Source organism: Leiobunum rupestre, chromosome 2, assembly GCF_980474605.1.
Source record: "Leiobunum rupestre chromosome 2, qqLeiRupe1.1.hap1, whole genome shotgun sequence".
In the NCBI taxonomy this organism is placed as follows: Eukaryota; Metazoa; Arthropoda; class Arachnida; order Opiliones; family Sclerosomatidae; genus Leiobunum; species Leiobunum rupestre.
This window is the reverse complement of record NC_143385.1, coordinates 30,038,106-30,110,194: the sequence shown is the minus strand read 5'-3', so window position 1 is coordinate 30,110,194 and position 72,089 is coordinate 30,038,106. Positions and strand designations below refer to the sequence as shown.

At 35.2% G+C, this 72,089-nt stretch overlaps 2 protein-coding genes across 2 annotated transcripts; one reads left to right on the top strand and one right to left on the bottom strand.

Annotated features, from left to right (window-relative positions):
- The first annotated feature begins 13,887 nt into the window (after nt 1–13,887).
- Nucleotides 13,888–15,015, top strand: LOC149957302 (FMRFamide receptor-like). The gene has a single exon (XM_090166960.1). The coding sequence runs from the start codon at nt 13,888–13,890 to the stop codon at nt 15,013–15,015; it is 1,128 nt and encodes a 375-aa protein (XP_090023086.1).
- Nucleotides 15,016–34,893: 19,878 nt separating this feature from the next.
- Nucleotides 34,894–60,516, bottom strand: LOC149957301 (glutamate receptor 4-like). The gene is made up of 9 exons (XM_090166957.1): nt 60,432–60,516; nt 54,937–55,079; nt 52,690–52,799; nt 51,503–51,596; nt 48,866–49,021; nt 48,226–48,370; nt 47,035–47,261; nt 41,676–41,977; nt 34,894–35,500 (listed from the first exon to the last, which is right to left on the bottom strand). The coding sequence occupies exons 1-9, from the start codon at nt 60,514–60,516 to the stop codon at nt 34,894–34,896; spliced, it is 1,869 nt and encodes a 622-aa protein (XP_090023083.1).
- Nucleotides 60,517–72,089: the final 11,573 nt, after the last annotated feature.

Here is a 72,089-nt window from a genome sequence, read left to right as displayed (position 1 = left end):
TAACTCCATGCATGATGTCATTTTCTTATATGGTGAAAATATGACAATTTGAAATTATTATATGCTTCATAATTTAAAAAATAGCTTTGCTTAATTTTACGTGGAATTTTAATGATATTTGTCACCATTTTCCACGCTGCATAGATAACTATTAAGCGAAATTTTAATGATATTTGTCACCATTTTCCACGCTGCATAGATAACTATTAAGCGAAATTTTAATGATATTTGTCACCATTTTCCACGCTGCATAGATAACTATTAAGCGAAATTTTAATGATATTTGTCACCATTTTCCACGCTGCATAGATAACTATTAAGCGAAATTTTAATGATATTTGCCACCATTTTCCACGCTGCATAGATAACTATTAAGCGAAATTTTAATATTTGTCACCATTTTCCACGCTGCATAGATAACTATTAAGCGAAATTTTAATGATATTTGCCACCATTTTCCACGCTGCATAGATAACTATTAAGCGAAATTTCAATGATATTTGTCACCATTTTCCACGCTGCATAGATAACTATTAAGCGAAATTTTAATTATATTTGTCAAAATTATTTTTATTTCTAAATGGTAGTTTACATATGTGTTATGTCGCATAATAATAATTTTCTACCTCCACATTTCGCTGTATTTCAATAAAAGTAATCGGAATCTCATGACACTGCTATTTTTTGTTAGTCGAAAAGGTTATGCCTGGCAGCGCTTTTTTCCCACACCTAAAATAGTGGACATTCATGCCTCCTAAAAACTTAACATAAAATTTAAAAACACGTAAAAATTCTTTTTTCGTATTAGTTTTGGTTTCCGACGCCGACGGTGTACTTCAGATTCTGTTTACGAGCCTCCAGTTTGTGCTACGTCACAACGTTATAAAAGCGGAAATATTACATTTCGAGTTATCCGAATTTTTCATTACTTCGCTCGCCATTTTCCAAGATGGTGGAAATTCCACCAAATGAGGCTCCAAATATCGGGTGCTTTAGGTGTGCACCTAGGTGTAAAATCGTCCTGTGCCTATGTGCTTTCTTTATGTTTTCTAAATGGTAGTTTACAGAATTACAAACATCTATACAGCAAAGTAATGTGTATAAATTGATATAATACTTATATTTATATCTATTTGTGGTTCTTTTATCACGAACACGGTTGTCTGAAATTGATTTAAAACTAATGACTTTTTAAATAATTGATGTATATGTATTTATGAAAATGAACAAAAATAGGTTTTCAAATAATGCCATTTCGGAGTAAATTAAATAAGAAGTAGTAATTAAATTTAATTAAGCTTAATTTAAAATTTTAGTTTACATTGCATGCAAATTATTAACCGATTCGTCAAGAAAAAGAGCAAATTTTTAAAATCAATAAAATACAAAACCAATGAAAATACAATTTAAATCAAATTTGAAATTTTTTTTAAACTTTCAAAAAAACCAAGAACCCGGTTCCCGAGACAGCCGCATTGAAGTAAAATCTCATAATCTCCCACAACACTAAGATTTTGAATTTCAAATCGGTATTTTCTATACGAAACTTCCTGGTATCAAATTCGAGGACATCCAACCTCGACTTTACGTGACAATTTCACCCTCCCAGGGGTTTTAAACTGCCCACTTTCAATTCACTACAGCTCTTTTGTACCAGTTTCGGATTTCTCGCGAATCGGTTTGAAAAGGGGTGTTTGGGAGCTTCGTGTATTTCGAAAAACTCGTTAAAACGAAGTGAAAATCGACCTCGAATCTTTTATCAATTCATTTTAATTATTTAAAAATTTCGGAACCAAAAGTTCTAATTTAAATTACCAAGAAAATATTTAGGAGGACAGAGAAAATGGAGCTGCAACTAAAGGGGAGGGGAGGGGGTAAAAGGGGCCTTAGCTCGTCCAGTGTGTCTTCCCCCCTTACCGTCCAAAAAGTGGGGGAAAGGGGACATGGCTCGTCCGGTGTGTCTTCCCCCTTACCATCCGAAAAAGGGGAAAAGGGGGCATGGCTTGTACTGGAGTTTCTTCCCCCCTTACCATCCGAAAGGGGGGGGGGGAGTTGACATGGCCCGTACTGGAGTGTCTGCAACCCTTACTGTCCGGAAAGGGGGGCCCTTAATGGTTCAGAGTGTGCAATAACGGGTGGTTTTACCGGGGAGTCGGGGTCCGGCTCTTGTAACCCATAAGGGCGGTGGCACACTGGGAGATGTTAGCTCTGGTCAAATGGTCCGATCTCCACCTCCGACTTCGGTCAGGTAGGGTCTGGATACAGGGTTTCGGCTCAGGCTAACGGAGAGGGTCCGTGCACACTGGCCGCCTCGGCGGATTGGGTAGCCTGCTGTGGGGCAGCGAGCCTCCGTATGAGGGCACGGCAGTCCTGTTTCCCGGCCTTTTGGAGTTATACCGGGATCTCCGGTGGCAGCTGGGCCGGGTTACTTGGCCTGCTGTGTGCTCGTCGTTCCCCTTTAAGAGCTCTCTCCAAAGGGTTTGACTCTTTACCTCTGTAGGTAGGGTCAGTGTTTCTTTCAGAAAATTTTCTTCGGGGGGTTTTCCAGACATCCGAAGGTGCTGGTATACAGTGGCGAGCGTAGCACTCCCTGCACGCCTGATAGTGGCGTCGGAAAAAGGGGAAGCTCCGGGGGGGGGGCGGTAGACTTTTTCCGGGGGGGGGTGGCTTCGCCCCCCCCCGGAGAGATGCCTGAAAGAAACACTGGGTAGGGTGTCGGCTGGAGTTGCTATAGCACCCATTCAAAATCCCACTGCTGTGTGCGAAGTGAAGATTGGTCCACCCGTTGCTGCACCTTCTGCTGGGTTGAGTGGCTTGCGTCAAAGGCGTGACCATCAGTAGTAGGATACTACTACCCATGCTGGACTTGTCACCTGTCCGGGCTGTGTGGACGCTGGCGTAGGGCACTATGATGATAGACTTCCGGTGGTAAAGTCTTTGTTACTAGGTACACCGGGCTATAAATTCTAACACACTGTCCGGAAAGGGGAGGGAAAGGGGACATGGCTCGAACTGGAGTGCCTTCCCGCCTTACCGTCCGAAAAGGAGGGGCAGTAGCGGCGCTAAGAGTGGGCTGAAGTGGGCTTTGGCCCCCATGCATTTCTGAGAGATTTTTTGCCAAGAAACGTTTTTCTGGAAAAAAAATCTTTCAAGAAGATAGTAGACCATAAACAGATAGATTCGGGAGGGAGATAAAATTGAATTGAAAAGAAAGGGGCTTAAGATAATTTAGGGAAAAACCCCGGGCATGCACGTGTCCCCTCCAGGTCGGATACAAGGTCAGTAGGGGGTCCAGTAAACGCGACGAGAGCCGCAACAATAAAACGACCTTAAAACGACCTTGCTCTTCTCGCTTCCTGGAAAATTTTTAAGGGGTCACTAAATGAAGGGCCACCAAAATCTTAGGGGCCACCAAATAATTAGCCCATTTGTGAAAAAACCTTAGCGCCGCTACTGAGGAGGGGGAAGGGTCCATGGCTCGTAGCGGTGTGTCTTTCCCTTTTTTCATCCGGGCTGGTGATTTCTTTTTAACGAATGCGTGGATGGCATTAATAAGGACGATATCGAGATAGTTACTTTAAATTTGAAATTTAATTTCGAAACAATTTTTATTTCTGTTATTTATTTATTCTATCTAATATTATTTTACTTACACTCATGGTATTTTAAATATACTTAATCAGCTAGGCTAATACCCAAGTCAAATTCAAATTCAAATTTATTTATTATTTAGGAATACACAAGTCACCACCTTAGGCCCAAGTCATCTAGCCAGTGGTGGTGTAAGGGGGGGGGTGAGGGGGCGGTCCGCCCCGGGTACCAGGGTAGCCAGGGGTGCCATCGGAGAAGCTCGAGGGGGGGTGCAAAACAGAACGATTAAACTTGAAGAAGACGGACCCGTGAAAACGTCTGCATGGTTCTGGAGGGTGTCACAAAACACTGCCGCCGCCCCGGGGACCCAGCCTTCTTAAGCCGCCACTGCATCTAGCGACTTTTAATGCCTTAAACAGGCTGCCGGGTTACAATGCGTAGGAGGAAGTGCCAAGCAATCCATGCCACAGCTCCCTACACTAACTATTACCGTAGAAGACGGTTTTTTGCACATAACGTGTTATTTTACTTCCATCGAGGAGCTAATTTAGGAGGGTCCAAATAAGTGGTCTTTATTAGGGTTTGACCTAGAAAATGGCCACCTCGACCTACAAAATGTTTATCTCGAAAATATGCTAAAATCTTAAAATTTTATGAAAAATAAGTACATTACAAATGCAATCTAAACCTTCAAGATGTCAAAATGGCGGTCTTTTAAATTTTGGGTAACATTGAGCTAACAACACATTTTATTCCGTTGACCGATTACTTCACCAATAAACGATTACAGAGATTACGGATCTACTGCAACGATTACCAAATTATTACGAAGTGATTACTCTAATTACGAGGCCATTGCAGTTGCCGTAATCATTGCAGCCTTAAATTTCCTTTTTAAGTAGTTTAAGGTGAAACTTTATGTAAATAGCTTTTCCGTAAATTATATATTTCAGCTTATCGCGGCAGATTTTCGTCTCGATGTGGCTGTCGGTTTTTTTGACGTCAGTATGTGAACTTAACAAACAACAAACTGAGAGAGGAGCGCGCGCAAAGGGGATTTATTCTCTCGTAGGCGGGGCCAAAGCCGTCAGAGTGATCTTACCATACGCGATACGGCAGGATAAGCATTCCAAGTTCATTCATGATTTGAGGTTTAATTTTTTGCAACTTGTGGTTTCTTGGGATTTTTTTAAATAACTCTTAATATCTTGTGGTTTAGAAATCTTACAATTCCAAAAAGCTGAAAAATGTTTTGTAAATTTTTGGACCTAAATTTTGAAAGAATGATTGATTATTGTGTTATATTGCTAAATAGATATTACACTTGGGTCTGTTGCAGTAACACATTTTTAAAGGTTTCCTTAAGATCTTTTTGAACTTCGCTTTGTGTTGAATTTCAGTTTTAATGACCCAATTTTTATCTTCCTGGGACGAAATACATCCTGTACTCCCCCGAAACATTTAATTAGTTTGCTGCAAATTAAGCCAATTAAAAAGTTGTTTAATATTTAGAAAACATTAAATATTAAATGTTATATATATAGAATAAATTTTGCGAATAAGTACTTTCTTCGTGCTTCCATAAAACAATTTTTGTAAAATAATTATGGGCTTCATTTTAAGTTATTCTCCAATCCAAATTTAACAAAATAACAAAACCTCCATCAGTTTATTTTAAGAAGTTCTCTTTCAGAGCAGTGCATGTGTAACGAATTGGGTATTTGCATAATCGATTTCACTTTCAACTCTTAACATGCAACAACTCTTATCATTTGAATTTCTTATTTGGGGCTAGATACGAATTAATAATAAGTCAATGTTTGCGAAGCGTCCTGGTTGTTATTCGCTCAGTGTGGATGAAAATTTAATTACTCTCTATTCAATCTTCACAACGCTGATAGAGATCCTCACCTAGCGGCAGCCGTCAGTACTGAACATCGGTCTTATTTTAAAAATACACTTAAACACTGATATTGCTTCAAGAAAATCCGGTTTTCATTATTTTAATATATCATAGGAGATACAAAACCTCAATTTTTCTGTACATGTATGTCTGAAATATTTGATTATTAATTATTATTATTATTAATTAATTTATAATTTTTTAAAAAATATAACGTGTAAATGACCTGATAAGACTATTTTTTGTATTTATATTGTTGTATTTTTAGTTTAGTCTACAATTTTATTCCGTACTTCGCGTGCCCTTTAGTACCAACATTTATATCAAGAATATATGTATTTATTCTATACATAGTGTGCACCGAAGGGAGGGGCCTATGATCTCCATGGAAACCGGGAGGGGAGTCAAAAAATCAAAACATTTCACCAATAGCTACTAAATAGGTATCCATTTTTGTTGGTTATCTACGAAAAGAGGTTGGCAAAGTTTATCAAATTACGCCTTTGTGTTGATCCCTTTTACAATTACCTTCGGTATCAAATAAAATGACAATATTCGGACTATCTTTCTAATGGAACTAATCGAACAATTTTTAACAAGGCAGGTAACCATTTTTAACGTGAAACTAAATTCTTAATCATTTTAAAATAATTAAAATCCGCAAACAGATTATTGAAACTGTTAACCCTTGCATATTAGTATAAGAAATCTACACCAGCAAAATGGCGTTATTGTACGGTACATTCTTGCTCATATTACAAATTTATTCTTGGTGCATATATCTATACTTGGAACTGCGTCAGGGGCGTAGGAACCGGGGGGGGGAGGGGCAATGCCCCTCCCTAGAACTTGGCTGGGAGGGGCAACTCATGTTATTGCCCCCTCCAACTTGTTGGTCAGTTGAAATCTTCAAAAGGCTCAAATTCTCATTTTAAAAGCATATACAGCTTATGGAACCTCATCTGTGTTTAAATTTTAGTCTTTTCCCGCCAATTTTTATAGTAATAAACAGTACACATGCATTCGGAGAAGCTACACGCTATTAAAAATTCCAAACCATTCTCTTTGCCCCCTTCAACTTCTAGAACGTTCCTACGCCCCTGAACTGCGTTATTGATGACGTAGGGATGCAAACTATGTATAACTATGTGCTCTAAGAGTAAGCCTAAAAATACAAATACATTTATTTTATAAATCATTTGGTTTGGAAAAATATATCAAATATATAAAATCTGGGGTTTTGTCTGATTTTCAGAGCACCGTGCGGATTTCCGTTCATACAGGAAAGTGTTTCGGAAGCACTGCTCTCGTGAAACGATTGGAATGAGACTTACGTTCATTTTCTTTCACTCGTGGAAACTTTACACAAAGCATTTTTTCCTTTATCAGTCGGTACAAAAACTAGACGGTGCATTCAAAGAGAGGAAAATTTACATTTTATTAAGCATGGAGATTTAATTATTAACTGCGTCAGATTTTCACAGCAAGGAACAAAGAAAAAGAAATAGTAGCTATAGCACCGAACGACGGAGTAAGAGTTTTCGAATAGATTGAATTTCAAGTTAGGGATTTTTGACAGCGTGAAAGAATTAGAATTCACAAAAGATGCTAAGTGTTGGAACAATGCTAATGCTTTTACGTATTTGTCGGTATTGAAAATAGTTCTTAGCAGAGGGTTATGCTTAGGGGCCATGACTTAAGAAATATCTCCACTAGAACAGACCTAGAAATACAGACTTGGTAGTATTTGTTGGTCTAGAAAAGTAGTACATCTTGTCGTCTGCTAGTGACTTTTAAAACTGTTCTTCTTGAATTATTTATCGTGCTCGGAAAAAAATATAATAATATTATAAAGCCATAATGACTCTACTTTTATTATTTAGATGGCTGTGGCTTGTAATACACTTAAAGTTTTAGCCCTAAGGCAAGAAAAATGTAATATCTTGGCTTTCCAGAGCGCTGCTGGGAGCTCCCTTACGAACCACAGCTGCGATTGAAATAACTTACCTTCTTCAATTTATGAAACGTTTGTCACGTCTTCTTTCCCTAAATGTGCCGTTCCTAAATTTAATAGATTGCTAAAAGCGTATTTCCCAAGGATTATATTGAAAATGGATAGATTACTAAAAGCTTATTTCCAAAAGTTTTAAATATTGATAGATTGTTAAAAGCGTATTTAAAAAAGATTGAAAAATTGATAGATTACTAAAAGCGTATTTCCAAAAGATTGAAAAATTGATAGATTACTAAAAGCGTATTTCCCAAAGATTATATTGAAAATGGATAGATTACTAAAAGCTTATTTCCAAAAGTTTTAAATATTGATAGATTGTTAAAAGCGTATTTAAAAAAGATTGAAAAATTGATAGATTACTAAAAGCGTATTTCCAAAAGATTGAAAAATTGATAGATTACTAAAAGCGTATTTCCAAAATATTGCAAAATTTATAGATTACTAAAAGCGCATTTCCAAAATATTGCAAAATTTATAGATTACTAAAAGACTATTTCCAAAAGATGGGAAAATTGATGAAATACTAAAAGCGTATTGTCCCAAAAATTTAAGAAAATTTATTGTTAACTAATTTCCCAAAGATTGAAACAATGAAAAAGTTGCTAAACGCCTATTTCCAAGAGTTTGTAAAAAATGGATTGATTGTGAAAAGAGTATTTCCCAAAGATTGCAGAAAATAAACCAATGACTAAAAACGGATTTTCCCAATAATTTGATTAAATGGACAGATTTCTAAAGGTGTATTTGTCAGAGATTGTAAAATATGAAGCTATTGCTAATAGTGTATTTCCCAAAGGTTGTACAAAAATTTATAGATTTCTAAAATTTAAAAAACGCGTATGGTTGGACAATGGACATTCAGGAAAATCTAAATTACATAAAAGAAATCCGAAATACTTCGGTATTTTTTAAAAAATCGTGTATTTTTAACCAATCCCTAATTTTTTCGACGAAATCCACTTAAAAAAACCATATCTCAGAGCAAAATTCACAAATCCACAAAACTATCTCAAAAATCCACCCAACAAAAAACATCAATCTGTGGATTTAAAAAACAATTGAGTTTTTAAAAAATTTGAAATCTACAAAATCGCGGAAAAAAATCCACATCAAAAACACACAAATCCCGTTAGGTTTTAAAAATACATTTAAATTTTAAGAAAAATCTGCATTTCCAATAAAAAACAAAAGATCGCCTTATTTGCAAATACCGTAAATTTTATTTTCAAAACGTCCGATCCCACGAGAAGTTACAAGTCCCTACCGGAATGTAACGCTTTCTGAAATGTTATTTTAATTATAAAACTTATAAGGCTTTACTTAGGAAATTAACACCTCCACAAGACGATAAAAACCCTCTAATTTTGTAGCTGAAAACTTTAAAAGTTTATCCAAAAATGTTTTCAATCTTCTTTAAAATTACGTTTTCAGTTTTTATCGACCTGCAGCGCCTGCAGTCAAGTTTATATAAAAAAAACACGCAAAGGCTTAAAAGCATCTGGCTACGCTTCCTTTAACTTTCGTTAAAAAAACCACGATTTGCTTTAACAACTCACTTTCTGGTTTTCCTATTTTGAATCGCCTTTTTGTGGCGCAACTTTGCTAGACCGAAGAAAAGTTCTAAAAAAGAACTGTTTTTTAAAATATGGAATTGAAAAATATTTAAAAGCGGTTTGAAAAAAAATAGAAAAAGGAAAGTATAAACAGATTTTGGAAAAGGAAACCGAAAATATGTGAATGTTGGAAAGTCGGAATAAAATCTGAATAAAATCGATATTTGGTACGGACAATCTCCGGCACAATGCTATACCTGCAAGATCTAATGTCCGATGGTTAGCAAGGGTATCTTTTGCCGCGGGGTAAACACTTTTCGGGGTATCGAAATTATTCAAAATGTAAATTGATCTACTTTAGTTAGATACTTTTAATAACCTAGGCCCAAGTCACTTAGCGACTTTTATTGCCTTTAATTCAAGTGGCCGGGTTACAATGCGTAGGAGTAGGGTCATAATTTTGCTCCGATTCTGTAGTGTCGAATAGTCCGAATAGGGGTGAAAACGTTTTCGCAAAATGGCCGCGTGTGAATATTTTATCAGCTAAATTCCGAATAAGCAGACGATTTTATCTCCTTACTCCCGCTTTTTAGTATAAGTAAAAAGAGTAACCCCATTACTCTGACGTTGACGAGTTGCTCATGGTGTAGAGTCGTTATTTCTACCAGAACAGGCGAATAGTTTAATTTAGCATAAAAAGGGTATCTAAAAGTCTTAATAAATAGTAAGTCATCAAACTACAAGTATTCAACAGCCGTTTCATCGAAAACGTAATGGTATAGTTCGAAGCCTGACCTGCTGAAACCTAGGAGCAACAAACACAGCATCAGTGTTTCCACTCTGCGGTAGATATTTTCGCCTATTTTAGGGGCAATTTTACCAGTTTTCGCCGGTTCTATAGTCGATTTTCGCCGCCGTTTTCGCCGCAATGTCCCCCCATAGATTTACCTTAATTTTTTTTAGTGAGTGTCACTGCATATTTTACTTCTCTTTATTTCCAATCTTAGATTTGGGCAATATTTTTTTATATAAAAAAAATGCATTTTATTTCTTCAAATGTTATACATTTTTCATTGGTATATATAAAAATTGAATGGGCGGACATAGGGGGCAGAGTAGAGGGACTACAGAGACGACGATGTTTTAGTTTTTCTGACTGAAAATATCGAAAAATATTTTCGCCGCAATTTGCGCCGTTTTCAATGGTTTTCGCCGCTTTTTCGCCTTTTCGCCGGTTTTAAAATTTATGGTGCCCACCGAGACAGTGTTCGCCGAAAACGCCCTTTTTCGCCGCAAAGTGGAAACACTGCACAGCACCCCACACAATGAGAACGCAACCCGTCAAAAGTCGTGTACAGTTTTCATTGGCTAGACGCAGTAGCGGCCCCAGCAAGTTTTTCTGGTGGTGCGAGATCTCATTGTGAGGTCGGTCTTGCGGTCAAAAGTTATTGGTCCCGTCGTCCTGATCCCGTTTCGGCGTCCCCACCTATGACGGCGCCCGGTGCGGTCGCACCGTTCGCACCGCCCTAGGGCCGCCGCTGGCTAGACGCTTTAGCGCCTGCTGCCGTTGGAAGGGGAAAATTAGGAAATTGTCTCCCCCCCCCGCCCGTAAAACGTTCAGCGTAAACGCTCGTCCAATGAAATTCTCACACAACACTGCATTAGCGTGTTTAAACGCTAGCTGCGTTCTCATTGTGTTGCTGAAACTATTCCGAGGCTTCAATCGAAATAGCAATTCCCCTGGCTACACGAGCGCTAACAATGGTACAATGTCGAATGTAAAAGTTGCTAAATATCATGAACTTAAAACCGTGACCTCTTTCCTAGAATTGTAAACGCTAATATCAAATTTAAAAAATCATCTAGAGCTGACTAAAGATATGTATCTCGGAACTAATTAAAGTTTAATTTTAAAATGGAGGATGATTCCTTTGAGGAAAGCCATTTTGATATTAAAAGGCAGAGAATCTTAAAATTTATACGTCGAAATTAATTCCTAAAAAACTGCAATTTTTTATTAATGTTACTTTATTCATGGATTAAACACTAAAGGATGTTCCACGAGCGAAAATAATCTGTAACCTTGCCACCTAGCGGCGCGAGTCCGCAAACCGGAAGTTGTTTTCTATCCAGGGGCAAACAAACGGGAGTGCAATGATATTTCGTTTATATACTTACCGAAGTGTTTAATCCATGCTTCATTAGTATGTTAAAAATTCAATCCTACGAAGTTTCTCAGTTTTTAAAACCATATTTTGAAATAAATTTGAAACGCAAACCAAAAGTAAATAGGAGTTGTGTGGGCTGGCGCGATGAGCAGTTTGAAGGCTTCAACGTTTTAAACGCATACTCACAATGCGGTTAGCTTAGTTTTTGAGGCGTTAATAGGGAAAAAACTTAATTTGTAAATATTTCAAATAAAAATATAAAACTAATCAAAATGCAATCTTAAGATTGTATGGCGTTGTCGAAATTCTTCGCAAAACCCTCAAGGAGAGCACAATGTTTTTAAGAAAGGGTTTGGGATTTGGAAATGGTTCGGTATAGAGTTGTAAAGTTTAATGCCTTCGTAAAAATTAGAGTTGCGTTTTTTGGTCGTGCTTAAATATGAGATATGTAAAAAATTGTTAGATCCTAAATTTAGGTTATTATTAGCCAGGGAAAACAAATTATTTGAACATAGCAGTGACTTTTGGATAAAAATTAAACAGTTATATTTAAAAAGTTCGCGTACATTTAGTAAACCCATGGACAGTAAATTAAGAGGACAGGTTTTCGATAGCCTTCCACAGTGCATTTTATTTCTCCCCGCGTATCAATCAGCTCGAGAGACTCCGAGGGAGTCTTGCAAGGTCGTTTGTACCACGTGATCTGAAAATTTTAAAATGACAATCTAATGCGGTTGACATTGTTACGTAATTTTTTGCGCTTTAAATTTTTAGTCATTTTTAATTTTGGTTTTTTAATTCAATCAAAACTATCAACTATATTTAGTATATCATATTTAATCTATAAAAACGTGAAAAAATACCTTTTGGCGTAAAAATGTACATCGTGTTTATCTTTTTTCTTTTTCGAACAGTATCGTCCTCTCTTAGCGAAACTTGTTTTTTTTTTTTCAAATAACCTTGGACGACTCCCTTAGTGTGATTGGTTTACGTGGGCTAAAAACCCGGCTGTTTACCGATCCTCTAAACTCTACTATCCATGGTAAACCGAGGGCCAAAAAGTAATTTTTTGTCCGTTCAAAATAGGGTTTTCTCTTAATTATCCTAACAATTCTTTTTTGGAGTCTTTGTATTCGATCTAGGTTTGTTTCAGAGGTATTTCCCCATGCGAAAATACAAAAAATAATATGTGGGTAAATTCGAGCATAATATAATTGTAGACAAAACTTTCTTACAATTTATCAAATAATTTCTTACGTTTTTTCAAATAATCTCTAACGTTTTATCAAATAATTTCTTACGTTTTTTCAAATAATCTCTAACATTTTATCAAACAATTTGTGCGTTTCCTAAAATAATTTGTACTTTCCCTTAAATAAATTGTACTGTCCCTCAAATAAATTGTACTTTCCCTAAAATAAATTGTACTTAATTTCCCTCCAATAAATTGTGCTTTTTGTCAAATAATTCGTTCATGCCCTCAAATAGTTTGTTCGTTCCCAAAAATAATTTGTTCATTACCTCAAATAATTTGTTCATTACCTCAAATAATTTGTGCATTACCTTAAATAATTTGTTCATTACCTCAAATAAATTGTGAATTTCCTAAAATACTTTAGTTTGTGTCTTTCAAGTAATATAATAATTTTGCGCTTACTAAATTTTTATATTCGTTTAATTTCAGATCGTAGCTGTACGAAAACAGTCAAGGTAAAACATAAAATCACCATTTAACCATCTGGGCGATTAAAGGCGGAAAATAAATATAATTAAATGAGAAATTAAAACGCGTAAAATTCTAAAATGGCAAATAAACGAGCGACGTCATAACGAACACGTTTCTAATCAAGCGACTCATCTCGATATTGTTGTTGATAATATAAATGATTTCGTGGAATCTACGACACCGCAATTTCAGGATTGAATAGAGAGAAATCTGGACGCTTCAATCCTTTTACCCAGAAAACGGAAATGAGTAACAGCGGTCGATATCCGAGGAACTTCGCGAAAACGCCGTCATATTTTCAATGAGATGAGTCCAGGACACTATTAATAGATTAGAAGAGCACACCGATCCTCGTCCGCGGGGAATATAAAAAGATTTTCCCGTTCTGACACGTAACCCAATCTAATACGAGAATCGGCGCTAATAAACGACTAATGACTGAGGATCAGACGAGATCGCGAAGATGAAATATCGCCATCGTGCCGGATGGACGAAACTATTCCTCAAGTCTATTAACACCGCTTCCTCCTTATCGAACCTCATCAAAAGTCAATTTAAATTTTGGGAAATGTAAATAGTAAATTTGTTGGATAAATTGCTAAACAGGAACGTGGCAAAGTTTGTTAAGTTGACGAACTAATTTAAATTTTAACTAAGAAGGAAATTTTTAAATTATCTGACGTCATTTACTGCGCGTTAAGCTGATAATTGACATCATCTTCTTCAACGTGAACAAGAAGCGGCTAATTTATTAAAACTTAACCAAGCAGAGTATAATTCAAATACATTTAATAATATTCAATTCTTGGCTTGCGTGTTACATCATTTACTGTAACTGTCATTCACTGCATTATCCTGTACCACGACACCGGAAGTTTGAGCAGCCATATTGAAAATAATTTCGCCGGATATTTTTTTGGTGAGTAGTAAGTATGAACGAAAGTGAAAACAGCACTTTGAACTCAACGGGTTTTCCGAAAGCTGACACTTTTGAATTGGTGGTGGTCGGAATATCGCTGACCACCATCGCCGTATTCGGAATTGTCGCCAACGTCATATCGCTCTGCGTTTTCTCGCGACCGGAAATGAAATCCTCGGTCAATTGTTGCCTGCAAGGACTGGCCATGTTCGACATCGCCGTGCTAATTTGCGCCATATTTCTCTTCGGGTTACGATCACTGGGTCGAAGCGAAGCCTCGTTCCTCAGAGAATACACTTGGAAGATATCTCCTTTCATTATTACCTTCCTGTACCCCGTGGCCCTGGTAGCTCAGACGGGTTCCATTTGGACCACGGTGGCTGTGACCGTCGAGCGGTACGTCGCCGTATGCCATCCACTCAAAGCTCGTTCGTTCTGCACCTACAGGAGAGCCAGGTACTACAACCTAACCGTCTTGGTATTCGCCATCGCGTACAACGTGCCACGGTGTTTCGAAGTGCAACGTTCGCGTTTTTTTGATCCGGGCACTAACGAAACCTACTATAACGTGGTCATGTCCGATTTCCGCAAGAACAAAGTGTACTTCAAAGTGTATTACATCGGGATGTACTTGCTCGTCATGTACGTCATACCTTTCGCGGTTCTGTCCGTTCTCAATGGTCTCATCTGGAAGACTGTTCACTCGGCTAATAGAGATCGCCGGCTGCTCTCGAGACGTCTTCAGAAAGAATTCGGACTAGCCGTCATGTTACTCGGGGTCGTGGCCATCTTCATATTCTGTAACGTCTTGGCGCCCATTACGAACATCTTAGAGTTCTTCGAGAAAGATATCCCGTATATCGTGTACACTTCGAACTTGCTCGTGGTTATTAACTCCTCGGCCAATTTGGTAGTCTACTGTCTCTTTGGACATCGATTTAAGAGGTTTCTGCTGCACATATTTTGCCGGAAGGACGTGACGGAACTGGCCTATTACAGCCGGGACAGCGTGAGGTGGACGAGCATCAGATTGACCACCCCGAAGTCGTCAGTGTCCAGCGGACAAACGAATCAAATCGGGATCACTAGCATCTCCATGGAAGCTAGTAAAATCAAATCTAGAGATGCTTCGAATCACTAACACCGTCTAAACAGGGCATCCGTTCTTAATATTATCCACTGATTTTCTGATGTTACTCCTGGTTCCAAATTTTAAGAAAGCCAGTGATCGTATTTTAATGATGTCCGACAGGTAATTCAGTGGTTTGGAACCATAAAATTTTGCGCCAAGATATCCTTAAACGCAACAATACGTGTTTAATTAACTCTGTATTCCAAATCATACCTCATCCTCCCTCCGTGTAAAAATAAAGAGTGCTCATATAAAGCTGATCAGTGAATTAAGATTTAGATTTATTTTTCGTTAATATTTTCTAAGAATACATGAGTTTAAACGAGTATTTTTAACTACAAATTGGAGAGAAAAGCCTTCCACAGGGCTAATGCCATAAGAGGTTGATTTTTAAATACGAGATGGCGAAAATAATCATCAAATCAGAAAGTTTTAGTTACCTTAAAACCGCGAAAGGAAATGCAATCTATAGTTTTTTCCGCGGCCAGAAAGGGTTCCGATATTGACCGCTGCCTTCTATCGCTTTTGACATTTTTGGTGCTGCTTAGTGGATTATTGCAGAGGTACTCTAAAATTGTTCCGTAAAGAACGTCATAATAATGCCGAATTTTTTATGTATTGAACTATTAGTTATAGTTTTTACATAGAATATCGCCTAAAATAGTTTTCGAAGTTTTTTTCAACAAATCAATAAGTGCGTATTCCCATCCAACAAAAAGAGTAAATTAGCGCCATCTAGTATAAATAAAACTCAATAAAAGCGAACATCTCAGTGTTTTTCTTTAAATTTTGGTTTCCTGTATGCAATTTCTGAATGATATACTTAGAAGAAATGGCGATTATGGCTCTAAGGAAGTAGGTGTAAACGAGCCATTTCATGAAAATGCGTAACAGAAATCCTCTAATTTGGGGTTTCAAATCAATAATCCAAGTTAGTATAATCAGTTTTAAATCCTGTTTCGTTAATAGATTATTTGAAAAAATTTATTTTCTTTGAATCAGAAATAACGAAAATCATTGTAAAGCAGGGAATCAGTTGATCTCACACAGTTATCAGCTAAAAGAAATCATTGGAATGATAATGAAAATTACCAAAAATCTGTGAAATCACGAAAATTAATGAAGTCAGTCGTAAAAGGGAATCAGCTGTACCAAATTTTGACACTGGCCCCAAAACCAGTTCTACGGGTGGCCTCAGAGCCCTAATTTACGTCACTGCACTTATTGATAATTTTCAGTGTAGATAATTTAATTTTGATATCGGTGGCCACAAAAATCAACCATTGCCCCGATTGCCTAATCCTGATAAAATCTTTACCCGCCCGAAGGTACCCATAGGTTGGTTTTCCGTATAATTGCTTATTAAATGTGTATGGACCTCTTCGGCTTTCGCAAAGACTATGAATATTTTAGTTCATACATTTTGGATACGTTCGAGCAAGGTTTATATAAAATGAGAATATAGGAAGCTAAATGGTCGACATCGCTACATTTTGCAGTTGGAAAAAAAAACAAAACCAAATAAAATATGCAAAACGTTTTATAATGTATTTTGGCGGGTATCAAGTTATCAACGGTAGCCACCCACCCGTAAGAAAAATTTTAATAAAATAAAAAAACTGGATATACCCACGCTAAAATGTTCCTACCAACCCATCCACGGGTGGTTGGTTATCCGTCGTGTTCTTTCCACTACCCCGGACATTAACGAATCGATTCTCTGGATTAAAGCTAGCATAATCGCCTTACCAAAATCTCCAACAGATGGCTGTTTCTCAAATGGAATTTCGTTTCCGCGTTAAGAATATTAAAAATGTTATTGGAGCCGAAATCCTTCGTGGATTTAAGTTGCTGTATTTATGCAATTTCCGTTAATTTTCCACCTACGTGAAGAATATAAACTATTCTTCTGGAAAAGTGTTTAAACATGGGTTTCCAACTGAACCGAATAAACTAAATAATATATCCCACCAGTTTGGTTTGAAATAAATTTATACCATAAATAACAAAATACCAATAAGCATGACAAATTGAAAATTTACCACCAAATTGATTTTCTGATATTTATCAGCAAACAGCCCCCTAGTGTCTAAATATGCCCAAGCGGAATTATAAGTTCGGTACAATGTTCTTAGGCAGGAATTTCTCACACTTGTTCCTTGAATAGCTCTATTTCGAAAATTATTTAGTAATAAAGATACGAATTGCTTTTGTGGCTGTAGCTGCAAATGTTCTTAAATACACGAGAAATGGAACCCACACAGGTTCGGCTTATCAAATTTTTAATTAAAAATTATTTCAAAAGATGTGTAAAATGTAGAAATATTTCGCTCCATTTTAAGAATGAAAGCTGTTTTTACCATGGCACCAAGTAAGCCATTTTTAATATTTCATCGCTTTTCAGATCTTTATCATGTCGCTATAGAGTACGAGCGATTGACGCGCAGCGCCTCTAGGGGCAAGCTCACGCGTAACTTGTCGTAATCGTTTGTCGCTTTATAACATTCGAAATTAATATTTTTCCCGCGCCATGTAGATAATCGAACATCTGCTCGTCTAGGTAAAGTTTGCGTTGTCAACCCGCGTATTAGAAAGCAAATGAAAGGCAGTGAATCTTGCCCAGTCCTAAGCCTCGGTTTAATCTGCCGCGTATTTTCAAACGGAAAACCCCGAACGCTCCTTGTAATTAGAAACAAATAACGAAATACGTTCTAAGTCCATTTAACGCCAAAAATCCCACGTATTTCGTTATTTGTTTCGTATTACAATTAGCGTTCGCCATCATTTAAAGATAGTACTCGGGTTTTTAAGTTTCAAAATACGCGGTAGATTAAACCAAGGCTTAAGGCTGGGCAAGAGTCACCACCTTCAAATTTTCGTCTACTTTAAAGACACATTGTGAACCATTTGGTAGGTTAATTAACGTTTAATTATCACCAACTTTACATTGATTTCAATGGGGGCGGCTAAAAACCTTTAACCAAGTTACGCGTGATCTCACCACGAGAGGCGCTGCGTGTCATTTTCGTTTGAAACCGACAAAGCGTATAGTTGATTTTATGAAATAACACGTGCTCTTGCCCAACTTGTTAAATGTTGCTCTTACATCACAAGACCCAGCTATATTAGTATACTCTTCGCACGAGCGATTTGCACGCGCGCTAGAAAAACCTATATATATCGCGACTGTAGCGCGCGCTCGTTGGCTTGTGAATGTAACAGACTGATGTAAGAGTTACATTTCCTACCCATGTGACACGTGAACATTGCACTTCATAGGAATATGAACTAATTAATCAATAATTTTCTCGATGTAATATAGTTTTAGAAACTCGCTAAATGAAGAATTTCGCCACGCGCTTTGTTTTCTTCCAAATAGAATTTCGATATATTGTACTCTTCTGTGGTAAGTGATAATTTCAGGATTCTTCACATTGATCCAGAAACTAAGGGTAAGTTCAGCAGCTGCACCCAACGGAAAAAAACCCGATGGATTTGATATTTTCCACCGGTGAGCTTTTTCGTCATAATGACGTCGTAAGTTGCTAAACGCTTTTATTCAGTCATCGGTGTTTTTTAAAATGGCGAAGCTTTTATGGTAGTTTTACGTCAGTAATGACGTCAGTCATCGGAAAAACCGACTCTTCCAGCCGATGACTTCGGTGAGTAACCGATGACTATCGTGACGTCAAAACCGGAATCGCGAAAAAGCGTACAGTAGGAAACCGATGTCACCGATGAGCGCTGCTGAACGTACCCCAAAGCTCCACCAAGATTTTCCTATCGTCTGGGCCATTATATCAGACACGTTAGTTGATGTTACCCCGAAGTCAAACTGTACAATCGAACAGGAGGTCGCACTAGACCTTATAATCAAGTTTAAGTAAGTTTGTTGCTAGTTTCCAACAATAGGATTGGCGTTTAGTTAAAATATCTTCAAGGAAATCGCCAAGAATTAAAATTTCCGAAAGCCAGGACTTGCAAGTTACTGTTTATATAGTGCTTGTTGAAATAATGGAAACGTTTCAACTGTGAACAGAACGTAGTTTATTTTCTAAGCCTTAATATGTCAAGAAAAGCAACCTGCTTAAAACGAAACCTTTTTTGAATATCATACAGGTAAAATGTTTCCATTATTGCAACAAGCACTATATAAAATGTCACTTGAAGGTCCCGGCTCTCGGAAATATTACTTCTTGGAAAATTTCCATGAAGATGTTTTATTGAAGCCAGTCTTTGCGAAGACAAACCCCCCCCCCCCCGTCATAACGTGTCTCGTGTTCCAACGTCGTTCCTTAAAGGGAGTATGAACTTCCATGTCTTTGGGGTATCAATGAAGTTCTAATTTCTGCCACATGGTTTAATTCAAGCTAAGGACGATTGGCGCTAGTTACTTTAAAAACAAGTTTAGAGTGTTAGCAGACGATTTTTGGATTAAGTTCATATTTCTTTTAAGATTTGGAAATTGGTCGATACCGCGACAGAACAGGCTAGATTTTGCGAGGAAATGAGTCTATTGGAGGATTAACTTTAAATTCTGAATATAAAATGAAAACGGAAGAGGAAAGGTGTTTATGACTGTAAACTTTGCCGCTTTTAGCACCTGTCCAGTTTGGACAACTGTCCGCGTGGTTAGTATGTTAATGGAAGAAGTGAATATATTGGAATAGACGAGCGCGCGTAGGGCTCCCTCTGGGAGGCGAGATGAAAAGTTACTGATTTACGGCTTTGGACACGGACGATCGATAAATTTCACTTTCAATAGATCTGCAATTGAAGCCGTCTGAGGCCAGAAGTTTCGCGTTCCGTGTCTGCTCGGAAGTTTACAGCGCACTATTCAATCTTCATCTACAGGTTATGTTACATACACTTAAATAAGAATGTATTTATTTATACTTTGCGATAATAAATATTTTGAGATGATAAAAGTTGATAAAATAAGGAAAAATCTAATTTCAATATTGACAAAATATATTTAAAATGAGAAAAATTCTGCTTTGAAAATTGACACAATATATTTCAATTGAATAAAATTCTGCTTTGAAAATTGACACAATATATTTCAATTGAATAAAATTCAGCTTTGAAAGTTGTCAAAATACATTTAGTTCTACTTTAAAAATTGATAAAATGTATCTAAAATTAGTAAAATTCTACTTTGAAAGATTACAAAATATAATTCAATTGAGAAAATTCTGCTTTGAAAGTTGACCAACTATATTTTAATTGAGAAAAATTCTGCTTTGAAAGTCGACCAAATATATTTTAATTGAGAAAAATTCGGCTTTGAAAGTTGACAAAATATATTTCCGTTGAGAAAAATTTTGCTTTGAAAGTTGACAAAAAATATTTCAATTGAGAAAAATTCTGCTTTGAAAGTTGACAAAATATATTTCAATTGAGAAAAATTCTGCTTTGAAAAGTAGATAAAATATACTTCAAATTATAAAAATTTAGCTGAGGTAGATTGAAAATCTTGAGGCGATCGATGCGATGGGGCGCATTAGGATCGAGGGGCAGATCGCTTCCATAATTAACGACGCACCCTCGAAAGATTAAATCCAATTTAATCACGATTACGTTGATTAAATCACGTTTAATCATGATTAGAATGTTTAAATCACGTTTAATCATGATTAGAATGTTTAAATCTGATTTAATCATGTTAAATTGTTAAATCTGATTTAATCATGTTAAATTGTTAAATCAGATTTAATCATGTTAAATTGTTAAATCTGATTTAATCATGTTAAATTGTTAAATCTGATTTAATCATGTTAAATTGTTAAATCTGATTTAATCATGTTAAATTGTTAAATCTGATTTAATCATGTTAAATTGTTAAATCTGATTTAATCATGTTAAATTGTTAAATCTGATTAAAATGATTAAATCCTGATTGAAACGATTAAATCGTGATTAGTATGATTAAATCGTGGTTAGAAATTGGAACGAGAATCAAACACAATTGCGATAGAAACATCACTATTAATAATTAATATTAAATTATGGTACTTTAGTTTGGATTGTAATTATAAAATCTCGATTCGACCGATTGTATTGATTAAATCGTGATTAAAATGATTAGATCATGATTAAAATGATTAGATCATGATTAAAATGATTATATCATGATTAAAATGATTAGATCATGATTAAAATGATTATATCATGATTAAAATGATTAGATCGTGATAAGAATGATTAAATCGGGATTAGAATGATTAAATCGGGATTAGAATGTTTAAATCGGGATTAGAATGATTAAATCGTGATTAGAATGGTTAAATCTTGATTACCCTGATTTAATGACAATAACCCTGATTTAATGACAATAACCCTGATTTAATCATTTTACTATGATTAAGACGCACCCAAAATGGCGTTAGTGTAGGGAGCTGTTGGCTCGCGTGGCATGCCGGGCTTGCCACCACCCTCCTACGCATTGTAACCCGGCCACCGGAATTAAAGGCTTCAAAAGTCGCTTGATGACTTAGGCCTAAGGTGGTGCCTTGGGTATTAGCCTAGCTGATTATTAGTTATTAGTTACGTGACCTGCCCCTCGATTAGGATTTAGTTTCGCACTGCACGAGAGGATGACAGAGAAACTCGAATAATAGTCTCAACATAGGAATTCTTCCAATTAAAAAATGGAATCATTCTTGATATATTTTATAAACTAAGTTTGGGTTGTCACAGTATGGGGTTATTTGAAATTGGAAAGTTACTCTCTTTAATTGGTCTTTGAGCGGCCTACTATTATTTACTAAGACCAGTTTCTGTCATTTACTTTGTATACTCTAAGATAAAAATTTTACCAGGACATTTTCATTGATATTGGTAAATTATGGACCAAGAATCTGAATAAAATTAAAAAGAACGATTAAAGATATGATTTTTGAGGTTGTAATTAATTAAAATTAATATAAAAATGATGAGATTTATCAACAATACAAAAATTTTCAAGTGCCTCTCCTCTTTAACCACAAAATAAAATTAATTTTATCTCTTTACATCAAATCGTTCAAAGTATTAGCGCTTCCAATGGGGCGCAATTTCCGATATCAGAACAAGTTAACCATTAAAATTCAACTTTCCAAACAATCTGGTTTCATAGTTGCTATCAACATACACTGAAACAACATAAACTGCATTTTGAAATCGTTTGTACTTTTAGATAATTCTAAGCGTAAATTTCTTGAATGATTAAATAAATGTTTATAGTTTGGTTTTATTATTACTTTAAGCAGAAAACCACTGTAATTTATTCCGTTTTAAATTTATTTTATCGTTCAATAATAATAATAATAATAATAATTTTGGAAGTTGTTATAAAATCAACTTTCCTTAAATAAATAACTTTTAATTATTTATTTTGGAGAGTTAGACACGTTTTCAAAACTTTGTAATTTACAAAATAATTTTTAATTGTCTCTTTTATTGACAAGATTTTCCTCAATGAATTGATTTAGGTATGTTCGAGACTAAAAATCAGTTAGAATTTTTTGAAGGTGGGCTACAAAATATGTGCTCATATTAAGACTAAATTTTTACCGAAACATATTCTAATAAACGTTTCAATAAATTCCAATTTCTTTTTCGTTCCTCCCAAACGCGCATGCGCGCGGGTCACTGAAAAAATAAACACGTGTTTATGTTAGTTTCATTAGCAATGCTAAAGTTGATAGCGCGTTAATTTTTTTTTCTTTCGGGAGGCGCGTGCGGAATTGATCCTGCCCTTCTATATTGAAAGATTAAGCAGCGTGCGCTTTGAAGTATAACGCTTTTATAAGTATGTCCTGGCTCTCTGTATTACAACTTCTAGGCGGATCACTGCACTGGTTTGATTTAAACGTCTATTAATGTTGATTTATTTACGATATTGCAACGCTAATTTCTAGATGACGATTAAACGTGTCTATTGGTTTCCCTAGCGTTAGCAAAGTAGGAGGAACCTCGTGAGAAACAACCTGAACGTGAAGTAACCGGGTTCAAGAATGTCCAGGGGTATGATATAGGTAAATATACAACGAGAGTACGGGTGCCCAAAAGTTTTTATATATGGTAAACCAAAATAATAATAACAATACAAATGACAATAAAATACTTAAACACTTAATAATAATAAAAATAACACTAAAATACTTAAACACTTAATAATAATAAAAATAAGCACGCAATAACACGAACGTCGCGATACGCGGGCTCTCTCTTTCTATAACAATAGTTTGAAGCCTGTGGCTTTCGCTCACCGATTGATGAAACGATCTGGTGCCGTTCAACGTCGCTCGTTTGGGTCTCCTTAACCCCTTGGCTCTGTCCGCTCTTTAACTCGGTCCAATCTCTGGCTCGATCCGAATTCTGGCTCGATCCGAACTCTGGCTCTGTCCGATATCTGGCTCTGTCCGATCTCTGGCTCTGTCCGATCTCTAGCTCTGTCCGACCTCTGGGTCTTCCGTCACTCAGGACCCTGAGGACTTACTCAGGACTCTGAGGACTCGCTTCTCTTTCTCTGTCTGACATAAAATATCTCTAACTCCCGGGTTTTGTTCAGCACCATTTCAGTAGGCCTGGTTTAATTACGGAAACTGACATTTGGTGGCATCTTATTGGAGAGGTTAAAAGGTTAAGGGGAGCTTGGAGTAGGCGGCTTGGCTTGAAGATTATTGGCTGTAGAACGTTTGAGTATAAAAGTAGAAAGATGAAATCATCTGGTGTCTTTCCCAGGAAGAAGGTCGCACGACGGTACCACATGTCGCCACGTGGCTTACGGGAAGGGTACACGTGGTTGTAGTTTTTATTTTTAAAGGTGGCCGTTTGAAATAACGCTTCTTTCAATAGTTTACTATTGACGTCCGAACGCCGTACAATAGAGAGCGCGCATCTTTAAGTCATTTACGATACGACGCCGAGTATTCAACAATAGAGAGAGAGAGAGAGGGGGGTTATAGCGCACAATGGATGAGTCAAGATGTGCGCGCTTTCCCAGCACCGAACGCTGGTTAGGGGAGAGCCACATGTAGAGGGGAGACGATACTTTACACGGACAACAATAATACATTTTACAAGAAAATACTAATGATACCTTTTTACGACTTGGACACCCGTAAGAAATTGAAAAATATAAAAGGGACTTAAAAACTTAATGTCATAATTTTTAAATAACACTAATTTAAATAGGAAATATTTTAAAAGCAATAATATTTAAATAACACTAATCTTTAAATAACACTTTTAAAAATGAGCGTTACAATATTTACCTTAAATTTTTATTTTCTCACAGCACTTTCATTGAGTGTTTGCTATTTTTAAAATTTGGGATCCTTCGAAGGATTTTGGAGACATTTTTTAGCCTCTTCCTCTAGTATAGTGGAAATAGGCTGTTATTTTTAATCCTGATGTATGCGGTGGCGGTGGTGGTGATGATCATGATGATAAAGGTGAATAATACAGTGGAAGCTATAGGTCTGTATAGTCTATAACTCCGTATAGGTCCCCGGGAATCGACGAATTAGCTTCAACGGCACTCGATTTCAATTTAATTCAGTCGTTATCCGATTGGTTTTAGTTCTCTCTATCTACCTTAACCAGTGCTGAGCCCCGGTTTATAATCAAAGGGGGATATTTCACCCCCGATTGGAAATTCAGGCGTATGCACTCTTAAACAAGGCAGACCAGCCGGAATATTAGTTTCACATCAAAGGTTAAATAATAATAATCCAATATAGTTCATTTACAACGAAAGGTGGGCTTCTCAGCTACTACAAACTAAAAAAGTGTTCAAGGATAAAAGTTCAAGCATGCAGTTCGAAGAGGACGGAGTGGCTCGATTGGTTAAGTCGTCGGTTTTGGAAACTACGCGGTCAGAAATCTCGGTTCGAATCCCGGTGTCTTATAAAATATAAATTATATCAATATCAATTAATTATTTTTCGCATCTCCATCTTCCGTGTAGTCGCTTTCCACGACAAACAAACAACACTTAACGACATTCCGTCCATAGCAATAGTGTCACTTCGAATATACAGGGTGTCTCAATTTTCCTCGATCAGGCCATTTTTCTCAAAATGTATTTATTCTAGGGTTCTGAAATTTTCAGGGTTTATTTGTTAGCTATGGAAGGCTTTGGATACTTAATTTCAGAAAACTCGAACGATTTTGTGCCGTTTTGGACAATTTATTTTTTCACCGGTAGGTGTCACGCAAAATGTTCCAATGGAAAAGTTGTAGGGCATAGTCGAAAGTGTAAAAATAATTTGGAGGTCGGGGGAAGAAACAAGTTGTACTAGCAGGTAATAGCCTTTAACGAATTGTAGGTAACATGCATTTCAGTTATAAGATTTCGAAAAACAAACAAATAATAATTAGCCCAAGTGACAAATGTTTTTTAATGACTTCTACAAAATGTTTTCAAAAATGCCACCTTCTGATGCAATGCACAAATATGCACGATGTTGCATATTGCGAAATGCTCCCCGAACCATTTCTGGAGTCACCCGGCGACATGCTTCGATGATTCTTTGTCGTAAATCTTCAACGCTCGTCACAGGTGTTTGGTATACGTAGTCCTTTACGAATCCCCAAAGAAAAAATTCGAGTGGTGTTAGATCAGGGGATCTTGCGGGCCAACGAACAGGACCAGTTCTTCCGATCCATCTTCCAGGAAACTCGTCGTTTAGATATGCAACCACGTCACGATATTGGTGAGGTGGCGCCCCATCTTGCTGGGACCAGATGCGTCTGTACTCGGCCAGAAGAATGTCGTCCAACACGTTGGATATTTCATTTTGAAGGAACTCCAAGTAGTTTTGACCGTTCAAACGATTTGGCAGGAAAAACGGGCCAATAATTCTGTCACCTAACAGACCAACCCACACATTTAAGCGATACTGCACTTGGTGGCGGTGAGGAAATCCCCAGTGTGGATTCTCGTAGTCCCACATATGTTGGTTTTGACGGTTGAAAGGCCCATCTGTTCCGACTGAACATTCGTCGGACATCGGTAGTTGATCGTGAAAATCCTGGTGTGCGTCAGCCATGAGGCAAAACCAATTGCAGAAATCGAGTCGGCGCTGTCTATCACCGTCATGCAGTCCTTGGTGAAGTGTCGCTCGATAAGGATGAAAATGGTGTCTTTTGAGTGTTCTCCAAACGTAGTTTCGATGCAACCCTAAGTCAAAGCTGGCAGTCCTGACGCTCGCTCGATGATAGGCGACTAAGTAGGCAAGTATGGTGTTTTCCATGTCGATGTCCTGGAGACCACGACCACGAAACCTCGGATTGGTATTACCCCAGTTGTCGAAGTCGCGGACCACTCTAAGAACCGTCGTGTGACTTGGTCTGCAATTGGGAAATCTTCGTCTAAATAACTGACTTACTAGAGTAGCATTACGACGACCTTCTCCGTAAAATAATTCTAGCATATGAGCGCGCTGATCTCGAGTGTAAAGAGGCATACTGGACAACAATCGGCCAAGCTGAGATATTGTTTTAACTTTGAAATGTAAACGCTTTAAATACTACTCGGACAATTGATATTTCACGTTAAAAAACAACAAAAGAAAAATAAGCGTAATTTTTGGTCTACAAATCTTTGTTTGATGATCTTACTCGTAACCACGTCGAAATGGAAGACGCGGTCTTTGTCTACTTTGTCTAATTAGGTGTTGAACGTAATAATTTTCTTTAACAATAGCTTTTTGCAGATCTGATTATTAAATACATAGCTGAAAGCATAAGTTCCCTAAAATAAATGTACATGTGTGTTGTGATTATGTACGATTGTTTACGTTAAAGGCTATTGCCTGCTAGTACAACTTGTTTCTTCCCCCGACCTCCAAACTCAGTGAAAAATAGGTCTTTTTCAACCGAACCAAAATTATTTTTACACTTTCGACTATGCCCTACAACTTTTCTATTGAAACATTTTGCGTGACATCTACCGGTGAAAAAATAAATTTTCCAAAACGGCACAAAATCGTTCGATTTTTCTGAAATTTAGTAACCAAAGCCTTCCATACCTAACAAGTAAAATCTGAAAATTTCAGAACTCTGGCATAAATACATTTTGAGAAAAATGGCCTGATCGAGCAAATTGAGATACCCTGTATATATTCGATGTTAAACTAAAAACGGGTGCTTTATTAAACTTTTTCTTCACCACAAATATGACACCTTCCAGATACTGAATGTGCACCCTTTCGGGATACAAAGTACACCTTTTGACAAAAAAATAAACTTTTTTGCAGCAGAAACTACACCTTTAAATGTATGCAATAACACTCTTTAAAATTATACAATTATACCTGGTGGTAGAAAATACACATTTAAAGAGTCATTTTGAGCCTTTAAGCATTAAATCACACCTTTAAAGGTGTTAATACGCCCATTGGTGTTTAAACCTATTTCACTCCATTATAACACCCTTTGCACACTTTTTTCACTCCGTAACAAGAGACTATACAAAATTTTCACACCCCTTTCAAACCATTATAACACACATACACACCTTCTTAACGCCTTTGTTTTTAAGAGTGTAGGTCCACCGCGGTTTATAATCAAAGGGGGATATTTCGCCCACCGATTGGAAATTAAGGCGTCTAGGTCCCCGGGAATCGACGAATTCTCTTCAACGGCACTCGATTTTATTTAAATTCCGGCGTCATTGTGTTGGTTTTAGTCTCTCAATCTACCTATGCCAGTGCTGAGCCGCCGTTTTTTATTCAAAGGGGTAAAATCAAGAGTGCTAGGAGGAAGAGGCTACTATTGTGGCTGTGCCATCTTGTTATTTATTAAAACTTGCTCTCAAAATTGTAATAGGTCTTTCCATAAATTCGATAAGACTGCCCAATTTAGAGATAGTGCAGTCAAGCCTATGGACGGAGAGCCAGGAAGCAGGTGCCGGGAAAAACCGTAAACAATAAGGACATGCTATTTTTGGAAATACGGTTTCTACGCTGCCGGTTATAATTTTTAAATTAACCCTTAAAAGTAGGACTTGGGGCCCCGCATTGTTATTTAAGAGTTGGCCATAGTATACCTTGCCTAACCCTTGACCCCGCCACTGCCTGTGTAAACCTACCTCAGCGTACAGTTACAAAGTTTTATGGAAGAGCCACATCGACAAGTACATAAAAGTAACTTTTATTTGCTCCTTGTCAAAACCGAGGCCAAATATCTCAACTGTGTCGTGGATATTTCATTGTTCCCTCTGTTAATCTGTTTCTTCCTTGAAAGTTGAGATTGCTGTCTCGTTTTTCCGGAGGTAAAAGACTTTCCAAGAAAAGGTGGATGAGACCCAAATTCCGAAACTTCGCATTAGCTACAACCAACACTAATTGGCTTTAAGTTTTACCAAATGTAGGAGGTCTGATCTACCAATTGTGTTTGGATCCGGAAAATGTAATCAGCTTGAGACGGTGTAACAGTTGGCAGTTATTATGTATCAAATACTAAACCGAAATCGCTTCTTATTTAAGTTCAAAACCAGGTATTTCAAAATAGTCGTATTTGAAAAATTCATAATTTACGTATTTTAAAAATGTCAGCAAAACATAACTTCGGAAACTATACTCGTTTGTAATCTCAGAAAGAGAAAAAAGAGAAGTATAATTTGGATAAACATATTTATTTGTGGTCGTGTTATTTCGATTCGAGAAAATAATGCCAACTGCGTATTGTTTAAATATAAGTTATCTCTTAGAAAATGGAATTTTTCTGAGGCTGCAACTGAGTTACTATTTAAGTATTTTGGGAATACTTAAAGAGAATGACTCTATTGAGACAATTGTTAGCGTCGTTCCCAATATCCTCCGATGCCCCATACCCCTTCCACCTTGCCCCTGCTGACCTCCATGCCCTTCATGTTCCGCCCAATGCTCGATAAGTAAGCTTCTCCCTCTAATCAAATCAATCTCATTGGTTCCCTAAAATGAACGTTTTCCAACACGATTGAAGCGCACGATGGTGACGTTTTTCCTCCCCCCTCGTGTCAAAGGGAATATTCAATCACCATGCCCAAGGATCGTCTTCAATTAATCATGCTCCCTAGTTATAAATAACTACATTCTTGCTACAAATGAAGGTTTCAAATGTTAAAGTACTTTTTCAACTAATAAAGCCAATACGCGTAAATGGATTTACTTAGTTTTGGGTGTAAGGTGGCGCTAAACTTGGAGTCACTCAGTGACACTCGAACTAGCAACGCTTCGGGGCTTGAATGAATGAAAATTTCCTGACACGAAAGAAAAACAGAGAAGAGCCCTCTTAACGGCGATTGAAGCAGATTCTAATTGACATTCTTTAGGAAAAATATAATAAAGTTATTACAACTTAAGCCTGATGATACTTTATCACAAAATTCATCCTTATTGGATTTCGGAAAAACTTTTCAATACTCTTCACGAACTGTACAGGGACTGTCCACAACTAAGTTGACGCAAAAGATTTTCGACAACGCCCCTTCACATTCGTCATGAGGAATTTCAATTGCAAAGACCACCAACTCACTAAATTACGTCACAAATTCTCAAACCCTGGTTAATTATTATATCACCATAAGCCTTAAAATTATGAAATTTCTTTCAAAATTAAGCGTATTAGTTATTTCTTTTACCTCTAGAAGACTAAGCATATTCATATTCTCTAGTAACCTGAAGACATTCTTGCAATGGCTTTAGAAACAACTGAGAAAAATATTTAAGGTGAAGCACCAAGAAAGTTTTTAACGATTTTTTTTGACTAGATGGGGTAAAAACTATTAAAAAATTGCGCTATGTTGACTGGCTAGGATGAAAAATAATAATACTCTGTTAAAAAAAGGTGTTTTAATGGTATATTAAGGGTGTAATATCTGTAAAAAAACACCCTTTAATGTTATTTTAAACGCCCTAAAGGGATTTCTATTGTCACAAATTAAAAACTTGAAAAGGTGTATAAAGGGTGTTATATTACCCCGTAAATTGAGTGATTTAACACCTCGTAAGGGTGTAGCTCCCTTAAGGCAGTAGTTTAGTACCCTAAAAGGAGTATTTTAACACTTTAAATCGAGTATTGTAGGACCCTTACTGCAATAGTTTAGAACCTTAAAGGGAGTAGTTAAAAACTTTAAAGGGAGTATTATAGAACCCTTAAGGGAGTATTGTAGAACCATGAAGGGGGTAGTGTAACACCCTGAAGGGAGTCGTTTGGTACCCTAAAAGGAGTGGTCTTGTACCCTAGAGGGAGTAGATAATAACCCTGAAGGGAATAGTTTTATACCACAAACTGTTAACAAAGGAACCAAAACGGAGGACATAAGCACCACAAACAGTGTCAATAAACACCCTAGCAGGAAAACTGCTTTTTAAGGTGTGGAATAACATCCTTTATAAACCTGTTAAGGTGTTAAATATGGGACAAGAAAAAACCCTTAAAGGTTTGAAAATACACCTTTTTTTTAGAGTGTACCACCCGTATGTTTCAAAATTTACTTAACTTGTAATAAATTAATTACGAGACAATATAATTTTTAAAGCAGAAACAAGTTTAGCATTTATATAAAAATGTAAAAAAAATCCACCCCTTAAGGTAGTTTCATTGAAAACGGTACTTGAAAATTGGTCATGTTTAGAGTAACTTAACAAAATAAATGAATGGTTATTTAAAATTCGCCACTGACCTTGACTGAAAAGAAAGCATTGTATTTAACCCTAAATTATCGTTATGATAGAACGGCTTCTTAAAGTATTCTTAGATAATGTATGTAAGGGTTATTGGGTTTAACATTTTAAAGACATATAATCTCAGGTATTTCTGTAGTCCACGAAAAGGTTCCAATATGGTCCGCTTCCTCCTTCGGCGCTGCTAAGTGGTTTGTTGCGTAAGTAATCCCTCAAATAGTTGATTTTATAAAATGTCTTTACGCTTGCCCAACTTGTTGAAATGTTGCCCTGGAATAGTTCAGCCAATGCCTAAGAATGAGTTCATAAACTCTTTAGTGGGAGAGAAAACGGATCCACAGCTGAAGCGGGGAGGCAACATTTCAACAAGATGGCCAAGCTTATTTTATAAAAAGAACTATTGTTGGGGATCTTCAGCCAAAACTGCGTTGTAAATGAAATTCACTTTAAGAGAGGTTTCGCTTCTGTCAGAAAATAAATCCTAAATGCCTCTTCTTTACTATTTACACTTTAATAAAGAAATGTCTTAACTACATCTGCGTTCCAAAACTAAAAATAAGCCTCTTTGACCTTTATTTTCGTTCTTTTAAATAACGAGAGCTTCAGAAAGATAAAATATTATTTTCAAGAAAAATACAACAGTTCTTTATAAATAGAAAGAGGTTTTAAACAATAGAGCGAGAATTAGATATCTTTAAGATCTAGGAAAGATAAATACAGAATCATTCCCTCAAATACTGTTTTATGTCTCTACAAATAGGTACCGAAGAGAAAATGTAAGATTAGACTGTCGATAAATAGTTAGTCGTCGAACCCACCAATGAAATCGTTTCATCTACAGTGGGAAAGCGAGCAAGGTAAGAGTCTTTAAAAGCTCCATACTTCCCAGGAAATAACTCTTTTATTGAGAGCTTGACGCGGCAATGACTGAATGAGTTCTTGTGTGGCATAAAGCCTTTGAAAGTGCCTCGCTAAGGGGCGCTTTTATTTCTGAGATGACGTCATGCTCAGTATAATATATCCTAGAGAGATATGCTCATGATAAAAATGTATGGAAGGTGAACTGGGAAACAAAAATTAAATTGGCCCTGGTAAATGGTGTTTCGACCCATGTTATTTTCCAGATGGTTCTAAAAGTCTTTTAACCCATGTTTTTTTCCAGATTGCTCTAATGGTATTTCAACCCAAGTTATTTTTCAGATTTCTCTAATGGTGTTTCAACACATGTTATTTTCCAGATTGCTCTAATAGTGTTTCAACACATGTTATTTTCCAGATTGCTCTAATGGTGTTTCAACACATGTTATTTCCTAGATTTCTCTAATGGTGTTTAAATCCATGTTATTTTCCAGATTGCTCTAATGGTGTTTCAACACATATTATTTCCTAGATTGCTATAATGATGTTTCAACCCATGTTATTTTCCAGATTGCTCTAATGGTGTTTCAACACATATTATTTCCTAGATTGCTCTAATGGTGTTTCAACCCATGTTATTTTCCAGATTGCTCTAATGGTGTTTCAATCCATGTTATTTTCCAGATTGCTCTAATGGTGTTTCAACACATATTATTTCCTAGATTGCTCTAATGGTGTTTCAATCCATGTTATTTTCCAGATTGCTCTAATGGTGTTTCAACACATTATTTCCTAGATTGCTCTAATGGTGTTTCAACCCATGTTATTTTCCAGATTGCTCTAATGGTGTTTCAACACATATTATTTCCTAGATTGCTCTAATGGTGTTTCAATCCATGTTATTTTCCAGATTGCTCTAATGGTGTTTCAACACATTATTTCCTAGATTGCTCTAATGATGTTTCAACCCATGTTATTTTCCAGATTGCTCTAATGGTGTTTCAACACATATTATTTCCTAGATTGCTCTAATGGTGTTTCAACCCATGTTATTTTCCAGATTGCTCTAATGGTGTTTCAATCCATGTTATTTTCCAGATTTCTCTAATGGTGTTTCAACACATATTATTTCCTAGATAGCTCTAATGGTGTTTCAATCCATGTTATTTTCCAGATTGCTCTAATGGTGTTTCAACACATTATTTCCTAGATTGCTCTAATGGTGTTTCAACCCATGTTATTTTCCAGATTGCTCTAATGGTGTTTCAACACATATTATTTCCTAGATTGCTCTAATGGTGTTTCAATCCATGTTATTTTCCAGATTGCTCTAATGGTGTTTCAACACATTATTTCCTAGATTGCTCTAATGATGTTTCAACCCATGTTATTTTCCAGATTGCTCTAATGGTGTTTCAACACATATTATTTCCTAGATTGCTCTAATGGTGTTTCAACCCATGTTATTTTCCAGATTGCTCTAATGGTGTTTCAATCCATGTTATTTTCCAGATTGCTCTAATGGTGTTTCAACACATTATTTCCTAGATTGCTCTAATGGTGTTTCAACCCATGTTATTTTCCAGATTGCTCTAATGGTGTTTCAATCCATGTTATTTTCCAGATTTCTCTAATGGTGTTTCAACACATATTATTTCCTAGATAGCTCTAATGGTGTTTCAATCCATGTTATTTTCCAGATTGCTCTAATGGTGTTTCAACACATTATTTCCTAGATTGCTCTAATGGTGTTTCTACCCATGTTATTTTCCAGATTGCTCTAATGGTGTTTCAACACATATTATTTCCTAGATTGCTCTAATGGTGTTTCAATCCATGTTATTTTCCAGATTGCTCTAATGGTGTTTCAACACATTATTTCCTAGATTGCTCTAATGATGTTTCAACCCATGTTATTTTCCAGATTGCTCTAATGGTGTTTCAACACATATTATTTCCTAGATTGCTCTAATGGTGTTTCAACCCATGTTATTTTCCAGATTGCTCTAATGGTGTTTCAATCCATGTTATTTTCCAGATTGCTCTAATGGTGTTTCAACACATATTATTTCCTAGATTGCTCTAATGGTGTTTCAATCCATGTTATTTTCCAGATTGCTCTTATGGTCTTTCAACCCATGATATTTTTCAGATTTATCTAATGGTCTTTCAGCTCATGTTATTTTCCAGATGGCTCTAATGTTGTTTCAACCCATGTTTTTTTCCAGATGGCTCTAATGTTTTTTCAACCCATGTTATTTTCCAGATTGCTCTAATGGTGTTTTAACCCATGTTTTTTTCCAGATGGCTTTAATGTTTTTTCAACCCATGTTATTTTCCAGATTGCTCTAATGGTGTTTTAACCCATATGTTACTTTGAACGTCAGCCTAATGGTGTTACAACTCACTTTACTTTAAAAGTCAGCCCAATAGTGTTTCAACTCATGTTCATTTGAAAGTCTGTTTATTGATGTTACAACCCGTGTTACTTTGAACGTCAGTCCAAAGGAGTTTCAACCCATGTTACAATACCATAGTGTTTCAATCTACGCCAACTTGTAGATTGGTTTAATGTGGTTTCTAACCATATAACTTTGAAGATGAACCTAATGGAGTTTAAAAAATGAGGAATCCTTGAAATTTCTCTAAAATCAACTAATGGAATATGTCAAAAGGTAATTAATTTACATAATTAGTCCTTGTCCTACACTTAAATCAAACCGATCATTTTCAGCTTATGAAAATGCTCTCCTACGCATTTTTGCCTCCTTATTTAAATACATAGAAAGTCGCAAGATGACTTGGGCCTTAGGTGGTGCCTTGGTTATTAGACAAGATTATTATTATTTTTGTAAATTATCTTCAAATGTTCACAGCTAAGGAAATAACTGTCTCTCTTTTTCGTTGTATAGAAGTCAATACACCACTTCAATAATACTGTCAGAGCAAGCGTTGTTATTTACGGCTCATCTGTTGTCAGAAAACAGTAATTCTTAGTATTTGATACCTATTTCCGTTCCTATAAAACTGACAGTAAAAAAACTGCCGTAGATAACGCCACAGTAAATACTTTTAAGAGACGTTTTGGATTACGACTATTTTGTACAGTTAGGAAACTTCCTTAAAAAACAAATTTCTAAAGGAATTGTTTAGATTATTCTGTAATATTTCTGTAGATTATTCTATTATCATTGACAAATATTATATTCTAAAGGCGTTCGCAATATAAATTAAGGGACATACCTTAATAGGCCTACCATATGATAGAAATAATTTTTTTTTAATTTAACTTTAGTCGGCTTAAAAAGGAAAGACTTCAACGATACGAATCTTCATACCGAATAAGTTATTCTTTTAAAATGGCTCGAATTTAAAAATTGTCCCAAGCAGATTTCTTTTCCGTCCTTTTGGCAGATTTTAATTTATATTTAATAACTTTGACTTCCGTGACGGCACTGGAGTCTTTTCCGATTTTTCCTTCTGAGCCCTCTTTATTTTCCTGTTGCGTTTCCTTTGGCCCCTCTTCGACGTTCTCCCGGGGCCCCTGATGGCCCGCTTCGACGTTCTCCCGGGGCTCCTGAGGGCCCGCTTCGACTGCCGATTCGAATGTGCTCCTATTTTGTTCGATGATTTTCCTGGCAGCGGCTTGGAACCGTTGCACACTTACGGGCAAAGTAGAATTGCCCTTCAAGTTTTGCAAATGCGTCACTCGCACTTTGGTCAGCAAGGAGGACAAAGCGCCTTGCAGCAATTCTGACCGTTTGCGCAGGAGGTTCAGTTTGTTCTGAACTATTTCGGTGAGCAGGGCGATGGCCGCCGCGGTCATGCCCATCAGCCACAGCATGAACACGGTCGACACACTGCGCAGCGTCAAGTTCTTCTGGTTCGAGGTGGTCGACGGCATGCATCTCGTGTAGTTCGTCGTCAGTTCCAACGCTTGTTTCTGCAGAACGCCGATGTCTTGGAGCAAAAGTATTCTGGACAACAGATAAAAAGAAATTTTTTTTTATTTTCTGTCAGTTAATTAATGATTTAATTAAAAGGAGTTAATTGTTGATGTAAAAAAGAATTTAACTTGCATTCTCCTTTTAATTGATGAAATAATTAATTAATTAAAAGAAAACGTTCCACCTTAATTTAAAAAACCTATGTATGATGGATAAAATACATATTGATAATAAATTAATTAGTCAAATAATTAAAATGATAATTACATTAATTATTCAAATAATTAAAATGATAATTACATTAATTATTCAAATAATTAAAATGATAATTACATTAATTATTGAAATAATTAAAATGATAATTACATTAATTATTCAAATAATTAAAATGATAATTACATTTAATAGTCTAATAATTTACATGATTATTACATTTAATAGTCTAATAATTTACATGATTATTACATTTAATAGTCTAATAATTTACATGATTATTACATTAAATAGTCAAATTATTTTTATTTTTATTATTACGTTAATTAGGACAATAATTAATATCATTATTACATTAATTATGAAAAAATTAATATTATTATTACGTTAATTAGGACAATAATTAATATCATTATTACATTAATAAGGACAATAATTAATATCATTATTACATTAATTAGGACAATAATTAATACCATTATTACATTAATTAGTACAATAATTAATATTATTATTACGTTAATTATGACAATAATTAATATCATTATTACCTTAATTAGGACAATAATTAATATTATTATTACATTAATTAGACCATAATTAATATTATTATTACATTAATTAGTACAATATTTAATATTATTATTACAATAGTTAGGATAATAATTAATATTATTATTTCATTAATTAGTGATCCAATAATTAGTTAAATATTTATTATTAGTGAGCCAATATGTAGTTAAATAATTAATATTATTATTTCATTAATTAGTGATCCAATAATTAGTTAAATATTTATTATTAGTGAGCCAATATGTAGTTAAATAATTAATATTATTATTACATTAATTAGTGATCCAATAATTAGTTAAATAAATATTATTATTGATCCAATTATTAGTTCAATTAATAATATTATTGATCCAATAAGTAGTTAAATAATGAATATTATTGATCCAATAAGTAGTTAAATAATGAATATTAGTGATCCAATAAGTAGTTAAATAATGAATATTAGTGATCCAATAAGTAGTTAAATAATGTATATTAGTGATCCAATAATTAGTTAAATAATTATTATCACTAATATCAAAATAAAATGTTTAATATTAATATTTATTTGATATCCGTAATTATTGTATTAATTATTAATATTAATAATTATAATATCCCAAACACGGAGCTTCATTTTTCAAATCAAAGAACTTTTTCTTTAATAAAATATTTAAAAGTTTAGTTGCGTTTTTATTAAGTCAAAACAAAAAAACTAAATCCATCAAATATGAAACACTGAACTGACGATCAATCTTAATGTCATATTTCGGAAATGAAAGATAATCGATATTAGATCAATACTTTCCTTTTAAATCCTTCAGAATAAAAGCAACGCTCGAATATTTGACTAAGCGTACATAGCAAAATAAAGTGTGTTAATAGAGTACACTCTGTTTGAAAAGTCTTCGACAGGTGACTTTTCCCCTCTAAAATCCATGTTTCTCGAAAACCGGATAAGGTAGAACGATGAAACCAACTGCATGGATTTTATTTTAAAAATATCTATCATTCGACACAACCTTTTCTAAGCAAAAGCCGAACCTCCAGGGGAAAAAACTTAAATTCAAATTTGTAACTTCCTAAAATAACCGAGTAACAACCCTGAAACCTGAATTTTTGAATTCAGCATGGTCGATTTATATTTGAAAAGTGCAACTATTATCTCTCTAGGACCAATGATTAATGAGATATGGCTGTTGGAAAGGTTTGGCTGAAAACGCGAAGCACTAAAAGGCAATACGAAAAAATCTAACATAATTATTTAACTTTCACCTTATTTCAGTAACTAAGAGTTGGTGGGATAGTCTTACGGGTATGAAACTTCAGCAATGGGTAAATTTAGTCCGAGTAGCTAACATTCGAGCAAAAATGCCATCAAAGAAGTTATTGCCACCAGTGACGCGACCTAGCCAGTGGGTTTTTAATAATTTTTGTTATTTTTCAGTGCGCGGTTTCAGCTTTAGAATCAAGTTTCGTAAAGACGACTTTTAGTATAAAACGCATTTAATAAGATTTTTAACGAAATCAGTGTGCGGTGTCCCGTCTTGGATTGGGATGAATTCCCGGTCTCAAGACAAATGATACGCGTTGCCCCAAAACGAATAAAATTGGTTGACGTTGTCAAGTCAAAACTTCGTGTTAACAAAACTTCAAAGCCTTCATCTCTTAGGAAATCTTGGACGATACGTGAAGTGTGGGCCGGGCAGTTGTCTTGAAGGCTTTGAAGTTTTGGACTGGCCACCTTGCTCTCCAGACCTCAACCCTATTGAAAATCTTTGGTCGAAGATAACGTTCTTTATGGAGAAACGAATACCGGTCGACGTGGACGACTTAAGAAATATGGTGAACGACGCCTTTAACCGAGTCACTCCGCAATATATTCGTGCGCTGACGAATTCCTTTCGTCGAAGATTAAGGGAGTGCCTAAGAAGAAGGGGTGATGCTATCCCTTACTAACGGTTTTTATTTTGGTTTTTGAATAGAAATGAATAACAATTGTCTCTCTTTAAATAACGTTTCTTGGTTTAATTATTTTTACGATATATTGCAAATAAAAAGCCTGGTAAAATTGTTGGCTCATATCTGCACTACGACGAGTTACAACACCGCTCTTGGTATTCTCTTTGGTAAATACCTAATTCAATAAATTAAAAACAATATTTTGTTGTTGATCCCACATACTGCTCTGTTTATAAATACCCTGCCTCTAACAGCATTAATTATACGACGGTGTAGACGACATGGTGCGACGGAATAATTGGTAGGTTAAGCGACATTATATAATAGCAAGGTTGATAATAGTGACTAAAAGGGAGCGGCGCGATCGAGCTACCGGACTTTTAAGCGCAGTGTTCTTGTTAACACGAAGTTTTGACTTGACAACGTCAACCAATTTTATTCGTTTTGGGGCAACGCGTATCATTTGTCTTGAGACCGGGAATTCATCCCAATCCAAGACGGGACACCGCACACTGATTTCGTTAAAAATCTTATTAAATGCGTTTTATACTAAAAGTCGTCTTTACGAAACTTGATTCTAAAGCTGAAACCGCGCACTGAAAAATAACAAAAATTATTAAAAACCCACTGGCTAGGTCGCGTCACTGGTGGCAATAACTTCTTTGATGGCATTTTTGCTCGAATGTTAGCTACTCGGACTGAATTTACCCATTGCTGAAGTTTCATACCCGTAAGACTATCCCACCAACTCTTAGTTACTGAAATAAGGTGAAAGTTAAATAATTATGTTAGATTTTTTCGTATTGCCTTTTAGTGCTTCGCGTTTTCAGCCAAACCTTTCCAACAGCCATATCTCATTAATTATTGGTCCTAGAGAGATAATAGTTGCACTTTTCAAATATAAATCGACCATGCTGAATTCAAAAATTCAGGTTTCAGGGTTGTTACTCGGTTATTTTAGGAAGTTACAAATTTGAATTTAAGTTTTTTCCCCTGGAGGTTCGGCTTTTGCTTAGAAAAGGTTGTGTCGAATGATAGATATTTTTAAAATAAAATCCATGCAGTTGGTTTCATCGTTCTACCTTATCCGGTTTTCGAGAAACATGGATTTTAGAGGGGAAAAGTCACCTGTCGAAGACTTTTCAAACAGAGTGTACACATTCGCACTAGTCTACTGGTTTACTATATTTAAAATAAATATCCGTGACGTGATAAATAATGTAATTTTGGTACTAAAGCTTTGAAATTTTCAAGGTATAGTAAAGGTTTACCCCCACTTCCGCCAATTCGCATTCGACATTGTTTTGTCGGGAATTTTAACGATTCTACAAAAAAAGAGATATGATAGAAATACGGACAAAATATTTCATTGTTTGCACTGTACTAAGTATATAAGTGGCGAAAAATTTCATTTGTTAACCTAACCTAGTCAAACCAACCCAAACTTGACCTAACCTAACCTTCGAAACTATAACCTAATTTAACAAAAACCCGCAAAATTTGGACTTAATAGGGATATAAAGGTTCATATGGGCTTAATAAGCATAACGTTATTTACCTCGCCCAAATAGTACGAAAAGCTGTTTTTTCAGAACAACAGATACGACAATTTGATCTAAGCGTAAAGGTTTTATTTATACGCCTTACAACTTAAACTACAGACCCCTAAACGGCCAAATTATAATACGAAATTTAAAGGAAATAAAAACACAACCGGACATTTAACACTCAGCAACACCTCTCCATCATACTAAACACGATCCTTTTGAAACAAACAACCGCTATTGTCGGAATCATAACAATAAAACTAATATTGCGTAATACGGGGTTTTTCCGCTTTAGAACAGTCCAAACAAAGAAATACTTTGTCAGTATTTCTACCATACCTCAGTTTTTGTAGATCCCTTAAAACACCCGACAACAAAATGGGCGACTTAGGAGAGGGCAAAATGGGAATTGGGTGAAATGGGAAAAGGCGGACTGGTTGTAGGCGAAATGGGAACATACCATAGTAAACTGAAAAATGTTGGTTGGCGAAAACATTTTTTACGGAAAGGAACCCGTTAAAAATAAACTTTTCCTAACCATGTAAAATGTTAAATTTACTCTGCAAAGGAATATGTACTTATTAATAAATCATTTCGATGAATTTCGCCCCGAGTTATGTTGAAAAATCAAAGGCAGCCAGCGAAGATACATGTTTCATTTTTATGGCGTAGATGGATATTTATCTTGTAAGAAATATGTACTATAAACTTCGGCTTTTATGCCATTTTAAAATGTTGACTTTAATATGCAAATAGATTCCCTCAATTTATTTAATAAAACAGGTCTTCTTAAAGTTTTTCAGATACTTGGTTTTGGAAATAAGGTAATGAAGCGCGAATGCCACTAAGACAATCTTGCGAGCCCGGAAAGAGGTACAGTTATTGAATAATTTGTTTGAAGGTGACCAAATGCACCACCATCCCAAAAATGAACCAACATTTTAATCATTTTAAAGGTAATTTCAGTATTTCACTCACGCAAATTATGACAACATCTAACTACTACTACTACTACTACTACTACTACTACTACTTCTACTGCTATTCGGTCATAGTAATAATCCTATTCGAACTACATTTCATTGTGGAACTAAAAATAACTATTATAAACAGGGTGATTTCGGCCTAGAAAATTTCAATCTTTTAAATTGCAAATTAGTCTTAATTTTTCTTCCTGTTAAAATAATAAACGCTAATACAGTTTCCCTCCCCTAAAATGGAAATTCAATCATTATCGTTAATCAGTACTTTCAGAACAAGGCTAAGAATTTTTTTTTGGGATTTCCTTGAAAGGTGCAAGGCTTTCTGTCAATTTAAAATCGTTTCGCGAAATTGGACAGAGATATAAGGAAAATTAATTATTTCCTTGTACTCATGAATCATCGCGAAATTTTCACCTATTTTTGACGAAATCGAGGAACCATTTTCCTTCATTTAACATCAACAACGGCCCGGGACTCGGAATAATTACTGGTCAATAATAAGGATTGATTTGAAATTTTTCGATTTTTATCTTGGATTTGGTTGATTTGAGAATTTTTCAAATATTATATTGTTTTTCAAAAATCCATTAATTTGATATTTTCTTATTTTCTCTTGCATTTTGAGTATTTGTGTATTTTAATGAAAAGTCTAAAAAAACACAGAAATTTACTCACTCTAATTTTAATGACAAATAAAAGGTTATCAAATATTATCTTGGCAGATTTATTTCATTTCAGTGCTGGTCGGTACCATCGTCGCTAAGCCGCATCACCAGGCTCAACGTCACACGATATCGTATGGTAAATAATCACCGAGTGACCTGACCATCATAGGTGTCTTAATGTCATAACCGACTTAACCTTGTTACCATGGCAACGAAATTTGGTCACAACCAGTAGCAACCTATATAAAAACCGCGATAAGGAAAATTATAATTGACTTGATACCTTTTGTTGGCAGCTTCTATGACTTGTCTCACGTCGTTGATGCTTTCCCTGAAAGCGACCGCTCTGTAGTTGTCGTGAAAGCGTTCTTCAGTGATGTAAAAGGTGCATTCGGCGTACCTCGAGTAATGCTTGGACAGAATGAACTCGATCTCTCGGCGGCTGGCGATCAGACCATATTTCCCGCTCAGGATTTTCTTCATGGTCTCCGCGCTGTCGGATTCCGAAGGCTTGATCATGGAGCCCTTCTCGGAATTTTCCTTTATTCGTTGCCACACTTTGATGTACAACGGATCGTTGGAATGCTTACGGGAAACCAAAATAATGAACAATGAATAATTTTTATAGCAAAAAAATATTTATTCGGTAAAATGGAACAATAGCCCCGCCACCCCATTGCCCCCCTTTCTCGACCCTCCTTAAAGTACTTTTTAAGGAGATTCCAATGGTGCGAAAATTATTCCCCACAAAGCATTATTTAAAAAGTTAATTAAAAAATGCCCAAAGACTATACCTTGGCGGCTGACGGCGCCGCGCACTCATGATGGATGAGGTAGGACTGATGACGTGGACGATTCTTTAAATTCCTAGATTTTAATACTTTTTGGATAACGTAGGACTGATGACGAAAAAGAAGAAGGCTGAAATGCAAAACAGTACTAACTTTTAAGGGTTGGGATTTCCCCCCGTATTTCAACGCATTTAAGGCTTTTTTAATCATACTATGTCATATTATATGTATTCTGTGTGATGTTGACTTATACAACGTCGAATGTATTCTAAGTAATGGCGCCTGACGGCACCGCGCACTTGCTTCGCTCGAGCGCTGGGGCGCGCGGCGCCTCCCCAACCCCATACTAAAAAAAGCTATGGGCCATCTATAACGCAACCTAGAGGACAGCACCAAGCCTGACGCATCAAGTATCGTCAACCCGATATTAATACAACTAACCTAATAATATAAATAACCTAACCTATTTCCCCCACCAAAACCCCTAAAATTCGTTTAAATACCGCGAAAATACCGAAAACAGTAAGTTATTAATGTTTTGCATATCTACATTTTTCTTTTTCGTCATTAGCCCCACGTTATCCAAAACGCATTTAAATCTAGGAATTTAAAGAATCGTTGAATACGGTTTGGGAAATGTTTCTTTCCTACCTATATAGTAGCCCGCCGTCAGTTTAATCCTTTAACAAAAGCTTTGTTTCGGGCACCGTCATTTTAATCATTAGACCCCACGTCTACTACAGCAGCATATTTCGAAAATATTGTGGTCCTACTGGCGCCATCAGCATATTTCGCGAATATTGCAGTCCTACCCCTGTAGCACAAAGAGTCGATTTAGGGTCGGGCTTTAGTCGAATAGTCGCTTTTCGGTCCTGGTCCAAATGCCGACTCTAAAAGTCTTAAACCTTTTTGAGATAATTTCGCGTAAGTACGCTTTTGATCCCTTTTGAGGTCGGTATCGTGCCCTAATATTTTGGACTACTTGCCGACTCAAAAACGACCTTACTAAGTTTAGTATTAATTTATAAGAGTAACGAAATTCAGATAGTAAATAAGAAACAAACTTTCTTATTATGCCCTGTAGCACATTTAATTCGGGCCGACGTCGGACAAAGCCCTCAAATGGCTAGGCTGGCCGACGGTCGGCCGACCTTTGGTCTTTCAGTCGAAATGCCCTAGGGAGTTATGGTCGGCCGGCCTTTAAAGCATGACTCTGTGCCGACTAAAAATGTACCTGTTTCTTACTCCAAAACGACGTTGGGCCACAGTCGGCCCAATTTCAAACCGTGACTCTATAACGACTATTAATGTGATGGTTAACCGACTCCAAATCGTCGTCGGGCCGACTGCCTAAAATTGCGTATTTCTATTGCGTATCGATTCTGATGCTAGAGGGTTTATCCGAAAAACCAAGACACCGGAATCAATTCTTGTAGGATTGTCCGCCATCTTGGAAAATAGCCGCCAATGTTTAAAAGATTGTTACTCGAACCCAACCAACACGCAGAATAAATTATGAGTAGTCATTTTTATTCCACGTGTTTTAACAATCTTTGGTAAGTCTGTTAACCCTGTAACGCCGCGCCTTAATTACAGAGAGTTGATTTAGGCTCGGGCTTTGGTCGTAAAATCGCTTTTCGATCCTAGTCCAGATGCCGACTCTAAAAGTCGTCAACGTTTTTGCGATAATTGCAGGTAAGTACGTTTTTTATCCCTTTTAAAGTCGGTATGGTGACCTAATAGATTGGACCACTTACCGACCCAATAAGTCTTATCAATGCAACTATTAATTAGTATCCGAACGTGGACCTTAAATTGTAATTGCTGTCGTGACTTGAAAAAGTCATTGCACATTTATAACACGACTAATGGTCGACTTATATCCAACAGTTTATTTTTAAATTAATCGCACAGAACTGTGAAAATTAGCGATTTAATAAAACAAATTAAAACAGTTTTTTAAATAATTTCTTTTCTTTACTCTATTTTGTCGAAAAAGATCATATATTCAGCCTGAAAATGTTTGCTTTTTCAAAAATCTCTTAACGCAAGTAGGTCATATTCGGGTAATTAAATATTTTAGGGAAATATATTGTTAATTAAAATCGAGGGAATGTTCTGCGAGCACTGCTAAAACATTTTCTGCCTCTTAAACTGTTTGGATTGAATCTGAAATTACGATAAATCGTTGATTCATGTTTACAAACTTATAAAAAGATGTTACCAATACAAACACAGCTAAATATTTTTTAGGAAATCAAATTGGTGAATTTTTTGATCCGAGTCGGAAATACGATCAAATTGGTCGTCGGCCCAACGTCGTTTCGGAGTCGCTAAACTGTCTACTGGAAGTCGGCTCAGAGTTATTTCAGATTCGGCCAGTAATCATTTAATAGTCGGTTATATATCCATATTAAGTAAAATTTTCTAGTCGATCGACGGTTGCCGACCATTATTCTACTATGACAATATTTGTCGGCCCCATATGCGGCTAGGACATTTCGACTAAAAAAAAAGAAGGTCGGCCAACTGTAGGCCGACCATGCTGATCGAGCTTTTTTGTCGACGTCGGCCCGACCTCAAATTGCTACAGGGGATTACTTTTTTAAGTTGGCATACAGTCAAACGTTAAAGGTAGGCTGACCGTCGGCCGACCCTTTTTCGGGTAGGACATTTCGACTCAAAATAGTACGGTCGGCCGACAGTCGGCCGACCACAGATTTTTAATAATTCGTCGACGTCAGCCCGACTCTGAAACAATTCTTTTGTGCTGCAGGGGTACTGGCTCCATTACCACTCCCAATAAATAAAGAAAGGCTGATTTTCGACCGGGAAAAAACGGCGCGACGGCGAGCTCTCTTCGCCGCGGAGTGAATTCTACGCCCCGAACCGTTCGGTTCGTACATCTTTAAATTAGAATATCTTTAAAAATTAATTATTTGCGGCTTATAATTTTTGCACCATTAGATTCCCCTTAATAAGTACGTTGGTATGGTGTAACTAAAAAGTGGAAACTAGGTGGCGGGGCTATTGTTCAAAATAGCCATTTAGTCTTTCGTTATAGAATTAATCAAAAGAATTTCGTTTTGAAAATTAAAATCAATGGATTGTAATATTAAGCTGCCCGAATCGAAATTTGTTCGTTTCAAATTCAGTTCTGAAAAATCTCATTTGTTCAAATGTCAGGTCGTTATTTTACTTAAAAGAAATATTTAACAACTCTAATACACTCTAAATTATCATGGAAACGGAATAATGAGGATTAGGTATCGATTTAACTCTCATTAACACATGGAAACGATGAAGTAAACACGCGAATTTTTAAAATTGGAAAAGAGTACAAGGTGCAATGTCCCTTTGACAATGTACTTCGTTTGCTGTTCTCCAAGGAGCACGGGAAAAGGCTAACTGGGAAATATCATTGTCTTGTGCTCCAGCCATCTACTTTAATACCTGTCAAGTAAATGTGTGAAGAAATAGCAGACGACTTTTGAATATGAATGTTCTTTAATTAACTGAAACGTTCAGCTTTTATATCAAGATAATTTTGAATGAGCAGACAGCTCTCACACATTCGATTTAAAACTCAGTCGTTAGGCGGCGATACTTCTGACCAAATTTTAAACTTCGCACGAAACCTATACCTCACATAAATTAAACGCGTACCTTCAAAAATACGCGGGACTTTTCATTGGGATTAACACCGCACGACGCGACGGTTAAAAATTTTCCTCGTTAATTTATCCAATTCTAACGGTTTCAAACTTAAAAATATCTGCTTATAGCATTATTAGCAATAATTAATTTATTTATGATCAGGGAAAATGATCATGTTGCTCCCAATATTTATCATGCTCTAAGAGTAAATTCCTTCCCACTAAAATAAATCAAATCATCCCGGAAATTAACTGTTTTACTAAATCTTACGTCTTAAGACACGATTTAAGCACACGCTGATTACATTTTGCCCTCTCATCTCAACATAGCGATTGTCCCTCAGTATAAATGAGCTCTTCGGTTTCTCCTTCCATAAAAACTTGTAGAGGTTAACGGTAATAGTTAGTGTAGGGAGCTGTTGGCTCGATCGTGTGGCATGCAGGGCTTGCCACCACCCTCCTACGCATTGAAACCCGGCCACCTGAATTAAAGGCTTCAAAAGTCGCTTGATGACTTAGGCCTAAGGTGGTGCCTTGGGTATTAGCCTAGCTGATTATTATATTTATATATATTTTTAAATTAGCGAGATCCTATGATCATCGTAGGAAAATGGGAAAAAACAGGCATACTTCTCAACTCCCCCCCTACAACTCCTTAATTTTTTTGCATAACCTTTTAAAACACCCTGTATGTTTCAAACAAATAACATTAACTCTAGAATGAGAGTATATTATAAAATTATGGAGCGAATCAGAATGAATTCTTGGGCATAATCGAAAATTTTGTAAATCGATTACAAAGGTTTCAGCCTTTCGTAGTTATAAATTTGTAAGCAGTTGCGTAATAACAGGTGACTGACAAGTAAAAAGAGGTGATTGACAAGAAAAGAGAGGTGACTGACAAGTAGAAAGAGGTAACTGACAAGTAAAAAGAGGTAACTGACAAGTAAATGCCCTCATTGTTTTCTCAATCTAGGTTAAGTACTCAGAACAGAGCCCCCTAGAGTCCAAATACGTCTAAGGTTAAATATACGACTACACCAAGGACTTTAACACGCTATTGATCAGTAAAAGCGGAAGTGATCGACAACTTGAAGAAAGTGACCAACAACTTTAAGGAAGTGATCGAGAAATAAAAGAAATTGAGTACAAGTAAAATAAAGTGAGCCCGCAAGTAGACGGGAGTAATCTATACCTTGAACAGCGCTTCCGTGGCCGTACTCTCTTGCAAGATCGGAATAATTTCCGGATCGTTCATCATGTCTTGTAAATTCTGTATATCGTTGCCGGAGCCAACCACCAGTAGTCCAGCTTTGATGTTGCCCGAAAACGACGCGGCGATAATTATGGAAGCGATCCACCAAACAGAGACGATGATTCTCCCGGCCGTGTCCGTTGGCTTCTGTGGAACTCCCGGGATACCTGAAAGACAAGACGTCATTCAAAGATCCACTCGGAAAACTGACCTATACGCCTTTGAAAGCAAAAGCTCCCTTCACGGGGGTGATAGACCGCTAGAGGAAGTTTTAAACTTAAAAATTTTAAATTATACAAATACGCAAAAAAAATTGTTATTTTCGTGTTGTTTGTTTGGTCAAAGTTTCCTCGTTTGGACTTTGGGTTATTATTTACACAAAACATTGCGTACCATAATGATAGAAATAGTTTATTTTTAAATTGGTAAGTATTTATTCCCTTCTTATTCAAACGGTTTCAACTGACGCCACCTAGTATAGCCTTCGTGCGTAGTACAAATTTTGTTTATAAGTATCGCCGCCTACCAGCCGAGTTTTTAATTGAATTAAATTATCTCTGCACAACAGCTGAAAGTTTCATCCAAAACATTAATATTCAAAACTCGTCTGCTATTTCCTCACCTACTTAATTGACGGATATTAAAGCAGATGGTGCTATATTTCCTAATCTCGAAGCCTTTAAATTAAGCATTGAAATAAACGTCCAGCCAATGACTTCGCTCTAAGCGTTAACTAGTTTCCCCGTAAGCAATTTGTGAATCAGTCTGTAATCATGATTATAAGGGACATCAACCAGACCCAGCAGGACCTGCAACCAGGGCGGGTCGTAGAAGAACACGGGCCCCTAAAAGATTCCGGAATAAATGGTCCTTATGATAAGGAGCTTCGCGGGCTAGCCTCAGCGACCTCAGTTACGCCACTAATGATTATTTTGGGAATAGTGGACACGCAGGGCCGCCTTATCCAAAAGCAGACTAGGCAACGCGTATAGGGCCTACGAAAAGTTTAGTAGAAATTAGGGCCTACGATTCCATAAAATAGGGCCTACAAAGGTTCGAAAAGACGGTAAATGAGATTTTAGCCTAAGGCCTACTGAAGCGTTAAAACGGCCCTGTGGACAAGTGTCTGACCTTGCATACAGAGACATCGGGACACGTCTATCATGTCGTGTTTCACCAGCTCCCAAGGCTCGAAAGGAGCGCCTTCCAACAAATATCTGATCATGGCCCATATTAAGGCCACAAACATTATCGAAAATAATATGCAAATCCAAACCTAAAAGTAGAAATACGGTCATAACGCTCAGGAGCAGTTTTATGTTGTCTATTCAATTCAACATTGCCATTTATTGGTTTCGCAATTTCGTTCAGTGATTGGCTTGTTCAAAATATTCAAAGGGAGTATGAACTTCCATATTTATGGTGAATCAACGAGTTTCAGACTTCTACCGTCAGGTTTTAAAGGGCAACGCAAGTGAGCTGGCATTTGTGTGATATGTATGCAAAGTGCGAAATTTACGGTAAACTCTGCGTTGTTTCGCCAGTACTGAGGGGGGGTGTAGGGGGTTAAAAAGCACGTTACTTTTTCTTTATTTTGCCACAGAGCTTGAGTTGCCCTTTAAAGAAACTAGGGCTGATTGGCGCTAGTTATGTTAATAAACAAGTCGTTAGCATACTATTCATAAATTAAGTTCTTATTCCCTTGACGTTCCTTAACAATTTACTTATTTCGTATTTATTCGGAAATTGAAGAAGGAAAACATCAACCTACTTTGGTGGACAGTGAGCCCAGGAAATTGAGAAAAACCAGGTCGTCGTAAGCGACTAAAAGTATTGCTAGCGACTCTTGGAAGACTGTGTTGGTGAATTTAGTGACACTTAGTCGGTCTCGGTTGCAAGTGAATGGACCCAAGCCGATATCGGTGTCCTAAGAAAGAGAAGCCCATTTTGAATATCGTAGAAAATAAAATAAAATAAAAACATGAAATTAATTTTAAATTATTTATAATATGACAAGCTTTCAAGCCATAACTTCGTCAGGCTGCATTCAATGTACTTAATTAGTATTTAGTGGGGGCATACTGTCTATTCTATAATATGTTGATCCATTCTCAAAACGTCAGTCCTAATTTTTTTAATCCTTTAGAAGGATTAATGGTGAACCATTCTCAATTTTTTTATTCATTTGCTCCCTGTATAAATTAATTAACATGTTTTCTTCCATTTCAATTAATTTGATATCCCTTGGTAAGATAGCTGGTCCCTTTTAAATTTTCAAGGTCGGCTATGGCTTACCATGCCTACCCCTAGGTAATGATACTGAGGCTATTGAGGACTGTGTAAGAACATGCAATTGAAAGTTGCGACGCTGGGAGGTATATTCACGACCAAAAACTATCACTTCGCCATAGGTTGCGGCTAAAGCAGACGCTATTAGTTATTTATCATCGTTCTTCGTAAATTGGACTTTATAAATAACGATACTTGCATTTTAATATAATTTTGGCATCGTTTGCTTATATTTTGATAAGTATAAGAAAAAACCTTCTTATGACTTTTTAATTGGTCTGTAGCAGACACTAGATCATAGGCACTACCTCGGAGAAATTAGCGCCGTTACGCCACCTAAACTCGTTTCGGTCTCGAATAGGTCCAGTATTCCATGATTACCTTTGAAATTTAAAAGGGTCCCAAGAAGAATTTAAAAACCAGCAAAAATGTTCGAGAGATAACCGTTCAATTTCTTAAAAACCAACTGATTTATAACACGAATCATACGCTTGGAAATTTTGGAGTTGAACACCACATTCTGAAAGCTTTATGAAATCACGGCCAACTTTGATCACGCGCTGTTCGCGCTACAGCGGCCAACACATTCGTCGAAATTCCGCGAGCAAGGATTTTCCCCCTATAAACTGTACTATAATGTGTAGGAGGTCAGCGCCACGCTCGGTTGTTATATTGTCTTCAATGTAAAAACTATACTAAAAATAATAATCCGCTAGGGGCGCTGACGTCATACACATCTTTTGCTCATAGGTTAACACAGAAACGTCAACGAATGAGATGGCCGCTGTAGCGCGAGAGATGCGCGAGACATCAAAGTTGGCCGTGATGAAATAAAGAAAGCATACGAAATCCTACTAAGGGGCCCCCAAATATTTTTATAGATAGGGGGCGCTACACACTTCGCCAACCTTTTAAAACCCTAGTGGCGAATATCTAATCCTTCTCACTATTTTACGGTCAAATATGACGACTATTGAGTTGCACGACATAAAAATGAGTAATGTTTACGCTCCTTTAAAATAGATTGTCGTCAGTTATCGATCGGTGGTTACAATTAATTTTTCCGGGTTTCTCTTAAATGCTGAATTATGAGAATCAGTGCACCTTGCTTGAAGTTAATCGATAAAAAAGAATATACGTTTTGTACTTATTCCCAAAGAGCAACTTTAATATTTAATATGTTGATTATAACTTATAATTATAAATAAATTAAGTTACCAAAGAAAAATTTAATCACGAAACATTTGCTGATTCACTTTCGACTAATAAATGAATGGACCCGAAATAAAAGCAAAACCCCCATTCGACCAATTGCATCGTTAGTCAGCGCTCCTACCGAGAGAATCTCGAAACATTTCTACCCAAAAAGACCGTAAAAACGTTAGAAAGCGAACGAAATATCATTAAATAAGCCTAACGTCGTTCGCATATTATATTAATTTATTTTAATATTTGTGTGTAAAGCTTTCAATATTAGAAAATGTGGAATTGATATACAAAGTAATGCTTATGAGGGATCATTTTCAATATGATTCATGTGAGCAGGTTAAATTGCGTAGGAGGGTTGTGGCAAGCTTTCATGAGCCAACAGCTGCCTACCTCAACAAGTTTTTATGAAAAAAAAAACAAAGAACTCGGGGACAGAATTTGCAAACTCAACGTGGAAGAAGTGGTCCCGAATTAATAATAATCAGCTAGGCTAATCACCCAAGCAATCCTCTTAGGCCTAAGTCATCAAGCAACTTTTAAAGCCATTATTTCAGGTGGATGGGTTACAATGCGTAGGAGGGTGGTGGCAAGCCCTTCATGCCAGGCTAGCCAACAGCTCCCTAAACTAACTATTATCATTAACCTCAACAAGTTTTTATAGAAGGGGAAAACAAAGAGCTCGGGGGAAAACACCTTAAACCAGTGCGGAGAGAACTCGCAAACTCAACGCGGAAGGAGTTGTTCCGAGTTTTCGAACCCGGCTCCTCTCGCTGCGAGGCGAAAGTGCTAACCACTCCGCCACTCCACGGTCAGCCAGCGTCTCAAGCTGGGATCGAACCCGGTCATTCTTACTGCTAACCATAGTTAATTTTATTGGTATTCGAGTTGAATAAGAAAGTGGCTAACGTACGTTGTCCTTTAACATTTTTATGACTCCGTTCCATCTTCCGGTGTCCTTGTTTAACACTCCCCATTTCTCATCCGGCGCCGTCACCAGAGAGAAGCTGATGGTTTTACAAAAAGAATTAAAATAGCTCGTGCAGAACCAAATGTACCATAAGTGTGTCATCTAGGAGCAACAAACACAGAACCCCATACCAGGAGAACGCAACCCGTCAAAAGTCGTGCATTTTCTTACTTACATTTTTCATTGGTAAGATGCATTATCGCCTGCTGCCGTCGGAAGGGGAAAATTACGAATTTGTCTTCCCCCTTACCGTAAAACGCTCAGCGTAAAGGCTCGTCCAATGAAATTTGTACACAACACTTAAATTTTTTTTATCTCTAGCACTCATCGATATAAGCAATTACTAAAATTCTTAATTATAGTACTCATATATATAAGCAGTTACTAAAATTCTTATTTATAGCACTCATCGATATAAGCAGTTACTAAAATTCTTATTTCTTGCACTCATCAATATAAGCAGTTACTAAAATTATTATTTCTTGCACTCATCGATATAAGCAGTAACTAAAATTCTTATTTATAGCACTCATCGATATAAGCAGTTACTAAAATTCTTATTTCTTACACTCATCGATATAAGCAGTTACTCAAGTTCTTATTTATAGCACTCATCGATATAAGCAGTTACTTATCATTTCTCAGAAAAAAAAACCAATTAAAACAAGAAAAAAGCATTAAAGACGGGAGCCAAGCGTCAGTGGTCTCAAGGACCACTTTGATAATTCAACGCGCTAGGGGTTAGTAGTCACTAGGAAATAATTATTTCCGAGCGTGACTAGTAGGGATATAAATTTTATAAAACCAGAAGCTAATAAACCATCTCCCTGTACTGCTCAAGTTAGGCACCAAGTACGTTGTTAAGCCAATTATACCGAGAAAATATAGTTTATAAATAAGTGCGTATTCGTTCACAGTTGTAATTTTTACATTTTAATTCTTAGGCGGTAAATGCTCAGCCGTGATGCAAAATTCCACAGTTAAAGGACCACAAAATCATTGGAATTTTGAGGGTGAGGCTAGAGAATCACGTCGTTTTGCGAATCACGTGACGGAATAGGATGAGCTACCTGAAATTCGACCCGACTTTTGGAAACGATCTTTTAAGAAAGAATATTTGGTCTTCTTACTTAAACTTGAGGTCGATCGAGAGTTCGTAGAGGATTTCGGCCATGGGTCCACTAATTCTGATGCAGCTGCCACTTTTGTTATTCTTCTCCATCAATACGAATGGTGCCGACTACATGTTGATAAACAGTACATTGTTAATGCACGAAATGACCAACTTAGATTTGACTATCAACTCAAGCTTTGACTGGAGTTGGATGGACAAAGGCAGGTCAAAGAGTTTATCCTTGGCCCTTCTGGGCACAGAGCCAAATAATTGCTCTCGCTCTAAAATTGTAGAATTAGGCTGGTTGTTAAATTGTAGAATTAGGCTGGTTGTTGGCCTACTAACAGATCACTGCAAACTTAATAGACATTTACACTTGATTGATATCAATGATGATTTAATCTGCCGGGCCTGTCAGGCGGAGGAGGAAACGTCCTCTCATGTACTTTGCGGTGGCGGGTGAGGTGACGCGTTTAAATGAAGTAATGAGTGGCGCTTGCTTGACGGGCGGGCGAGGTGACGTTGCCCGCCCCGTCAAGCAAGCGCCACTCATTACTTCATTTAAACGCGTGATAGTTCGATGCTATCGGAGACTCTTCACTGAAAAGACTTTCTATAAAATACTACTTATGGGTTTATTTACTTTTGTTTATAGAGAGGCTGGAGGTCTGGCCTGATTTTACATGAACCAGGGCCGCTCATTATTATCTTTTATCTGACAAACATGCAGCAATACACTAATACGCATATAAGAAGGGAGAAGACCCTTTTACAGGGGTACCGCCATTGTGTGCACATTTTTAATAATCAACTTGTTACTAGATGGCGCCATCAGTTTACAATCCCAAATAACAAAAATGATAATATCCGCGAAAGTCTAATTTAAATTGTGGTTATTTAAAAGCTGAAATTTTGTATAACTATATTTTCTAAAATATTTTATATAAACTTTCAGCTTGAAATAGCACTTACATTATATAATAAATATAAAAATTTGATTTCATTTTTCAAATTTTGCGCCAAAATATCCACGCTGGTGTCATATAGTGTAGCAATACGAAATTAAATTTTATACTCGATGGCGGTTTCTAAAGGTTTGTTTCCCTGCATGTAATATGCGAATTGGTGTATGGTTGGTTGGTTAATCAAGCTAAATAAATGAATATGTCTAGCCCGTATAAGGACGGAACATAAGCCAATTTCTTAAAACCAAAGAATAATGACCGTTGCCAGTCCTACAGTAATAGCTTTAAGGTCTTTGCCAAGGGTTTGGCCGGTTTAGAACACTGCTCGGATTGTATAGAATGGTTTATTCTGCGTCCCGAAGCTTTCCGCGGGGACACCGGGACGGAGTACCGCAAAAAGGGACAATCCCGTTCAAAACGGTACGTATGGTCACGTTAATCTTGGCATGCATCAATTAATAACTTATGCAGGCCCGGACTGGACAGGTCGGCTGGTCGGCGATCGCCGAGGGCCTCCGGCTCAAGGGTGCCCCAAATTGCTTATAATAAATTTTTCTAAAGGTCCTTTAGACGCATTTGACGTTTCAAGTTAATGTGCACGTAGAATCTAGTACATTTAAACGTTATTTGTTGTCCTATAAATAAGCATTTAGATTTTTATTTAATACCCACACACCGCCCAGTAAAGGGGCCCTCTTCAGTATGTAACCGAGGGCCTACAAAGGAGCCAGTCCGGACCGGAACTTAAGATTTCTTCAACATGCCGGCGAAACGGATTCTCAGAGATTGGACTTTGGAAGTTATAAGGTGTGGGGTTGTTCAATGGACCTATGTTGGTCGACGTGCGCGATTGGGTCTATCTTGGTCTATCTCCCCTTTCAATGATAATAATATAGATTAAAACCAGAACGCTCGCTTTTAAACAGAATTGATCATTTGCCTTGTTTTCCAGTTTTCCTATTTAATGGGATATTACGAAAGAAATGTGAGTAGAAAACCCAAGCATTATATAGTGAAGTAGAACACGCGAAGGAAACACGTATGGTTAGGTTAGATTATTATTAACTGACCCGACAAACGTTTTATCATAATGAAGTATTTCTGTCTTTGTTTTGAAATTGCTGTAACGGTGTTTCAAGCGTAAATTGGACTAAGGGTTGTATAAACCCGCCAAAGCGATAATATTGTAAAGTGGATTTCGATGGGAAAGCGTGCTGGAAAATTATTAATTTGACCATAAATGTGTCCCATATGTAAATATTTTAGCGCTATACTTCAAAGCAACAATGTTTCTGTACCTGATCAACAGCCACTTTGAAAGACCTGATAGCGTTTTGCGTCGTTACCGTTTCATTGTATTGCTCTTCTTGAATTATTGATCGGACGTTGGCAAATATTTTTTTGAGATCTTCATCCTCGCAGAGGCTTTGAGTCATGGCCACTGTCAGAAACAAATAAGAACAACCTTATATGATTAGCTTTAAATTATAAATATGATTAGCTTTAAATTATAAATACGATTAGCTTTAAAATATCAATATGATTAACTTTAAATTATCAATATGATTAACTTTAAATTATAAAAATGATTAACTTAAAATTATAAATATTATTAGCTTTAAATTTTAAAAACGATTAATTTGTGTTTATTGAATGAATATAGTTAGCTGGATCAAAAATGTATTTATTTAGAGTTAGGAAGAATAACTATATTCTCAGGAATAATGGTCGAATTTTTCTCCCGGTACGAGAGGGGGTAAGGAAAAACGTCCCAGGTGTGCAATTCAATTGTTTCGGAAGACGGCAGACATAATGAACCACAAAAGATTCCCGGCTGCTTCGATTTAGATTACTCTTCTCACAAGAGTAACTCTTAACATCGTCTCAACAAAGTCATTCTCCCTTAAAGTATAAATAAATACAGTTTTGGCTGAACAGTCACTGCCAATAGATTTTGTTTCACGTTCACCACGAAATTTTTCCGTCATTTTTTCATTACCATAGTAACTCATGACAGGGCCCATAGGCTTCGAATTTCTTTGGGCCCTTTAACCCCTCAACATCCCGCTCTTCATTGTGATGCATGGGCCCCAGCTTGGACCTTCTGCTCTTGGTGGGACCCTAGGCTTCAGCCTAGTCAGCCTTTTGGAGAATGTGCATTGTTGGCGCTCCCATGGCGATTTTTGCAGATCCGCTCACGTAACGATGTTTCTACAAACACCATCGAGTGCTTTCCCCCTTTTGAGTATGAAGAGGCACAAGATTACTTAGATCCCAAATACGTAGATATTAGTGCTAAACCTTACTCATGTATCTGTTAAAATTTTAAACAAGCTATAGGCTTCGAGCTTGGGAAATATAGCGCCATCTGCCTTAATATCCGTCAACTAAATATGTGAAAAAAAAAGCAGGCGACTTTTGAATTTCGGTAGAACTTTCAGCTGTTGCGCAGAAAGAATTTTGAACAAGCAGACAGCTTTCATATTTTCAATTTAAAACCCGGTCGGTAGATGACCAAAATTTAAACTACGCACAAAGCCCACGGTATTTGGCGAAATAATCTTATATCATTGATTATGTATTGTTTAATATTTGATTTTGCTATATTATGGAAAATATTCTCGATATTTCCATCTTTATAGTAGCCATTTTCTATTGTAAGATTTTAATATATTTTCGCTGTTAATATTTTGAAGGTCGACATTACAATTTTCAAGGTGAAGATCGCCAATTCGTTATCTCCAGTTTTGAATATTAGTGGCTCGCTACGGATGTCATGCCTAAATATTTGGGAAACGCGTTGGACCTAGTTCCAGTTCACTTACCATATCGGTTATCCCATTATAAAACCTAGCAAACATCATTTCTGAAAAATTCGAGTTAATAATGTTTTTATTGTAAAGTACCGTTTAGACTATGCAATATTCTTGGCAACATGACATTAACTTGATTTTGTCTGAGCCTCTGAGAATCCTGTGATTATTTTGGGCAGGTTTGACTTCAAAGTCAAACAAGATTATATAACTAAATAAGTCATACATTCGAAGGGAAATTGATATTTCAGCCGACCTTGTAATATTAGTACCAGTAGACCTTTAGTGCTGGGCGTTTCAGGTAAGCAAACGCGAGAGATAACACGTCAACGGATCGATTCTACAAAAGGGAATTTTCTTCTTTTCAGCCAGCCAATTTTCTTTCAGTTCAATAAAGCTACTAAGCCTTTGCCGCGCGTAAGCGATCTAGCATGATTAACATTATCGATCGGAAATACTTTGAAAGCAGAAAACTCAGAAGTCGAAATTTATTTTACTGGAGACACGCACTCTAAATAGACGGCATTTACTTTAAATTGGGGAAAATCATCTTTTTGAAGAACGATATAACCATTCTCAAGGTCGAGAGCACCAATTTGAAGGTCGAGATCGCCAGGTTTAAGGGAATTATTTTTATAAATGTATTATATTTATAAATATTTTGAAGGTCGAAGGCACCAATTTGAAGGTCGGGATCGCCAGGTTTAAAGTAATTATTTTTATAACTATATATTTATAAATATTTTGAAGGTTGAGAACACCAATTTGAAGGCTGAGATCGCCAGGTTTAAAGGAATTATTTTTATAAATGTATATTTATAAATATTTTGAAGGTCGAGAACACCAATTTGAAGGTCGAGATGGACCTTTACTAAAAGTAGCCCATTCGGGCTACCCTTAACTAGAATTATAGAAAGCAAAACTCGGGATTTCCCTGTTGAATGTTATTTTTGTAAAAATGAGAAACGGACACACAAACATACAAAACACCAAAAAACATACTACGCGAATACTCTGTACATCCCTGGTTTTTTTTCCACGGTATTGTCACCGCTCATATCCGGCGTTAAACATTTTCCCCAGCCGCGGTCACGTGAAACCCCGTTTGACCAATAAGACTGCAGGGAAAGTTCGCGCCAAAACATTTTGGAGGGAAAGAGATTCTTTCTTTCTCGCTAGTTGGACATTTTCTTGCGAAGTGAGTAGATCACCTTAGCGAATTTTATCTGTTTCGCCATTTTTCTAACACAGGATTTTTCAGATTATTAGTTTTAATTGTAACCATTTTTAAAGCTTCTTTTTCAATAAATCATTTTATCTAATTTCCTCAGCCAAATCACGCCTGATTAATTTCTTCGATATCAGGAGATAAAAACGACATTAGTAAGCTCGCGTACGCCGAAATTTTCTAAACCACCAAGTTGTAGGTGTTTCAATCCGCCTTCAACTTATCCAAAATAGCTCTCCCCACTTCTACGGATATTTCGACTCCACATTCCCTTCAGATTCATCGTGACATAAAAGTGACATTTAAAAGGTCGGCATGTTACAATAATAATCATTCGCAGAATGTCATTAACTGGCCAGCTATCGTTACTTTAAGCACCAATTTTTACAATAAGATCAAATTAGACCTTATATCTGTTATAAATATAACAGACGACGCTACTAAGAAACCAAACTTCACAACAAACCGTATAGTCATACGCCACAGAGCTCATCGTTTTGTTTGATTAGAAACTGGATTGTATCAGAGGACTCTTAATGAACGCAGTCATAGTCTATGAAAGCTCCCTCACAGCAACAAAGATCTCACAACTTAAGGACTTTGAACTCAAACTCACAAATAGAAAGCAACGTGCTAATTTACGTAGAAAAGTAACGAGTTTCCTGTTCAATCTCTCCTCTTATTTTAATTTAGGGCTGTCATGCAGTGACGTCGCCAAGAAAATTTAATTACACACAATCCCCACGATATATTAAAAATATTTTGAATATTAAATTTAAATATGAGCACATTTTCAATCCTCTTGTACAATAACTTAATAAGCGTACTATAAATAACCCTTGAGGAATGTGATTCAAAATGGGCGTTTTTCTCAACCACACTGTACATTAAAAACAATATCTGCAATCACCCAGTCGTTAAACATAACTGAGCCACTAAGCATTAACAACCGAACTGTAACTTTACCGCAATCAATTAATTACAACAATTTATTAGGAACAATATTTCAATCACCCTGTACATTAACTTGAAAAGCACAAAATAACAACCTAACTAGACTTTTTACCAAAAGCAGCACTTTCTCAACAACCTAGTGTATTAAGAACGATCCTAATAACCTTGACATTCATCCAGTGAAAAATCAATTTTTATCAATTCATTAAAAACAAAACTCAAAAACTACCCAAGATCTCATTACATAGCATAGCGAACATTTTAGCAATAGCCAAGATAGCATAAGGTAGCATAGTCAACACCCTGTGCAAAAAACATGCGGTGACCTAAATAGCCCTCCAAAAGTATCCAACGCCTTTTAGAAAAAAAAATGGACACTAGGTCGAAGATCAAATATTTGGAAACAGATAGCGCTTGTATTCTGAATCTTGAACTGGTACTAAATTCAAATATCACAGGTGGTGGGGTCTCGCGAATGGGCCACAAATCTCACTTGAAATTAAAATTTCTTGATGCAACCATAAATGCATAATTAGTCAACTGACTATAACTAATTATTAATATAATTTTCAACGAAATCGAACTTACGAAAATTATTTAGAATCCAAGCCGAAAATCGTCATAAATCACTAAAATGATAAAATGAACCATTTGTAGGTCCCCGATCACAAAAATGCATTGTTAAAGAGTTACATAAAATTCGGCGGCATCGGTGACACTGGCGGCTACACTGTACGTGAAAATAGGACACAAAAATGTCTTAGAGGGACTTTGTGTAAAAAAAGTCACCAGCTTCTCCTTTAAGGAGAAAATCGTACATGATTAAAATCATGATATTGACGGAATACGCAGAAGTTCAAATTATTTTATTTTACAAATACATATGTATCAGGTACGTTAAATAATGTTTAATTAGTAAATTCATTCACTGCTATGTAAGGAATTAAGGAGGGCGAAAGAGCTTATGGCTTAAAGCAAGTGGAGGCTCTATGATTGCCACCTGTATTATGGAAAGGCCCCTGCTATTAGAAATGGCCATGAATCTATCCGATTCTTCTAAAAAAAGCGACTTTAGTGGAGAGCGTGGTGACATCTATTTATGGCAAAGGAAGCTAAAATTCAAAATAGCCCAATGTTAACGTCGTCAGAGAGCCATTGTAGGATATTATATATAGTTAGACAACTGACTTTTACCTAAATTCTATATCCTATGTAAAAATATGGTTTAAAATTGCTGTAATTTATGTTATTGACCAATTTACAAACGATCCAATAAACGTGAGGGGTACTTCTAAGTACCCGCCTTTTGGGTAAAAATGTAGCTTAACCATCTTGTATTGATTACGACGATAGGGACAGCTGTTGAAAAAAGAGTGACTTGACGTCGAGCCGACACTTGCTTAAAGCGCTCCCAAACTTAAAAACCTGGCGACGCTATTGTTGCCATGTTCCTTTTAACGTAGAAGCGGTTATTGTTTACACGACTTTGGTAGTGATCGCGGGCAACAAGGATTTCCGATTTAAAGAGATTATAACAGTAGCAGAGAAGGTCAAGCTTCCGTAGATACTCACTGGTGGCGCGACTGTCTAGAAACAAGGGCTTTGTTTAATTTGTTTAAAGATTGAGAGCTTACTGTTAGAGCGTGAGGTGTATTGCGAGCAAAATCATTCACCCAAAGTAGAAATAAATGCTTTGTGGGTGATATTGGCCCATTCATTTCGTTGGAAACCACTTAGTTTTTAACAAAACTAAAAACTCTAAGCTGAAATGTCACAACAACACACGCCATAGGCTCACCATTCTCAAATCGATCGAACACGTGCTGAGGCACAAGTCTAGACGAGTGACAGAAGAATAATTTCCCTGCTTGTTGTTCCCTCATTCAGCCGTTTACGAGAAAGACATGTCCGCAATACAAAATTTAGACGATTTGCTCGACAGATATTTTTTATCATTCAACTATTCGGCTGTCCCATGGCAAAACCTTTTAACCAACACGATCGTAATTTTGAGATATTTGACTTTTTCAAAACCTAAGTTATAAAATTTTAACGCGGTTTTTAATGCGAAAATTATAAAATCCAAAACCATTTTTTAATTCATAAATAGTTAAATATTTATGACTTTTACCTGAAACTTTTACAGTACTTTTGTACATGCCTTAGTAAAACTGATGCGTAAAAATCTAATTTTTCAAAAATTTGGTGGTTAGGGACCGCCGTATTACTGCCACGGTGAAGTTATTAAAGAGGGGGAATTATTTAGTGAGTTGTCATCGAGGTCCGGAATAAATTTTTGGATTATCTAAAATATGTAAAAAATAATCGGTAAACGCTAAGTGTCTTTTTATCTGATAATGATCAACGCGGAATCTAAAGGTGTCTCGAACAATTTGAAGGCAAAGCTGGTGTCTACTTGAGTAAGTTGAATTACAGAAGAGAGGCCTACAAATCTTAAATTAAGGGGCCTCCAAATTGAAAATTAAGGACCCATGTGCAAAGCAAACTCCGAACGGATTCTGCACAGGTAAACTGTAGTATAGGTCCCCACTATAGTAAAACTCATGATGAAGTATTCAGTTAATTGGACTCACTTCATAGAATTATAATAAATATATAAATGCGGTGTACTAGATTTGGATAAGAAGTTGATATTTCTTAAGACAATAATATGGTACGATGTCAGTCGGTACGATTTCACTAGTTACGATGTCAGTAGGTGGGATTTTTATATACAACCACCGTGATTATATAGAATGTGGTTGGGGGCGCCGCGCACCTACAGCACCAATTATATAGGTTCTTTGAACAATCAACCTGCTATTATATTAATTTGCTCTAAGGTACTATATTTCTGAATTATACTATTATAATTAAATTGTAGTGCAGTCCAAACAATTGAACTCATCTTCGTGAACCCCACTATAGTTGGGAACCTATACTATAATGGCCCCTTTTGAAGAGCTTGGATTTTGCCACTCCTAACGGCAATACGCAATTAGAAATTTCTATTGAGCAATGATGATGTTAATAGGCATTAAAAAACCTCTAAGATTACCATCAACTAAAATAAAAAAATACATGTTGGATAAAGCTTTAGTATAGCCAAGGCAATAACAATCGTTAATTGTGAGGGAAACTGCATTAAAATTTATTATTCCAGATTATCTCTAAGCCCATAAGTAATTAATGAATATATTACATAAGTATTTATCCTCCTATACTGCTCAGTACATGCAACTTCGCAGGCAACCACATCAGGGCGTTTTTGTCAAGTAGGCCAAACATGTTGGACCTATTTTTTATTTCTAAATTTTCAATTTCTATGCTCACTATTATAAATTTCAGTAGATATTAAGCAATTTTAAAGTTATGCCCCTACGGTCTTAAAAAAGGGTTTTTTAATGGTATATTAAGGGTGTAAAATCTATAAAAAAACACTCTTTGATGTTAATTTAAACGCCCTAAAGGTATTTTTATTGTCCCAAATTAAAAACTTGAAAAGGTGTATAAAGGGTGTTATATTACCCCGTAAATTGAGTGATTTAACACCTCGTAAGGGTGTAGCTCCCTTAAGGCAGTAGTTTAGTACCCTAAATGGAGTATTTTAACACTTTAAAGGGAGTATTGTATCACCCTTAAGGCAGTAGTGTAACACCCTGAAGAGAGTCATTTGGTACCCTAATAGGAGTAGTCTTGTACCCTAGAGGGAGTAGATAATAACCCTGAAGGGAATAGTTTTATACCACTAACTGTGAACAAAGGAATCGAAACGGAGGACATAAGCACCCCAAACAGTATAAATAAACACCCTAGCAGGAAAACTGTTTTTAAGGTATAGAATAACATCCTTTATAAACCTGGTAAAGTGTTAAATATGGGACAAGAAAAATCCTTAAAGGTTTGAAAATAAACCCTTTTTGTAAGAGTGTAAGATATTCCCTAAATATAATTTCATTAATAAACTAAATTAATTAATATTTAATCGATAAAGCAATTTAAATCAAAAGAGTTGTTACGTCTTTACTCTTTAGGCATCAAAACTTCCTATATGACTGCTGCCTAAGGTGGTATTAGCCTACCTGATTACATTTATTATAATTAGAAGTGTAATCAATTGTAATGAAACGGAATTCATTGGTCGACACGATGGCTAAAGTGCGCCTTAAAAAGCTTAATTCCAATTATTATTTTAAATATGAGGTGTGGTGTACGGGCTCTTCCACTTTTAGGGGCTTTTAATTTTAAATTCGCGAAATAGATAATGACCATTGCTCGTACATCTTCACCACTAAATACAATCAATACTTGAGTACGTGCTCTGAATTTGGCAACGCTGCTGCTTTTTAATGGCCTACGAGTTTAAATATACGCTTTTGAATATCGAATACTTCTCTAACCGAATGGAAAGTACAGATTTTCAATTTAATGGGTGTGATAAAATAAGGTTTGAGGGCGAGTTTAACATTAAACTCTAAATAGGCTCAAAAGCTGGTCATGCTTTTGTCCAAATTTATTTCCCAACATTGGAACCATTGTTAAAGTTAGAACTATAATAGAGGCACTAATTTTTGTCATGGTGTTGCAATAAAAATATTGCAAGCTTTGTTTTAAGTTGTATATATGTTTTTAATGAATTAAAATTAATTAAAATCATATGCCTCATGAGTCCTCCGTAACAAATTAAATATTTTTATTAGAACTATAATAATATATTGTAATGTAATTTTACTTTAATACGTGACGTGCCTTACGTTACGTTATTTCTTGTTATTTGACGTTACGTTAGGTTATTTTACGTAATGTTAAGTTATTTTGCGTTACGTTACGTTTTCTTACGTTACGTTACGTTAAGTTATGTTTTTAATGTTATGTTATGAAATATAATGTAATGTAATGTAATAATATATTTTATTGTAATATAATATTATAATTTTATGTAATGCAATTTAATGTAATAATTTATTTTATTATAATTTAGTATTATAATTTAATGTAATGTACTGTAATGTAATGTAATATAATAATATATTTTATTATAATGTAATGTTTTATAATGTAATGTAATGTAATGTAATGTAATGATATGTAAAGTAAAGTATTAATATATTTTGTTACAATTTAATATTTTAATATAATGTAATATAATGTAATGTAAAGTATTAATATATTTTATTAAAATTTAATATTATAATATAATGTAATGTAATATAATTTAATATAATGTAATGTAATATAATTTAATGTAATGTAATGTAATGCAATGTAATATAATGTATTGTAATGTAATGTAATGTAATGTAATGTAATATAATGTATTGTAATGAAATGTAATGATATATAATGCAAAGTATTAATATATTTCATTGTAATTTTTATTATAATGTTTGTAATGTAATGTAATGTAATGTAATGTAATGTAATGTAATGTAATTCAATTCAATTAAATTCAAACACTGTTTATTTCCTGCATTTCAACATGTTTTAAATAATGTAATGATATGTAAAGTATTAATACATTTTATTATAATTTAATATTATAATGGAATGAAACGTAATGATATGTAATGAAAAGCATAAATAAATTTTATTATAATTTAATATTATAATGGAATGAAACGTAATGATATGTAATGAAAAGCATAAATAAATTTTATTATAATTTAATATTATAATGGAATATAATGTAATTATCTGTAATGTAAAGTATTAATATATTACATAATATTGTAATGTAATGTTTTGTAATGTAATGTAAAGTTATGATATATTTGATTAAATGTTAATATTATAATGTATTATATTTATTATAGAGGGTGTTTTGAAATGCTCTGACTGGGTATTTTTTTCAGAAACTGCAAGAGATAGAGTTTGCGAAATTTCCAGGGTATTATTTCTAGTGTGGAATCGCTTTAAATCCTAAATCTCAGAAAAATCGGAAATAATTTCGGGTTTTTGTAAAAAAATATTTTTTGACCGGTAGGTGCTAGAAAAAACGTTTCAATGAGAAAATTGTAGAGTGCTGTCGAAAATGTTCAAAGAAATTGGTTTCATTGGAAAAGTACACTTTTTCACGAAGATATGAGCTGATGAAAAAAAACAAGCCGTCCATAGAGGCCAATAGCCTTCGCATTTCTGTACATAAATGAAAGAAATGTCTGAAATATTTCATTGAACATTTTATTCGAATAAAAATAAGAATTTTACAAGTGAGGTTCTATGATACCTCCGTTTGCCGCGATACATGTTTAGGCACGATGAAGCATGTTTTGAAACGAGCGGGTGATCATATCGGGAGTGACAAGGTCGAAGGCTGCAATGATTCGGTGAGGCAAATCTTTTATTAATATATTTTATTAAAATTTAATATTATAATTTATATAATATTATTATATTATATTATTATGCCCAATTTTTAAAAGTGGATTCGCTGGAGATTCCAAAAACTACCATCCAATATCTTTGCTCTGTTTGTTTGCAAAGATATTTGACAGTATAATACACTCTCACTCGCGGGGTCCCTCAGGGCTCCTCCCTCGGGCCACTCCATTTTCACATCTATATTTATGATCTACAATTTCAATTAAAGCAAACCCAATTATACCAAATCGCCGACGACAATAAGTTGTGTCGAGTAGTGAGTGAGGTTAGTGATTGCGACGTTCTTCAAAATGATTTAACTCATGGTTTAATACTAATAATTTACCTATAAATCCCGTAAAATCAGTTTTTATTTCATTTACAAGAAAAACTAAGTTCATTCAATATAATTACAAAATTAAAAGTGACGAAATCGTTAGGAAACTAGCACTAAAGACTTCGGAGTAATTTTTGACAAAAGGCTATACTTTAGAGAACATATCCAAAGCACTAATATTTTATGTAATAGGTTATTATTCGTAACTTTAAAAATTAGCAGAAATATTAATTCCAGCCGCCATTTTGTTTTACTTTTTATTGCCTTAATTAGATCCAAAGCAATGCACGGTTTATTATCCTGGGGCGGCTTCAGTAATTATTTACAATCAAAAATATAAAATATTCAACGAAAATTTGTATCAATACTTTAAAAAAAATCATTGCAGGTATAACTATCTAACCATTCTAAAAGACTAAAAATGAAACACTTTATCGAATTTTCTAAAACAAATCAAACTAATTTTATAAAATAAATTAATAAACAATATAACCAACTGTAAAAAACCTTTTACTCAATATCACTTTATGTGTGCCTAATTATCAAACAAGAAATTTTAATCTGTATGCGACCGAAAAGTACCAATTAAACCCTATTAGCATTGCCTTAAACACTGCAAATACATATAGCGAAAAAAATCGATATTTAAAATGGCTCAATTTCCATATTAAAACAAATGCAATTTTAAAACTGTCATTTATATTTATAATTTCCTGAAATTGTTTTAATTGTATAAATTCTTTCATTTTTTAATGTGTTTTATTTTCGACAATATGCACCACCTTAAATACTATATATTTTTGTAAAAATTGTTCAAACTTTTAAATATTATGTATGTTACGTAAGCTCTGTGTATTAACTTGCTGATACGCCCTTGTATTGTTTTAATGCACAATAAACCACTTTTTCATTTCATTTCATAATATATTATATTTATTATATAATATATTTTATTAAATTTTGATATTAGAATGTATTATATTTATTAGATTCAATAAAATGATACGATTCGATTTGGAATGCGTTCACTATTGATACGCGGTATAAGAGGCAAACGGTTTTTTCCATTAAATTTATTATCTAAAAACCATTGGATGTATTCCTTCTACTGAAGCTGAAAAATCAATAGGTTTCAACCTTCACAACGCGGAATCATATAGAAAAAATGTCGTGTTTTGGGTTGTGTGACAAATGACAATCTGTAGAAAACTGTTTAAGTATTTAGAAAGGCATTATCTCTGAAATGGGAATAGCGTGATATTAGATTTTTGCAACAGTGCACAGACTTTTCGGGCCCGGGGAAAATTATGAAACGCGGGCCTTTCGAACTAAAATTTTTAAAGGGAGGATTGCTGACGAAGTACGCTATGGTGGGCCCCAGTTATTCTTTTTTTGGTTCCGGGCCCTGATGGAGTTTGGCCCATCTCTAAATGAAAGTCTTTTGGCGATGGTTACATTCGAGAGACTCTACTCTTATTATAATTTTATTAATTTAATAAATGTAAAAGTTCTAAAGCTAATATCAACTTTGCTTAAGATGGCGTTACACAACATTAGGCGAAGGGTCAAGTGTTAATTGGAACGTGTCACCTAGGAGCAACAAACACAAGGAGAACGCAGCTAGCCTTTAAACACGCTAACGCAGTGTTGTGTACAAATTTCATTGGACGAGCCCTTACGCTGAACGCTTTACGAAAAAGGGGAAGACAATTTCCGAATGTTCCCCTTCCGACGGCAGCAGGCGCTAAAGCGTCTAACCAATGAAAAATGTACACCAGAAAATGCATGACTTTTGACGGGTTGCGTTCTCCTTGTGTGGGGTGCTGTGTTTGTTATTCCTATGTGTCACAACCATTATTAAATAGGAACGGCAAAGCCCCCGGATGTGGTGTAGCGGGGTAAAAATCTTCCTAATTTAAATATTCAAAGAGAATGATCCACGGTCGAAGTTCTCACCAGAAGGGGTAGGAAAAACATCAATAGAGTTGCAGGGAAAGAGCACACAGTGAGGTGGACTAGTGGCCGAGAAATGCTAAAATCTAATTCGTCTCCACATTTTCATTCACCCTAAGTAGAAGTAAGGACAACTTGCTAATATAAAGTGAAATAATTACTAGTTCAGAGATTAGTCAGTGTCAGTGTTATTCTACGTAGGTTGAATGCTAATTGCCTTTTGACGTGGGAAAGTTTGGTTCTCATATTCCAACTCGAAGGGCCCTCAATAAAGCACTATTTATCTAAACTTTTGGACCACGTATAAGAGTAGAAATAATGGGAAATAATTTATTTATAGTCTAGGGTAATTAGGGCTAGTGGAATTACTTAACGCCTGACCTACTAATGCATATATTTATACCGGAATTACTTCGACCAAACCATTGGTTGGAGCGTATCCTGGTACATTTTATCTAACAAAAATAAAATTTAAATTAAATTTGACTTCGGTAGTCATTCTTCCTAATTATAAATAAATCTTGAAATAAAACAACGGTTGACATGACATTTAATTTAAGAATGTTGTTGAAATATAATTAAGCTTTCATAAAACAATTGCGAAAATACTTCTCCATCCGTACAACTAAAAAAAAAGTTATAACCCAGGGGTGCTTAAGTTTTAAATTCTAAAGATCGTCATTTTGAAGATCGAAATCACTATCCCAACCTAATTATTGTAGTAAATATTTTAATTTAAGTATATTTTCCAGATAAAGATTTTGAAGGTCGAGATCGTCATCTACTAAATTTCACTTTTTCTAAGTTTCGCTTCTAATAAATATAACTTTTAATAAATTTCACTTTCAATAAATTTCACTTTCAATAAATTTCACTTTCAATAAATTCCACTTTCAATAAATTTCACTTTCAATAAATTTCACTTTCAATAAATTTCACTTTCAATAAATTTCACTTTCAATAAATTCCACTTTCAATAAATTTCACTTTCAATAAATTTCACTTTCAATAAATTTCACTTTCAATAAATTTCACTTTCAATAAATTTCACTTTCAATAAATTTCACTTTCAATAAATTTCACTTTCAATAAATTTCACTTTCAATAAATTTCACTTTCAATAAATTTCACTTTCAATAAATTTCACTTTCAATAAATTTCACTTTCAATAAATTTCACTTTCTATAAATTTCATTTTAATGAATTTCACTTTTTACTAGGGGTGTGCGAGTCCTGTTTTTTGGGTTTCGAGACGAGTCCCGAGTCTTGTAAAATTGGACTTGCGAGTCTTCGAGTCCAATTTTTCAATACTCGTTCGAGCCTTCGAGTCCATAGGAAGTTGATTTTAATTCTTTCGAGTCCAATGCGAGTCCAAATTTTCTGAGCGAGTCCAATTCGAGCCCTAAAATTTATACTAACCATTTGAAATCAGAAAAAAATATTGTTTAAATGATTATTGTCAGGGGCGTATTAACCATTAGGCAAAGTAGGCACCGGCCTAGGGCGCCATTTCTCTAGCGGCGCCAAAACTCTGATAAAGCCCCACGGTCCATGTACTTGGCTTGCCCCTACTCAAAATAACGCCGAAAAGGTTTGCGGAAACTAAAATATATTTGTTTATTTATTATAAACCGATACGGCCCTCCTTAGCTGACCAATACCAAGGGGCGCCAAAGTTTTCTGTGCCTAAAGGCGCCGAAAGGGTTAATCCGCCCCTGATTACTGTTTATGTCCTTCTCCTTCTGGTGGTAAAATTTCCTCTTGAAATGGCTTTTGTTTTTTAATTTTACTCATTTTTTGGAAATTATTTTTATTAAATAACCGAAAAAACTAATGACTAAAGTTAAAACTTTAAAGTAACTTAAATCTAAAATTAACCAATGGCCACCCCGCCTCAACTCTACTCTAGAAAATACTAAAAACTTTGAAAGTAAAAGTAAAACTAATCGGGTGGGATTTGACAACCAAACAATGAGTCAAGAATATTAAGGGAAACCACGGCCAACTACGATCGTGCGTAACTTTGATTGCGCATCGAAGTTGGCCGTGTGGAAGAAAACTATTGCCACGCCGTTTGCGTAATATTTGGAAGCAAAGCAAGCTACTAGAAATGAGGCTCGCCTTCATAGAAAAAGACTCGACGGGAAATAGAGGACTCGCCGGGTATTTATTAATATTCTCGAGTCCACTCGAGTAATTTTTGAGCCTTGGCGAAGGACTCGGGTACCCGATCGAGTACTGGAAATATGATTTTCGAGTCCCGAGTCCGAGTACCCGACTCGGACTCGAAACCGAGTACTCGCAATTTTCGAGTACTCGCACAGCCCTACTTTTTACTTTTAATAAATTTCACTTTTACTTTTAATAAATTTATCTTTTAATTAATTCCATTTTAATGAAATTCACTTTTTACTTTTAATAAATTTAATTTTAATGAATTTCACTTTTTACTTTTAATAAATTTCATTTTAATGAAATTCACTTTTTACTTTTAATAAATTCCATATTAATGAATTTCACTTTTTACTTTTAATAAATTTAATTTTAATGAAATTCACTTTTTACTTTTAATAAACTTCATTTTAATGAATTTCACTTTTTACTTTTAATAAATTTAATTTGAATGAATTTCACTTTTTACTTTTAATAAACTTCATTTTAATGAATTTCACTTTTTACTTTTAATAAATTTAATTTTAATGAATTTCACTTTTTACTTTTAATAAACTTCATTTTAATGAATTTCACTTTTTACTTTTAATAAACTTCATTTTAATGAATTTCACTTTTTACTTTTAATAAACTTCATTTTAATGAATTTCACTTTTTACTTTTAATAAACTTCATTTTAATGAATTTCACTTTTTACTTTTAATAAACTTCATTTTAATGAATTTCACTTTTTACTTTTAATAAACTTCATTTTAATGAATTTCACTTTTCACTTTTAATAAACTTCATTTTAATGAATTTCACTTTTTACTTTTAATAAACTTCATTTTAATGAATTTCACTTTTTACTTTTAATAAACTTCATTTTAATGAATTTCACTTTTTACTTTTAATAAACTTCATTTTAATGAATTTCACTTTTCACTTTTAATAAACTTCATTTTAATGAATTTCACTTTTTACTTTTAATAAACTTCATTTTAATGAATTTCACTTTTTACTTTTAATAAACTTCATTTTAATGAATTTCACTTTTTACTTTTAATAAACTTCCTTTTAATGAATTTCACTTTTCACTTTTAATAAACTTCATTTTAATGAATTTCACTTTTCACTTTTAATAAACTTCATTTTAATGAAATTCACTTTTTACTTTTAATAAACTTCATTTTAATGAAATTCACTTTTTACTTTTAATAAACTTCATTTTAATGAATTTCACTTTTTACTTTTAATAAATTTAATTTGAATGAATTTCACTTTTTACTTTTAATAAACTTCATTTTAATGAATTTCACTTTTTACTTTTAATAAACTTCATTTTAATGAATTTCACTTTTTACTTTTAATAAATTTAATTTTAATGAATTTCACTTTTTACTTTTAATAAACTTCATTTTAATGAATTTCACTTTTTACTTTTAATAAACTTCATTTTAATGAATTTCACTTTTTACTTTTAATAAACTTCATTTTAATGAATTTCACTTTTTACTTTTAATAAACTTCATTTTAATGAATTTCACTTTTTACTTTTAATAAACTTCATTTTAATGAATTTCACTTTTCACTTTTAATACACTTCATTTTAATGAATTTCACTTTTTACTTTTAATAAACCATTTTAATGAATTTCACTTTTTACTTTTAATAAACTTCATTTTAATGAATTTCACTTTTTACTTTTAATAAACTTCATTTTAATGAATTTCACTTTTCACTTTTAATAAACTTCATTTTAATGAATTTCACTTTTTACTTTTAATAAACTTCATTTTAATGAATTTCACTTTTTACTTTTAATAAACTTCATTTTAATGAATTTCACTTTTTACTTTTAATAAACTTCCTTTTAATGAATTTCACTTTTCACTTTTAATAAACTTCATTTTAATGAATTTCACTTTTCACTTTTAATAAACTTCATTTTAATGAATTTCACTTTTTACTTTTAATAAACTTCATTTTAATGAATTTCACTTTTCACTTTTAATAAACTTCATTTTAATGAATTTCACTTTTTACTTTTAATAAACTTCATTTTAATGAATTTCACTTTTTACTTTTAATAAACTTCATTTTAATGAATTTCACTTTTTACTTTTAATAAACTTCATTTTAATGAATTTCACTTTTCACTTTTAATAAACTTCATTTTAATGAATTTCACTTTTTACTTTTAATAAACTTCATTTTAATGAATTTCACTTTTTACTTTTAATAAACTTCATTTTAATGAATTTCACTTTTTACTTTTAATAAACTTCATTTTAATGAATTTCACTTTTTACTTTTAATAAACTTCATTTTAATGAATTTCACTTTTTACTTTTAATAAACTTCATTTTAATGAATTTCACTTTTTACTTTTAATAAACTTCATTTTAATGAATTTCACTTTTTACTTTTAATAAACTTCATTTTAATGAATTTCACTTTTCACTTTTAATAAACTTCATTTTAATGAATTTCACTTTTTACTTTTAATAAACTTCATTTTAATGAATTTCACTTTTTACTTTTAATAAACTTCATTTTAATGAATTTCACTTTTTACTTTTAATAAACTTCATTTTAATGAATTTCACTTTTCACTTTTAATAAACTTCATTTTAATGAATTTCACTTTTCACT

What these genes read in the sequence shown, in the direction of transcription:
- LOC149957302 (XM_090166960.1), top strand. Translation starts at nt 13,888, where the DNA reads ATGAACGAAAGTGAAAACAGCACTTTGAACTCAACGGGTTTTCCGAAA.
- LOC149957301 (XM_090166957.1), bottom strand. Translation starts at nt 60,516, where the DNA reads ATGAGGGAACAACAAGCAGGGAAATTATTCTTCTGTCACTCGTCTAGA. An exon ending in CCGATGTCTCTGTATGCAAG is followed by an intron (nt 47,262 to 48,225) that starts GTCAGACACTTG and finishes CTTGTCTTTCAG; the next exon opens with GTATCCCGGGAGTTCCACAG. An exon ending in CCACGGAAGCGCTGTTCAAG is followed by an intron (nt 41,978 to 47,034) that starts GTATAGATTACT and finishes GTTTCCCGTAAG; the next exon opens with CATTCCAACGATCCGTTGTA.